The sequence below is a fragment of the Liolophura sinensis genome, chromosome 12, assembly GCF_032854445.1.
Source record: "Liolophura sinensis isolate JHLJ2023 chromosome 12, CUHK_Ljap_v2, whole genome shotgun sequence".
In the NCBI taxonomy this organism is placed as follows: Eukaryota; Metazoa; Mollusca; class Polyplacophora; order Chitonida; family Chitonidae; genus Liolophura; species Liolophura sinensis.
The window spans coordinates 24,915,407-24,987,495 of NC_088306.1; the positions used below are offsets into that span (position 1 = coordinate 24,915,407).

The window sequence follows — 72,089 nt, forward strand, 5'->3', positions numbered from 1 at the left end:
GAAAAACAGGACAGGTTGGCCCCGTGACAGCAGAATGTGACTGTTTGTATGGGGTGTCACGTCTGGTATCTTCGGCACGATCGTTCAGCGACAGCAGCACTTCGACGACCGCGACTCGCCCTACCACAAGAAAACACAGTATATGTACATGTACACACATGCATGGTTAGAGTGTCCGCCTAGAAATCGGATCAAACCCGAGTCGGATCATACCAAAGACTTTTAAAATGGTGCATATTCTTATTGCTACCTCGCTTGGTACACAGTACTGGAAGGTTAGAAAAAGGTGTTGTTATAATGTGCCTTCGGCATGATACTTCCTGTGGCAGCAGCACTTTAACCATGCCACAAGAAGAGATGGCATTAGACACACCAAATGACTCCGCAATTTGGTCGGCCTTGTATTTAAGTGCTTTCTTTGTATAGTGCATTTTATTAGCACGTCTGAAATTTTCTATTTGCATAAATCATTTGCCAACTTGTCGAAAGAAGGTGCATGTATAGCTGATTGGATATATAAAATAACAGCCTGAGGTTCCTCTGCATCGGTCAAGGTAGTAAACGGAGTAATATGAAAAAGCATTCAGAGACATACGTATATTGTCTGATTTGATTAACAGAGGATACATTTGATACAGAATAGGTCACAAATTATGTGAGTCCTTCGTGAAGACTGATTAGTTAAAGAGACTCAATATAAAGAATCCCTAAACGATGTGACGTATTCGAGCCACACTAACTGCCCGATTGTTGTGTCTATATTTCACTAACAGACAGTCGTTGATCGATTATCATGATTTAGGCCAATAAATTAAATGTTCTAAAGATCAATAACACCAGCACTGCATTCTTACCTAAATCCCTGAATTTTATTTGCCATGAGACGATTTTGCCGACCTACATGCGTATTGTCAGTTCAACTAGTGTAACTGAAGCAGCTGGTGGATGATAATGTTCGCATTGAACATTGGGCAGATCTGGGGTTTGTAAAATGACATAAAATCAAGAGAAAATGGATGATTAGAACAGAAATGTTCTGTACCACAGCTGATTTATCATTTGACATCACCCTATCAAACAAAAAAAGCGAATTTCTGCGTGCAGATGTAGGTATGATACATGCAGTGAACAAGAAAGCTTGAGCCTCTACTTCAGTGATAATCTCGCCTCACCTGAATAAGATGTGTCTTAATTTAGAAAAAAAGATGTTAGCGTGGAATCTTCTAGCTATCGATTCGACCCTAAAATCTATAGACGAAAATTACAGATTTAACGCATGATATACATAGTTGCATGTATATCTATTGTTTTGATTTACTACGGCAAAACGCCATACATGTATATTGAGAGGGGAGGCAAATCTCCTGTGACCGTGTCCCCGCAGTTTTAAACGACATTTAGAAGCTGGGTAAATATAGAATAATACGGGCAAACATTTCCCCGGATGCCAACTTAATTCTTTTGGGTCATTATTATAGAAATAATAGTGGTTGGTGTGTTACAAGTATACCTCCATATCTTCGATTTTGTAGCATATTATACATGACTTTGAACATTAGCTTAAAGGGGCTATACCTGTGCATGATTTGGCAAAAGGATCGAAGCAACGCGAATCTATGCAATCGAATTTTTGATACAACAGGTAAGAATAAATAAGTACCTTTCACTATACATATCAGCCTCATAGGTCTGCAAGCGCACGTGTAACCATTTAAGGCCTGTTATAAGTTCGAAAAATTTATAACGTGGGTTGCATTATAACTTTAAAATAATTTTAACACAATAAATAGTACAGACTTGTACGAGTTTGATATTTTCTTTTGGTGTGTGCTTTTTTTATATAAACTTGAGCTATATTCGTGGTTGATAGAGGAAACTTTGATTTGAAATATTTGATTAGTGAATATGCATGGATTCTTTGCCAAGCATTTCCTGTACATATCCTGTATAAGAAAATGTAGGCTCTTTAGCCCACCCCTTATACCCTGCTGTGTTTCCTGCATCCCTGGGTGGGAGAAATTCTTATGCACAGGGGACTAATCCCAATTATTGTGTGGTGCCCTGTGGTGCCATAAACAGACCGTAATGTAGGCAGTCGCGCGACAATGTCATTCATCAATAAAAACACTGGTGCATGCCATGAACAATTAGAACAGGCATGGGATTAACTTGATCTCTGTATAAGTACCCGCATGTGGAACATTCAACTCCAAATCCCGCAATGATAAAGCTTAACCTCTACCGAGTCGACAGATTGAGGACAAAAACATTCTGCAATTGACCTAGGTATATATATATAGTAACATGCACTCATAACGAAATTTCAGACCCAAATATTATACTCAATTACGCTTGTATATATCATCGACAGCTATATACAGCACATGTATTATATAATATATTATGTAAATATAATATATCATATATTATAAAATAATAAATAGAAAAAATGTATAATATTTCTTGTTACCTCTTACAGCCAGATAATATCACTAATGTGTATAGCATGAGTTTGTCTGCATGTACTGTACACATACATGCACCCCTCCACGTAGCTCTCCTCGATCATGCATCTTACACACAACTAAACGGACCCTTTGCATGCATGCTCTACCCACTATATATATTATCTGATATGCACGCATGGCAACCAACCACGGTAACACACATTTTCACGTGATTTCGCAAATACAATGACATATATAAGCTGCATATAGCTTAACCGCTATCTAGGCCTAAAACATGACTTGTTTCATCATTGGACACAGGGTATTAACAAACAGTGTAAACATGCACGTCAGGCTAAAACCGAGGGCTGTAATTTGAGACCGTCTAAAGAGACTACAAGCCTATAGGCCTACCACAGATTTGTGGCAAAATATAGAGCCTAGATCAGCGCAAATCCAATCGAATATAAGGCTATTTGCCAATAGGCCTATTTTAGAAAATTGATATCTTACCTTTCATTGTACCGTGTTACGGTTAAAATCAGTAATAAATAAGTTTGTGAATTAATTTTAGGCCGTTTTATAACATTTAAAATTTTAGGCCTAACTAAGAGAAAATGTTATCTGTACATTGCAGCCTCTTCAGCGTTATATATATATATATATATATATATATATATATATATATATATATATATATATATATATATATATATATATATATATATATATATCATACATAAAAACCATAGGGGTGCCTAAATTTGAATCGCTTTTGGTTGGTCAGCTTCGTACACACACACAAATCTTATCCAACGCATTGGGCGACCCGTATTTTCTGTTCTGCTACACTTTATTTCTCTCTTTTTATACCATTCACATATTTTGTTATGAATTTGTAGCCTACAAATCTATTTGAATGAATTAAGAAGTCTGAGAGGTTCTACACCTATAAACGTGTAAAAAAAAACAAAAAAAAAAAAGCAACATGGCATATCGATAACGCGGTTTGACTCGGAAACAAGGCAAAGTTGTCGCAAGTGCGGCGCCCTGTCGTTCTCACGGTTTCCATTGGCTGGCGGGCGGCAGATTGCTCTATTGCGAAATTCGCCGGCCTCGTTTTGAGCCAGCAGGGCGGTATCAAAGTAGGTTAGTTTCAAGGCCGACAGTCGACTGGGTTACGAGGATTGTGTTTGGGTGTGGACGGTAATTTTTTTAGGGCACAAAACGAAACTTACTGTGTGGGAAAATGGCGATGCCTGTAATGCAACAGCCTGGCAGTAAGCTACATGAAGCTCAAGCCATGCCGATGCAAGGAATGAACCCTGCTCTTGCAAACCTGCCACCGGGGTTACAGTATCTGGCAGGATTGGACGAAATTGTTGTGCATCAAATTTTCGAAGCTCTCGAAGGTGAGCAGTTTTATTTGTTTTGTTTGTTTAAAGTTTAATTGCATGAAATAAATACAAGAACAGGTAAGTCGTACACAAAGGACGCGTTTATATTTAAAAAGATAAATGCGAAATCGGCAGTATTATTATTTCATGACAACAACAACATAGTTTTGTCTGTATTCCATGATCTAGAACAGAACAGTCAGATTGTTTTGGTATTCTTTGTCAAGGAGGCTCAAAATGCTTTATGCCTTTAACTATAACTTTAAGGTAGGTAAAACTTGGTGTTGTGATTGTACATGTATATAATCTGTTGTTTTCTTTCTTGACTTTCTAGTGTACCTGTAGCCTACTGGGGTAGAGCAGTTTATTTATTTATAGAGTTCAAAGCTGAAAAATGGAAGCCTATTGTTATGCAGGAAATACTAAAATTAGTCTTTATGAATAATTATATCACTATATATTATCTCTGCTCTGGTTTTATTCTTTATGCTGTAGCCTTTTATATCTGAAAGGAAGTAAAAGATGTCAACCATGTGTGGCACTAAATGTACCCCAACAGCGTTTAAGGGAAATTTGAGGCTGCTATCATGTGGTAAAGTTACGTCAGTTTGTTGAAATTCCATCTTTCACAAAGGGCGTCTGGGAAGGGGCTCATTGACTACCTAGTCTTTAAAACTGCTTATGTAAGGCCCTTGATGAAAATTGTGAGTTGTATATAACCACACATATTTTGCGTAATTCAGATGTTGCAGTTCAAAGTTCCAAAAATCCCACACAGTGAGAAAATCGAAAACACGGCCTCGATCATTCAGTCACAAGTTATTTCTTTAACCTGAGAATGCGGCCGTTTTTGTTTACATCACACGACCCCAGGCTTGCCGTTTAACCATTCATGCTTTGCAAAGGGTGCCAGCGATGGACGTCTTGTCTCTGGTTCCTTTAGGAAGGCGCATCTCATGGCCTCGTAAGAATTCCAGATTAAGAATTGATTTATTGGGTTACAATGCACAAAATAGCTGCTAAAGTTTAGGTATGTCTCCACCCTTCATCCTGAATCACTCCAGTTAAAGTATTTGTTGTTCTTTTAAAGGATATCATATAACGATGGTTTTGTTTTACTTCATATGCAGTTTAGATATTCTGGTATCTGAAATATGTGTAAAGGATTAAATAAGTTTCTCAAAACACACACAATTTGGTATCAATACCGGTATTAAATTCTCATTATTGAAATCTATACTTGTCTTTCTTTGTACAAAATATTAACCAGTTGGCATTGATAAACAATGAGCATAATGTTTGCAGCTTTCTGGAATCATTGAATCTGGAATTATCTTCTCTAAAATCACTCAGTAGTAAATTAAGTCTTCCAAGAAAAGGGGATATATCTAGCAAAATAGACTTGGTGTAAAAGATTGTGATAATGAAGACAGAAATGTTGTAGAGTCTCTCAGTTTTTATACATGAAGCTATTAAATTAGGCTGCAGCCTGTACACGTCTGTGACTGATAATGACACTACTCAAATGGTCTTCAATTGCATCATTACCACAGGCTTGTATATATTCCTTGAAAAAGAGTGAAGAGGTCATTTTGCCAGGTTTTGCCATAAACAGTAGCTATAATTCATGCACATGTATCTTGAACGGAGATTGGATTGTTGCAGCCTTTGTTACCACATTTGCCATGGATTTCAGGAACATTTGAACTAAAAAGTGTGCGTTTGAACTGAATGTAGTTGATACATGTACATGTAGTTGCTGTTATGTTAAATGAAGGCCTTTTGAAGCCCTGATGCACTTGAGTTTCTGCTACCTGTAATACTGACAGCCATCCTGTAAGTGAAAACTTATAAAGAACTTGAGTAATGGTGTTAAACAACAATCACATAAATAAACACCTATATTATAGGATCATTTAAAATGGAGTTAAATGACCATATTCCAAGTAGACATACAGCAACACTAAAATAGAGAGTGTTGTGCAATAGTCTACTTGCCATTTAACCTTGCCTGCACTGGTTGTCTGGAGATCATGCTCCAATCCCTAAGACTGAGTTATAGGATTTGAGGTAGAGTTGCAGGGGCTCAAGCTTATGTCATCATGGCTACTGAATTCCTTTTAGAAGGCTGGGCTTTACGTGTGCTTATAAATAGGGACTCCAGTTGGGTAAGAATCTCAGGCAAGCATAAATCTCATGCATGTAGGTTAAAGACTTTAGCACTCTAAAGGCAACAAACTGAAAGCATCTATTCGTTTATTATACACCTACAGTAGAGTACTATACCGATACCTCAGAATTGACTGGTCAGTACATGTAACTCAGGTTAAGTTAACATCTAACCATATATTTTGTTAATGAATAACTTGATTTTGAGAGTTTTATTGATTTTAGAAAGGTGTTTTGAGGTTTGCTGTGACCATGGCATGATATTCTCCTGGAAAATTGTTTCATGTCCAAAAATAATATTTTGTGACATTTATTTGCCTCTAAAAATGCACTTTTGTGGATGAAATTGGAGGTCACTTATGGCACATGCATGTCCGTCCTGCTATTTTCTCCTTTCACTACATGTATAAATGGGGGGAAATCATTTTTCAAGGCTAAATCGTGTTTTGTATAAAATATTTTTTTTTTTTTGGTACAATACACAGTTTTCAAGTTACATCATTGTGACAACAGAAAGATGAAGGAGTACAAAATAATGTTGCAGTGTTAGAGTAGGGTGGGGATACTACATGTATCTTTAAACATGTATGGCAGTGATCATATGTTGAGGATACTACCTGGAGACTGTCGATTTCCATGTACTATGCATTTGTTATGTTGGGAACCAACATCCTCCCAAGAGCATAATTCAGAAGGTCTGTCTCATGCGTTTCGTTAGCTTTCTATATTCTGTGTACAAACCCATGTCTGTCTCGTGCGGTTTCATTAGCTTTCTATATTCTATGTATAATCCATGTCTGTCTCATACGGTTTCATTAGCTTTCTATATTCTATATGCGGTCCCATGTCTGTCTCATACGGTTTCATTAGCTTTCTATATTCTATGTACAAACCCATGTTAAAATTGGCAGATTGACCATACCATGCTGTAAAGCGATGACCCCATGCCACAAAGTGATGTCACTCATATTGTTGTCATGTCATATATTAAAACACTTGTATTGAAAACGCCTTTGTATGGTATCACAAGTCATAGAATTTTTAAAGTCAGGCGGGGCCTTTATTAAGGCTGCACACCCAGGTGAATGTTCAAACCTGTACACTATACATGTATACATGTCTGTATGACCAAAGTGTTTAGAATCCCATCTTATATTTACTGTAAATCTTTAACCTTTTGGACCTCTAAAGCACTTTTTCAGTGGAATTTATGCGTACAATTGCTAGGAAAATGACGCTGAAAATAAATTTCTTGCGTTGCTTTAAAAGATGCGAGCTTTATAAAACCATGCAAAATATTCTCAAAACCTCATAGTTTTCTCAGAATGTTTCAAAATACTGGCCGTAGAGGCAGTTGAAAAGGTTGAAGAATTACATGTAGGGCATTGGTATTATAATTTATGAAAGAAACAAACAAGCATGAAATCTTTAAGCTTTTGCTCACTGTGAATGCATTTCTTTACGTTTCACATGTTCATGTATTTCTTCTCCTACATTCACTCGAGTTTATCAAACATGGAGGTGCTATGTTATCAATTAAGGTATCTAAGAATGTTGGACTCGATTGAAATGACATCAGGACTTGTTAAAAAGGTCTTGACTTCCCCAGACCACACTGCAGCATAGTTATAATACCCAGAGCGTGTATACACAGTATATATCTAGATACAAACATCGCTTTTTCTGTGTGTTTGTAGGTCAAAACATACCATGCATGAATAAATGAGCAGAGTGATATTTGTTTTGTGGGACTGGTCACAGCTAGGAGTGGATACACAGTAATGGCCTAAATATTTTGCCTGAAAAAGTGCTTTTTTTAAAGGCAAATAAACATCATTAAATATTACTTGCAGTGCTATAAACTTTCCAGTTATCATCTTTTCATCCAAATAGACAACAAAGCACCTTTCTAATATTCATGAAACCCTCAGAATTGGGCAAAATGTGCAACATAGGCCAAATGGTTTAAACATATCTACACATGGATGTGAATCCTGTGGGTAGTGCCAGTATAATATTGACCTATACGTTTTTCAGTGAATATTTAGTTTTGCATCTTGAGGCTGAACACTATTATGCACTAAATTTTAGTCTTAGGAGTTTTTTTCACTTCCGTTGTCAGACCTAAATACAGACCCAGATTCATACCAATGCACTGTTACCCAAATTCTGTAAAGCGAGCGACATGAAAACTCCCAAAATTCTTAGCCCTCATTGTGCATGTACCTGTATAATGCCTACCGTTGGTGAGTTGCTAATGTTACGTGTTTGTGTTCATTTTTTTCAATCTCTCAAATCTCTCAAGTCAACCTACAGTGTACTTCAGTTGGTTTCTTGTTACTTCATATTACATTGTAACAGTGATATGGGTATATTATTAAAATTTTATTCCATATTCCAAGTACCAATGGGTACCGAGATTTGAGAACTGAATCTGTCCCATTTTGGTAAAATGACCACATCGTTTTCAAATTTGGCAAAGTAGTAGTAGATTTCGGTACTATCACCCTATTGTTGTCAAAGGAGAGCTCTTTTGTGAATACAGGTGAAGCTACCTCTGCTGCAGCTTTGAGTCAGGAGGTTTGTCTGGTACATTTACATAACAAAGTGCAGTGTTTTTTTTGCTTCATGTCGAGCCATTTTCTGGCAGCTCCCATGTAAATCTAAACTAAATAACTAAAGATGCATTTTATTCACTGCATGTTCGCATTCACCGCACTACTGGACAGTGGAGTCAAAGGTGCGGATTTTATAGAGAAAAAATTTGGGGTCAAATTTCATGGGATGTGGTTATAGTGAAAGCATCTTCCACAGAGAAGGTTGGAAGTTAAGAAGAGCACGTTGTATATCAGTCCTTTACTAGTCATGCCCATGTCAAGGATGTCATGTGTAATATCCTCTTAGACTACACACACACACACACACATATATGCGTAACTATTGATTTCTCTCAAGGAAAGTGATTACCCAAGAAGAAGTATGTGTTGGTAAAGGCGTGTGGTGGCAAATCCATTTGAAAGCACATTTGTCATGTGTACACATTTACAGTATATGTGTACACATTTACAGTATATGTGTACACATTTACAGTATATGTGTATGTTGTGAGTGCTGATTTTACTGGATATTTCTTAGCACTTTACTACAACATAAGTCAGTCAGAGCAGGCCTTGCACCTGGTCATTATTGCATATGGGGGTACATTGGCAGCTATCAGTCTTTAATATTTGTAATGCTGCATGAAGGGACCTAGCACATGACCTAGTTGGGACTGGCGCGTCTAAAGTAAACATTGCTACCTTAGTGCATTCAGCTTGAAAGATTTAATACCAATGAGATTTCCATATTACAGTTTGTAAACCGTCTGTACACTGCTTTTAACCTGTAAAGATCAGCATTTTTCAACTGACACATTTTGCTTGAGTCTGATCGATGCGTTCACCTTATTGTGCCACATAAAATTTTTAATGAGCTGTGATCAATTTCCTAACATCAAAAGTGTAATTTTGAGACCTGAATACTTTTGAGAGTCCATTTTTACAGACCAGAATATGGGCGAGATATAGTATTTATAAAAGTATACATCATGTTGATGTGCTGTTAACATATTGCAGTGTAGAAACTTGAGGTATATTCCTCTACTTGACTCATGTACATGTTTAAATACAGGTCTTGTATTTTTTTAAGGTAATTTAAGACTTGTCATACATTGCAAGTCCTTAAAAGGCAAAACTCAGAACAGGAAAGAATTGAAACTGTGATAAGTGCTGTATTCTGCAGGAAAAAATTAGTGTACAAATGTTTAATTTCCTAGTGCAAAGCATCTTAATTGCGGCTGTGTTGGAATTTTTGACTTGACTCTTTAAGACGTGTGATAAATATAGGTCCAGGTATTGTGTTGTATGGTTATTGCTTTGTTCTATGCACTGACATAGTATCCTTTATAGTGCAGTTAGGCTTTTTCTCTTTAGCAAAACAGATGACAAAACAATAGATCAAATTATACAGCACACAAGTGTTCATGAATAGACTAAAGGTTCCATACATACATGTATATGGGCGTAACCATTTACCTCGTTATTGATGTTCTTTCAAGATGCTATTCATGCTTTCTTAACATGTGGATTCATGCATGCATGACTCATATAATTATGAGCACAGACCCTCTTGCTCAATGCTCACACCGTAATGGTGACTGCCTAAGTGGTATATTCTTGTTTACATGGTAAGACACCAGTCAATTAAACACACAAATAGTCTTGCGCAATGCTCCTGTTTGTGTGACCTGATCTACTCTCAATTTCGTTTTCATTGTTTGGCAAAGAAGGCTGTACCTATAATTCATTGTTGATTGGAGCGGGGCCTCTGTGGCTCAGCCGGATAGCGCGCTAGTGCAGCGTAATGACCCAGGAGCCTCTCACCAATGCGGTCGCTGTGAGTTCAAGTCCAGCTCATGCTGGCTTCCTCTCCGGCCGTAAGTAGGAAGCTCTGTCAGCAACCTGCAGATGGTCGTGGGTTTCCCCCGGGCTCTGCCTGGTTTCCACCCACCATAATGCTGGCCGCAGTCATATAAGTGAAATATTCTTGAGTATGGCGTAAAACACCAATCGAAAAAAAAAAATAATAATAAATAAATAGTTGATTGAAGCATGTCTAGTAAAGCCCCTGCTGTCTAAAATGTCAAGCGGCTTAAGGCCTTCTCCCGGAACGCTACAAGCCTCAAACAGTGATGTTTGGAGTTCGAATCTTATCTATGTGTACATGTAGCTTATAATTAAGTTCAGTTATGCGGAGTACATCCAATTGTACGTTGGACGGTCTACCAGCAAGCTACAGATGGTTGTGGGTTTCATCTGGGCTCTGCTCCGGTTCCCTCCCACCATAATGCTGGTGAGTGGAATCATTCCAGACGCCAATCAAATAAATATAAATAAATAACATGTAGAGTATGTACATGTAATTATACTATGGTGAGCACGTACATGTTGCTGGACCTATTCTGGGGCTCTCTACACGGTCTGAAACACCGGTCTGATGAGTTATTCTCAGGTGGCTTCCGAGCACAGTGAGGTGAAATCCAAAATCCAAAACTAAAAGAAACTCAATCCTTTTGAGCATAACTTCAGAAAATTCAATTTATACCTAACTGTTCAAGTTTCGATATACAGATGTAGTAATTAGTTGTTCAGGTTTCCTGAAACAGCCAAAATCTGAAATCATTGCTGAAATAAACTCAATTCGGCAATACAAACCTTAATTCCTTTACTTCTATTACTCCTTGCAACATGCAGTTTTTAATGTGATTTAGTTCAAAATAATCTTTTACTCTATATCCTAATGTGGAAATGATGGCAACTGTGTTGGTTGATTGGTCAGTGGCTCCTGAATTTTTTTAAAGCATCTGGCGTAATTTGGCGTCAAGTTCACTTCATATTTTTAAAGCAACGGCGCAAGTCAACACATAGCATAGCCAGTATGTGTTGTGTTCCCATGATTGATTCGTCAAGCGTCATGTAGCTAATCAGTGGCCACGTTATATTATTGTACAGCCTGGCAATGGGAACAACAGAAGAGAGCCGTGATATGCGTACATACACCAAGACATGTAGGTCTAACAGGAATTACTTCCGCAATTCCAACTAATTATGATCAGCATTTGTTAAACTATGAATTGTCAATAAAGATAAGGGTGTGGGATTGTTTGTATATATATTTGATCGGTTGAAACATTGCGCAATACACCCAGTGGTACAGCCAAAATCAGGTGTAAGTAAACCACTGGCTGCCGGCTTTTATGGAGATTCTGTCAAGTAAATTAATGCTACAGTAAATTACCTAAAAAGTGTTTTTTCTATAGGCGAATCAACTTCAAAAAGTCTTACTTTGGTTCTGAAACTGACATTTATGTACATTTTTCCAGTGTGAAATCATAGACCTTCTAGACAAACCTCAAAACTTTCTTTCTTCATTCATCAGACTCATGTCAGTGGAATTGGCAGAATTTGCAAAATGTGCGACTTTACTGAGTCATGGGCAAAATTTTAAGATCATTTACTGTACTTGTGACTATCTGATCCATGAAGTCGGGTAACCCCTGGTGTACTCACAATGTATGTATTGAATTACTCACCAATGAAGCGTATGAAAACCGAGATTCGAATCTCTTGAGATCCCATGGTTGAAGTGCTGGACGAAAGAGTACATGTTCTACTTTCTGCATTTGGGTATAGGCTTTATACATGTAGTGTATAATTTTCATGTTGTTAGATGCAAACTGAAATGGGCAGCCAGCTTGTCCCAAGTAGGAAACAAATTATATGTATACCCAAAGAGGCAGGCTGCAAACCCCAGTGACAAAACAGTGTAGCCTTTGCCATGCAGTATGTTCCTATATAAAGCATAGACTTCTTTCAAGATCTCAAACACAGCTACAATTAAAATATTTTGTTCTAGAAAGAGTACGATGTTTACACTGGTTATTTACTGCAAGACAATGTACCAGCCATAATTGCAGCTCTTTCCTGTTCTGAGCTTGGCTTTTAAAGCATTTGCACTTTATAACTTAACTCTTTCCGTTGTGTGGTAGAAATGATCTCCAGTTTCAAGGTTCATCTGTAAGATTTTGATAATAATAATGTGTGTAGACGCGTGTATGTAATAATGTGTAAGCTTCTCAAAAGATACATGTAATTGTAAGGCCTATTTTTTTGGGGAACTTCTCATATTATTGGCTTTTCAACTGCTTCCTTCCGATAAGCCTGTTAAAATCACTTACGTTACCAAGTGACCATCCCCAGGCATGCAAGGTTTTTTGCGGCTACAGTGCTCTGCAAGGGACAAATAAAGCCAGTGCTTGAAGTGTAAAGATGATCAATAAATTTGACGTAGTCCGACGCCTGGTTGATATGGCTGATTTATGAAGAACAGGCTGCTTTCTCTGCAAAAAGACACGACTGATCAACTGCTCTGCAGATTAAGTGTATGCCAGACAGTCATCTGATATTGAAAGCTACTTATCCCACTTGGTGACTTCCGAGATCGAGAGACCTGGGATCAAACATGGGCAGGTTCAGACTAAAGACTTTGTGACATTTACTTGTTGCTTCCTTGCTTGGTGCTCAGCACTGAGACGTTAGAGCAAGGAAATAAACTGGTTGGCCCGGTGTCAGTATAGTATGACTGGGTGGGGTGTCTGTGTCCGGCGTCTTAAGCATGATACTTCAGTAGTGGACACGCCCTGCCACAAGAGGACAGAGTATATGTACACACACCTAATGATTCCTCGTCTTATGACTGAAAAATTGTCAATTACGATGTAAAGCCCCAAGCATACATGCGCATATATGGTGACTGGTATAATGCTAGCTGCATGTACATTACTGCTCTGTTCTGGCACTAAGGTGAAAGCTTTTTGAGAAAGCTTTTAACTTTTGTAGCAGCATCCGCAGAAAATCATCATACATGTCCATGTACTACAGTGTGATACACGGCAGTGTGATACACGGCATGATTGAGTGGTAGGAATCTTACAATTGCTCCACAGACAAGGAAAAAAAAGTAGAGAACGAAAGTCAGATTACTCTTAAATGGCCAATACCTGGATTCGAACTCTGGTACAAATAAATCAACTGTTTTGTGTGTGAATTACATGTGTAATGTAGAAAGGTTGAAGTACAGGATATACTCAGCTGTGCTTACACTTGTGACACTTGAACGCATTTATCTGCTAGCAGTTATACCCAGACATATCTACTTAATGATATCTCTGAGATCTTATAACCAGTTTTCCTGTACTTTGTTTCTAAGTAATAACATCAAATATCATGTAGTTACAATCTTAATACACATAAATATCTGCCTATATGTTTGACACAGATTTTACTAGCCTTGGGCCATCCAGTACACCATTTTTTTTTATTTTTCACTCTGTCTATACGTATATACATGTACATGTACCTGTAGATATATAGTGTATATCATATGTGTACACTGTACATGTACAAGTGTTTCTTTGACAGTGACAATATTATACATGTATATGCATTCACAGTTCGTTTGTATCCTCCAATACAGGTACAAGTATATACATTCACAGTTCGTTTGTATCCTCCAATACAGGTACATGTATATACATTCACAGTTCGTTTGTATCCTCCAATACAGGTACATGTATATACATTCACAGTTCATTTTTATCCTCCAATACAGGTACAACTATACATTCACAGTTCGTTTGTATCCTCCAATGCAGGTACAAGTATATACATTCACAGTTCGTTTGTATCCTCCAGTACAGGTACTGGCAAAGCAGTATCATTCTACCGTGTTACAAGAATATCGGGTTTCAGAGGCATATTCCTTTTTATTCAATATTTTGTCGGGACTGGAACTTCTGCAATGTCTATCATCAAAAGGAAACTTACAAAAGTTCAGTCTGTACTTGATAACGCATGCGCTTCATAGTCAAGGGAAATAACCTAGGAAAAGCATCCGGTCTGTGTGAGTTTACATGTATATTTGTGTGTGTTCAGTTGCTCCCTTTTACACCTGCAACAAACATGTATATAGTTGCGACAGTAGTTTATATTGTCTTAATGCGATGAGCTCTTTTCAGGGGAAAGAGGAGACGCTATGAACAGTAACTTCACATTTTGTTATTTATTTGATTGGTGTTTTGTGCTGTACTCAAGAAGATTTCATTTGAATGACCGCGGCCAGCATTATGGTGGTGGAAATCTACAGTATGTACAGTACATTACAGTATTTAGGCCACCTTCAAAATATTCTCTGAGGTAAACCCAAACCTATCAGAAATAATAGGGTAGGCAGGGTGGGAAATTTTTTCAAACTTTATTTAACACAGAGACAAAAAGATACATCCATTAAAATCTTAATACAGAGTTTCTTTTATGGAATGTTGCTTGGGTTATGCTCAACTAACATCATTTTAGTAATGGCCTTACATGTACATGCACATGTATTGTTCCCTGAAAGGACTCAGAATTTGCCCAAACTAACTGACTCTAAAGCTGGTAAACACCCACAGTTTAAGGTGTTTTGATGGCAGTGCCTTCTAAAAGGAGAGCTGGGTCTAGCTGTTTATACTGAAGGACTGAATATTTGCTTACTGAGGTGCAGCAGGGTATGTGGGGCCCTCAGGTGGAGAAATCAGGTCATGCTAATGATATCTTACCTCTGAAATTATGGAGGTACAGTTCACCAACTAATGCATACCTGTACATGTGCATTTAAATATAGGTGACATGACCGTGACGGAAGGGTGTAACCTTTTTCTACAGTGCTCTTAATGTGGGTGCAGCCATGTGTGATACCAGTATGTTAAACTGTATATGCAGGTGTTTTCGGTAAAAAGACACCACATGTAATTTACCTGTTCCTCAGGTGCGAGTTATATGTAATGTGTAGGCTTCGTTTGTTTTTCAATGGTACAAGCACCGTGTAGTAAAATGCAAAGCTTACAGGTGTATGGGTATTAAAGAGCATGTGCCAATGCCAAAACATGTGTGTGTCTGAAAAGCCAGGTAAAATGATAAGGATCAAAATAGTCGGAGGAGCTTTCCTGAAGTAAGAAAAAAAAAGTTTCAGATGATCATACAGAAAAGAGAATTTGCATGTCATGCAAGAACAGCTGGCGTCACCCATCGCTGACATATCACCACTAATTAGACTGTTTTTTCCAGTGCTTCTGATGTCATTCTATCACTGGGAAACAATAGTCAGGTGCGGCCCATTCCCAAGACAGGCATAGTGCCACCTGGATGTCATCTAATCAAGGGAAGATAACTCCATAATATAACCCATTACTCAGTGATACAGCCCATCGGGTCATACATTTACCTCTGAGTTATCCCCTCGAAGACAACATCCAGATGGCACTATTCATTTCTCTGTCATGGGTCATAACTGAGTGTTGTTTTCTGTTGTCAAAGTCATAAATGTACCTGGTTCAGTGTCGCATACACAAAAGGAATTTTTATAATGTCACATGCTGTAAATTTTACAGAAACTGCAGAAGATTTTGCTTTTGAGGACTTTTCTGTTATAGAGATTAAATAGTGTTATTCATTGTAAATCATTTCAGTAGGTTTTCCTTCAAATTGTTTTAATATTTCCACCAAGTTTCCGTGGAAATGGAGTAGCATTTTAACGTATTTGCTGATTTTGGGCAAATCTTACAAATGATACATGTTCTTCTTCCTGTGATGGATGTCAGGCTTGGGAGCAAGAAACAGGACATGGGCAGTGCCATTGTGTGACAGGGACCAACTGATTAGTACAGGACAAAATTGCCATCTAAATATTTTAATTTTTTTTTTTTTTTTAGCAATGTAAATACAGCAGTTCGAAGATTTGCCATTGAATGCTGCACTAATCATTATTTCCAGGCTTCCGCAAGTACATATATATACATATAACATACCAGTACTTGGGTTTGTGACATGATCCGTTATTTCGCATGGCAACTAAATGTGGATCTCATTTCTTACAACTGATCTTGACCTTCTTATGTCATGTCTGTCTTGCAGGTATCCTGTTATCTTCAGACGTGGCATGACAATGCTACAAAGCGACACAGTTCCTGGTTTAAAGTTTAATTTTCATTGGATAAATAAGTTCTCAAGAAGCTTTTAAGGGATTTCTCTAGATTTGGAGTGGATTTCACAAAGCCATTTCTGACTTAAGTCAGAATTTGAAATACGATCTCTGTCTTAATGTCTCCAAAGTTCACCTTCCAGTACCAAAAATTATGCATTGTACAGAGTTTTGTCTCAAGTCAGAAACTGCTTTGTGGAATTGACTCTTGTAGCTTTAAGTATTAACTAGCGATAGTTTAACCATGTGTACAGGCAATGTGGATGTTTGTACCTTCAATAGAAAAAAACAAATAACTGAATAATGCATAGAGTTTAAGATCATGTCTCTGTATTAATATGGCTTATGTCATAAACTCGTAAGAATTCTAGATTTAAAAATTGATGCATAGTTGCCAAGATAGAGACAACAAAATACCTTTAAGCCTGGTTTTTAACGTCTCTTCTGAAATAACAAAGGTGAGATTATTTGTTGCCTTGTCTTTAAAGTATTGATGATAGTCATATCCGTATGTTCTGTTCATTAACATATCCGGGCTAAGGTTCAGTACATTGTTCGGCCCATGTTGAGAGACTTCTAGTAAAGTGTGACATAATTAACATAATCGATGGCCTCACCCCAGCCTTATGCACACCATAATGTTTAGCACAGTGTCTGGGGTATATGTACACCTGAAGCATACATATATGTCAAGAGCCTTGTGTTAAAGTGTGACACAGTCTGATAATCAATGTCTCCAACCTAATGTACATGTACACATTGATCTTGGGGCAAGGTGCCAATCATAATTAAAGTAAATGACAGTACCTGATGAATGCTTACTGTATGTCCATTCAAAGTATCTTAAACCGGCATTAAATGATTTTTTTTATAGATTTTTTTCAACCCAGTAGTTTAAATTTCATCTTGAGACAGCTTCAGCAGGTCTCCATTTTCTCCGTTTATCCTAATATTGAAGGTATTTTCCATTTAATAGTCTATGCAGTAGCCTATGCCAGATAAAGGTTGTCGCGATGAAGGGCCAAGTGAGAAGTATAGTTCTCTCAGAAATTAGACATACATGTCCTGGAAGAATATTTCTTCCAACTGTTCCAACTGTTAATACGATAGACATACTAGGTGTATATCATTTACAGGCAACTCCAGTGACCCTGTGGAAATAGCTTAGCTGCAGGTGCATGGCCTGGGTACCCCTGGTTTAGGTCGTAGCCTCTGGAGGGGTTGTGCTGCTGAGTTTGATCCCTATTAAATGTTTACAAATTTACAAAAGTATTGTTGTACAACTAGATTAATGCTCAAATCTGTAACAAATGGAAATAAATGTAAGCACCACTGCGGCTGATCTAGGGATGCGATAGTCGCTTGATTTTCTCCTTCAATTTTGTAGTGGCAGCTTCTAAAATGAGAGCCGTGCTGACCTAGTTATTGCAGACATCAGAGAAAGCACCTCAGCTTGAGCACGGCGTTTCAGTGATTTTACTGTATTTTATAACAGAACAAAACGTTTCTTATATGCGAGAAAGGCGAAGGAGCAAAATTTAAATTCTTCAGTTGTAATAAATTCAAAGAAAAAAAATTGTTATGAGATTTAATTAATGTCAGGCATTGTTCGGAGGTGCCGTCTTCTTTTTCCCCATAAACCTTTGGCATCCCTAATGAACTTTGGACTGACTCTGGTATTTGTTATTTAGAAACTGCTAAATATTAAAATGAACAATAAAAAATGTATTTAGGAAGATTAATGCAGTTTGGGCTGAGACGGCATGCTACTGTCTGACATATTTTGTGATAACGTCGTTTAATATTACACAGCTTGTAAACCAACTGATTTTACGTCTGTGGTGGTCTGTAAATGATACAAAGCTGTCTCACAACACTGTGTGAAATGGCCATTAATTCAGCTACAATTCGTTGTAAACAATCTCACAATGATTTCTTATGCAGTAGTTCTATGTTGTCACCTCATGGAGTGAATGGGTAAAGGCTACGTAACAGCTTAGGCCACACAATCTGATAGCAATGCATTTGATTGGATAAAATTCTCAAGATGACTGCCTTGACCCACACCAGCCATTGGTGCAATATTATCCTTTTGCTCTACATGATATTTGTTGAATTCTCATTTAATTTATTTATTTATTTATTTATTTGATTGGTGTTTTACGCCATACTCAAGAATATTTCACTTATATGACGGCGGCCAGCATTATGGTGAGTGGAAACCGGGCAGAGCCCGGGGGAAACCCATGACCATCCGCAGGTTGCTGTCAGACCTTCCCACATACTGCCAGAGAGGAAGCCAGCATGAGCGGGACTTGAACTCACAGTGGCCGCATTGGTGAGATCTCATTTAAATAGTAAAGTGTGATACTATTTAAAAAGCTTGAGTATCCTGCTTTCGATTGAAATATTTTTTAGCCAGATGCTGTCTTGTCTTACATACTCCAGCGAGCTACCGACAGCTGCACAATAAACTGGTGTGCATTTACATGTACAGGGTGATGTATTTTATCTGTCCCAACACAAAGCTGCAGTTGAATATATAATATTGATTCATTGTGAAGCCTGTGTTGTTGTTTTTTTTCAGTGCAATGTTGAATTGTGTTTATAAGTGGAGTGCACAAGAGCCCTTTAGCGGTGTTCATGAACATGTACTCTAAATTCCTCAACTGAATATGAAAGAGCAACTTCCAGTGCAGTTTATGCATATTTTTGATTTTGGATATTTCTTGATTTTAGAGGCATTGGTTGAATTCGCCAATTTCAGGGCTTCACAAAAAGTATAATTTTTATCAGTCATCAAGGATAATGCCTTGAGAATATGCTTGAATAAACACCTCGTAAACATGCGAAAGGTTGAAGAATCACAGTATAATATTTTTTTCTACTGTGGACCCCTGGCATGGCTCTTGCATGGAAGATGGGACCCTAAATGACTAAAGAGACTATGAATAAATCAGGGAATCATTACATGATGTTCTGAAATGTCAGCAAGTTTGTCTTCCGCGCCTTCAACGTTGCAAGCTCTCCAAAACTTTTGTTCCGTTGACCAATGAGGTTGTATGTTTCCACAGTTCAAGTCCAGCACTCTCTACCTCAGTGATGACTTCAAGTTCATGGTTTACCCCAGAAACCCAGGTTTCCATTTTACACCTGACAGCCGTATATATTTAATAAGGTTATTAATTTAGTTTATTTATTTGATTGGTGTTTTACACTGTACTCAAGAATATATCACTGACATGTACATGACAGTGGCCAGCAATGTGATGACAGGAAGCCAGGCAAAGGCTGGAAGAAACCCATGACAGTCCACATGTTGATGGAAGACTTTCCTACATACGACTCGGACCGGAGAGGAAGCCAGAAAGAGCTGGACTTACAACTCACTGAGACCACAAGTTGGTAGAGCGTCTGTTTCGGGAGGCGGTAGATCCAGGGTCAGTCCTGGGTTGGGTCACACCTAAGACCTTAAAAGAGGAAGTTGTAATTACCAGGTCTGGCGTTCAGCAGGAAGTAGTGCAGCAACTAATTGACTGATTGTGGGGCAGCTGACTTGCCTTCGGTAAGATGTCTCAGTGAAGCAGCACCAGATCAAAGAGCAGTGGAAATTCACCCTGCAAAAAGGCGGCACATCACACGGACATGCACTCAAAGGACTCTTTTGTCATCATATGACTGAAAAATTATTAAGTACGACGTTAAACCCCAAGCATGCACTCACTCACTCACTGCGACCACATTAGGAAGAGGCTCCTGAGCCATTAATTGTGCCGTTTTGATACACTAACTACACTGATTTAACTTTCCAGTGTACTTAAATGTACATGTACTTATGTGTCGCAATTATCACATCATGTTTTGAACAGGAGTAAAGAAAAAGCCTGTATTCATGAATCTGGTTGTTTTTTGTTTCAGTTGTTGTTGGCTGGGAGAGGAATAACAGGTACAACATATGTAATAATCAGGAGCAGCAGGTGTTCTTTGCCAAAGAAGGTAAGTCAAACACCAACAGTAAATTATCTCAAAATTTTGACTTTGTTCTGGCACATAATTCAATTCATGTTAAAAAGGTCTTTTGGGATTTGTTTGGAAGGTATGATGGTCCTGCTAGAAATATGACATTTATTTGTCTCTAAAATGCCACTTTAATTCCATATTTTAAACCATCCTCAAAGTGTCAAACGAAACAGGTGTGGCATTGTGGTTAAGGTTCTCACCCTTTATGAAGTGCCAGGGCATTTATGACAGGAGTTCAGGACCATTCTCGAACAGAGAATTTACAAAAATAGCTTGAATTGTTCTCAAGGCCTTGGTACCAGGAAGCCTCTGGCTGTGCTCTTTTGGACGTGGTCTCGTGTGAAGCTTGATGAAATTTTCCACCAATATGAAGCCCATATACATGATCTCACACGTGGAAAAGTTTGCCAGTAAGTCGCCCAAAGCAGGCAGTTTACTCTGGGCACTACAACCATAAAACTGGTTCCCCATTGTTTAAGTGAACATTTTTTAAGCGTGGTGTAAAACAACAATTAACAAACAAACAAAGATTTATTTGTGTCACTAAAGATGCAAGCTTCAGAACACTGCATACATTATTTCTCTACAACCTACTGTTCTTTCAGAATGTTTCAAAATATTGGGTGCAGAGGCGGTTGAAAAGTTTGAAGCATTACATGTAGGGTAACTTTTCTGTAAAGTTGCAGTTAGACTAGTAAAGGCTGTTAAGATTATGTCATGATCTTGGAAGTACATAAAAAGTGGAAAAATAAAAATATACAGCACTGTAATTCTTCAACCTTTTTGCACATTTGCAAGGTATTTATTCAAGAGTATTCTGAGAAGATTGTTGTAAATGACCACATTTTGTCAACAAGAGGGCATGCAAATAAATGTCACAAAATATTGTTTTTGGTGCTGAAACTTTTCCAGTAGAATACCATCCAAGCAAACACCTTTCTACAAATCAACAGAACTCTCAAACTCAGGAAATATGGGAAAGTTAGTTATGGATGAAATTTGTTGTCATTTAGGTATTCTCCATAGGCTGATAAAATTATATACTTTTTTTTGAATTTCTGAAATTTTTTGATTTTGAAAATCTGAATTAACTGACTTTGTTTTGTGTATACAAAGGTTGAGGAATTTAAAGTAACAGAAGCATGAACTGGTTTGGTGTTTTGCAGACACTGACTGCTGTACCCGGCAGTTTCTTGGGGTGATACGTCCATTTGAGATGATGATCACAGATAATCAGGGTCAACAACTGATCAAACTGGACCGTCCATGTCGGTGTCAGGGCAGCTGTTGTTGGTGTTGTTATCTGCAGGAAATGGACATCCAGAGCCCACCAGGAGTTGTCGTGGGAAAAATCGAGGAAATGCAAGTTGTTCATTCGTTTTTCTTTCCTTTTTGCAGCTTTTATTACCATGGTGCGTACATTGCTTAGAATTATGTTTTCTGTACATATGTAGATGTGGAATTGTTGAGGTGTTGCGCCATAGTTGTTTTCGGCTTTGTCACTCGTGGTGTAAATTCACTTCAAAGAAAGGCAAATCATCCAGGGAGGTAGACAAGGTTGTGAAAAACAAGTTCTGCTGGAGTTGGTTAGAGCATCAAGCGCACATTGAGGTCGATGGACGGAAGATAGAGCAAAACTAGCTGATTTTATTGGAAAGGCTTTTCTCTTTTTCCATCTGATCCAGTTTCTTACCCTGATAGTGATATACATGCAAGTAGTGATGCACAGTACAATGTACATGTAACCTGGGTACAAGTCATGCACATGTAACTAGAGATGCACAGTACAATGTACATGTAACCTGGGTACAAGTCATGCACATGTAACTAGTGATGCACAGTACAATGTACATGTAACCTGGGTACAAGTCATGCACATGTAACTAGTGATGCACAGTACATTGTACATGTAACCTGGGTACAAGTCATGCACATGTAACTAGTGGTGCACAGTACAATGTACATGTACATGTAACCTGGGTACAAGTCATGCACATGTAACTAGAGATGCACAGTACAATGTACATGTAACCTCGGTACAAGTCATGCACATGTAACTAGTGGTGCACAGTACAATGTACATGTAACCTGGGTACAAGTCATGCACATGTAACTAGTGATGCACAGTACAATGTACATGTAACCTGGGTACAAGTCATGCACATGTAACTAGAGATGCACAGTACAGTGTACATGTACATGTAACCTGGGTACAAGTCATGCACATGTAACTAGTGATGCACAGTACATTGTACATGTAACCTGGGTACAAGTCATGCACATGTAACTAGTGATGCACAGTACAATGTACATGTACATGTAACCTGGGTACAAGTCATGCACATGTAACTAGTGATTCATAGTACAATGTACATGTAACCTGGGTACAAGTGGGTACATGGTGGGAAAATTCATGGTGGTAAGTTTTGACTTGTCACGTCACAGTCAGTTAATCACATCTGCTTAATTTAACTCAAACCATTGTACATCTAGCCAGTTATTCAATGCTAATACAGCTTCATTAGTGTTTGTGGGCGATTGACCGACACTGGCTCAGAAACTTAAAGTTTAACTAATGTTGACAATCATGTCGCAAATTCTTATGCTGTTTCAACTGTTCCTGTCAATAGGTGCGTGTGTTACCTGGTGAAGATCAGTGGTTTTATGCTATGGGCACTCCGGTCCCTCCTACTCACATAGCTGACCATGGTCCAGTTGCGAATATTCTTGAGTGCGGTGTTAAAAAACAGTCAAATGATTAAGCAGAACATCAACGGCAGCCACCTCGTGCAGTGCTTTAGCGATTGCCAGACATTGTGACATCTACAGCACGTGCTGATTACGGATGTGCAGCCTTAAAGTAAAAGAAAGCTAGAATATGAAGTAGGGTTCATCATTCAGAGCACTGAAAACCATTCGTAAAAATACTTTGATTTTTTTAAGAGTGTTGAAAGGCATTTAAATATTTGAGTACTGTGGTGGGGTTTGTGAGCCATATTGACAGTATCTAGGAACTGTGATGTCACATCATGTTTTTTTCCTGATGTTCACCAGAAGGGGAGGATTTTTGGGAGCATTATTTCAGTAAACCTTTAGTCATAGGTAGAAAGAGTTAATCCAACATTCAGTGTTGGAAAATCTTCCTGTGACTTCAGAGCTCCCAAACTCTGATAGTATGGTTCATAAAGCCCACCATGTAATTCAGCGCCTTTAACTCGCTTCACAAAAATCTAAAAAAATAAATGATAGTATATTTATGCATAGTTTTAAGTGGTCTCTTTAGTGATTTTTAGAGGTCTTTTTCCTTAACAATTGCCAGAGGTTGTGACATGTACAGCACATGCTGATTAAGGACGTGCAGCTTTAAGCAATGCATTATAAGTTTTAATATTTCTACTCACAGCTGGACCTGTGTGACTCCAAAGTACGTAATCAAAGATGGCACAGGACAAGTCATCTTTAACATCTTAGGCGACTGCTGTTACTGCAAATGCTGCACTGATGTTGTGTTCAAGGTGAGTGGTCACGTCTCCTAACCACAGCTGAGGTGTGGATTCAATCCTGGTTTAGGACAATGAGTTTGTAAGTCCGCCTGTCTCACTGATAATAGTAGAAGAGGTTGACAGCGCTTGTGGTGACATTTGCACATTTTTGCGTTCGTTTAAGACAACCTGTTTTCCATCATTAAACGTTTGCTGTGACGTTAGAACTTGCGCAGTTGATTATTTCTGAAGAATTCACGCTTTTGAGTTTGATGGGTGATGGTTGACAACTTGTACAACCTGAGTGCGCCTTTGATTGGTGTACGGTAGAGCGGGATTTGAACTCGCAAACACAAGGCTTGAAAGCGTTCCAATATCCCACTGAGCTATCCAGGAAGATCATACAATCTTTAAATGTTTGTTGTGACGTCAATCCTTTGTCTAGATGCTGAAAAAGAACCAATTGTTGTCACATTACCACAAACATGTTTAAGTAGTAGAAACAGCTTGCAACAGTTGATTGTTGAAAAACAATCGACGCGTCACTCCGTGCCTTGTCTATTCTCTTTCAAGAATCGGGCGTTACTTGTTTCTCCACTGCGCATCGCTTGGTCTGTTCATGTACATGTACATGTAGGGGACATGCGGGAAAGTTGTTCAGTGACATTCCTGAATCCATAAACCTCTTGATAATGGTGCTGAGTAACTGTCAATTGACCCAACGTACACATACATGTGCCTGTCCTTTAATAACATGCCCTATTCGGACAAAATTAAGGGCAAACTAAACACTAACATGGAGCAACTACACGACAGAATACAAAGATTTGTAACCAATCTTTGCGACGTCTGGTTGACTTACATATTTGTGGTAGCCAAATTCCTCAACTTTTCTGCACGTGAAAGAGCAGCTTTCAGTGCAATCTGTGCACATTTTTAATGTGATTTTGGAGACAAAACTACATTGGTTGGATTGCACAGTATAATTTTATCAGTGTAACACAGAATAATGCCATCAGAATATGCTTGAATAAACGCGCTGCAAACATGTGAAAAGGCTGAAGAATTACAGCATTATTGATTATGATGAGTGAAATCCTTGTTCTGATTAAGCGTCTGGACGGTCTATTGCAAGCTACTTATTGTCGGTCTTGTTGTCTGTGAGGTCTTGTCTTATTGTCTATGAGATTTTGTTTGATTGTCCGTGGGGCCTTGTCTTATTGTCCTTAGGGTCATATCTTATTGTCCATGGGGTATTGTCTCATTGTCCATGTGGTTTTGTCTTATTGTCCTTACTGTTTTATCTTATTGTCCATGGGGTATTATCTCATTTTCGGTGGGGTTTTGTCCCATTGTCTGTGAGGTTTTTCTCATTGTCTGTGGAATTTTGTCTTATTGTCTGTGAGATTTTTTCTCATTGTCCATGGGGTTTGTCCTATTGTCTGTGAGGTTTTTTCTCATTGCCCATGGTGACAATAAACGTGTGATGGCACTTGTTGGGCTATTTGCACAATCTTGCTAATGCATTTGTTTGAAGATCAGCTGTGTGTCGGTTACTTGCCACAGTTCAGTGATTTACCCTGGCTAATGCTGGTTTAGGAACATCTACTTCCACCAACTGATTTCACATAAAACATAACAATAATACATGCAGGTCTTTGATAAAACGCTTATAACTGATACATTATGACCATTTAAGTTCACATAAAACATAAGTAATAGTACACACAGGTCTTTAAAAACCCATGTGCCTGATACGTTGTATAAAACAATTCACCATTCACAGCTGTTATTAGTTTTAAGCCATTGTGTACTGTGCCATGTATACAAAAATGTTTTTCTTTGTACATTTCTTACATTTGGCTTGAGTATTTGTATGGTAATGTTGTTTCCTGTGTACATGTTGCTGATTTAGTTTCTCCTGACGATGCTACTGAATATTAAACTCAAAATAAAGATATCATTCTACATGTGAAGTCTGACATTACTTTTGTGTAATGCTGTTTCTTCCATTATAACAAAAATGACAAACATATATGTCATATTTAAAACTTCATGAATATGGTGTTAAACCCCAACCCAATAAATAAATAAATGAATGTAGCCGCAGCTGTACTTTTTCCTTTATGCATTTACTTTTTCTTGACAGATATTTGAAGGAGAGACACAGAACAACCAGATAGGGGAGATCATCAAGCACTGGGGTGGCTGTCGCGAAATCTTTGGTGGAGTCAATGACTTCAGGCTCAAAAGTAAGTCTGATCTTACCTGTGTGCTTATTAGTCTGCTATCACTCATCTGACTCCACATGTTGCCCGACTATCTTAGGTTTGTTTTGAGAATGATGCCCTAGACAGGAATGTAATGTAGGGCTGTAATTCTGGGAAGGTTAAAGCTCGATGAAGTGGTCACAGAACTGGAAGCTTGTTAGGTTTTGGGCTTGTGTTTTGTTAAAAATGGTTGAACGCAAACTTCATACTGAACGCAAACTTCATTAGCCACAGCTAAACGTACAACATGCCTACCACATACCAAGGGACAGTACTCTGCTGCTGTGTCCTCCATCACTGGTGTACCTTAACACTTGCCCGCTGGCCAAATGCAAGTGACATTTGCGTCGGGCAAGTGAATCATATCTTTTGGCTGCCCGTTGCTTGAGCATAAAAATAATCAATGATCTTAATTCCACATGTTGACAATCCATCGCTTGCTCGAATCTTTCAACTGCAAAATATGGTGAAATATTTGTGCGCAGCACATACTCTCCCACTCACAGATGCTTTCGTGCTATAAATTCAACAGTGTGAAGCACTCTCCAGACATCGTGAAGAGTGTTCAGTGGAGGCTGGATGCCAACATGTTTACCTCGGAGAAGATTCAGTAGAGTGTTTTTTTTTTTACCAGCTACCTGTTGAAAACAAATTCCAGTAGCCATTTTACATCTTTGTGAGATAGAAATAAACTATATGATAGCCCTAAACGTTGGAGACGTAGAAAGAACGTTGTTCTATGGGCTTGAATTCTTGCACCAACCAGAAGGATAAGCTGTGTAAGAACTGATTATGTTTGAGAGGATTCTGTGTTATAATTAAATAAAATAATTACATCTGACAAATTATTTTCCTTACTACTTTCAATAAATATGTTAGGTACATGTTTTAGAAAATGTTTGTTTGTTGGAATCCTTGCGCCAAGCTCAAAGATCTGCACTCATTGACTGAGTACATCAAAAAGTTTCATGAATGAATGGCACAACACAAATCTGAAGTCACTTTATTTTGTTTTGTAATCACTTCACTGCCGTAACATGTAAGACAAAGTGCATGAATGTGGGGTAAAACCACTTTGGTTTTTAATTCGGAAAAATATTAATATTAATGTTTGCAATAAATTGTAAAATATGTGATTGCGTGGTGGCATGGCCAGTGAAAAGGAGTTTGGGCAAGCGGTTTGCCCTGAGAGCAAGCACCCTAAAAAGTTATGTTACACCTCTGCCTATATGTATCTTGCAATAGTCCAGACATTCCTCCAGCTGAATTCAGATCCAACATGTAGATCACCACCAAAATTTAACGAGCAAAATTTCATTCAAATCTGTTTTAATAGTGGAAGCAGACAAACAAATAAAACACGGACAAATATGTAACTTCCTTGGCAGAGTGTATAAGAATTACATGTAGAGTTGTCGGATTTGGGTAATGTCAGAATTCTGCACATACATGAAGGTTTCAAATTAAAAGATATATGGTAAAAAAATGTTTAAGGTTTGAAAGGAAATCAAGACATTTATGCTGAAAAAGGTGGGAAAAAAATATCATATTTGAGGCACATTTTATATCTATATAAGCAGATATAATATATCTTTATAAGCACACAGTTTAAACCTATGAAAACAAACTATGTGACGTCATCAAAATGAAGCCGTGCAATCTGTATGTAGGTCAGCATGTTTAACTTGAGGGCGGATTGCTTACTCAACAGTCGCTGACAGATCTATGCACACTTAGCAAACTGCAAAGTATAAACATGAAAAATCAGCAGCACTTCTATGTACGCATGTTAATTTATTTATTTTAATTTTCTCTTGAAATTTTGACAGTTATGTCCACTCAGAAATATCCAGCTTTTATCATTTTATGTGGCAAATAAAAAAGTGCCTACATAGAAACCCTACCTCTTTTTCCCATGATTGTATGGCACACTTGGTGCGTGATTAACTGGTGACAAGGGCACGTAAATGTCGGAAATATCCATTACCTACAGGCCTTCATTCAGGCTACATGTTGTCAGTGAGGACACAAAGCAGTTGCTCAAGCCGAGAGTCCATAATTGAATGGTGGTACCGGCCCGGATAGCACAGTTGGTAGAGCACCCCGGGACCCGTAGATCCAGGATCAATCCTTGATCGAGTCACACCTAAGGCTTTAAAAGAGGAAGTTGTAACTTCCTCGCTTGGCGTTCAGCATGAAGGCGATAGTGCAACAACTGGTTGACCCGTATCAGTATAATGGCTTGGGCGGGGCAGCTAACTTGCCTTCGGTAAGGCATCACTGAAGCAGCACTAAATAAAAGAGCGGTGGAAATCCGTCCTGCAACAAGGAGGCACATTTCACGTACATGCGCCCTAAGGATTCCTTCGTCGTCATATGACTGAAAAATTGTTGAGTACAACATTAAACCCCAAGCACTCACTCACTCACTTGAATGGTGGTGACATCCTCTGTATGTGTGTACAGTTCACCGAGTGCATTCTCTGCTTCTGACTGCCGTAGTTTCGTGTGTAGCACTTGTGACCAGTTCAAAAATCAAAAGGGAGCCAAAATTGAAAAGTAGTGTAAAATATCTGTGAACGGGAGATGTGTTAGAATAGAAATAGTGGCTTCAGTCACATGACTGCGTATACACACCCAAGTTTTTTGGATGGCTGTCACTGTTGACGTCACCACTGCAAGCAATTTCATTTCTGCTAAATAAAGTTTTAGTATAAAGCCATTTTTACACCCCAAGAACAGAAGCTTTTTTGTGCTTTTATGTGTTAGGATGTATCCAGAATTCCATATTAAGAAATAAGACAAGCCGTTTCATGTATCCTATAAAGGTGTATTTGTGTTCTCACCTTTTAGCCAGTGCACCAGGATAAATGTACTGGTGCCTCCACCTTTGTTGTCTAATTTGATCTCTGTACATGTATCCTTTTTTTATTTTCTTTCAGTGCCGCAAAATTTGGACATCATGAAGAAAATCATTTTGCTGGGTTCCTTGTTCCTTGTGGACTTCATGTATTTTGAGCACAACAAGAACTAAGTTGAACCTGTCTCTGTCCAGAGTCATTGCAGTTTGTGTGGTGATCAAGCTTGTACAATGTATGCAGTTCTATTCTCAGCTAACTTTTGTGAAAAAGTGTTAGTGTATTGGTTCCTAGGTTCCAAGGTTCCAAAAGGTTCCAAAATCCTCATCTGACTTTGGTACCTTTGTGTTGGAGGGCCTTCGTCAGTAGCATTATTATTGTCATACAACGCGTGAAAAGACCCTTGATTGACTGGCGTAAAATAATTCAAGTTTTTAATATGACTGTTGTTTAGAGTCTTTTTACTTTCATAGTTGATACCCTTATCTTTAGAATGGTTAAAAAGGTTTTGGGCTGATTGTTGTGCAGTGATTCAAATATATTGTTTATTGATTAAAACTGTTCAGATGACATTAAAATGATTTTTAGAATACCAAAAGGTTTCCTACTGCAAATTTTAAAAAGAAGCAAATATATAAATGTATATGTACATGTATGTTGTTTTTACCTTAGACTTCTTGTTATGGGTTTTATGTAAATCAGGACAAGCGACTTTCGCCACTACCTGACTGCCTTAGTGTCAAGCCCAGACCTCTTCAACTTATTACCCTATTTTGAACTAAACACACAAAATATTGGGCTGTGGTTAGTGGTTCTTTAAGGTTGATTCTGTTTTTTATTTTCAAATTTTAGTCCTCTTGCTTTACCAGACATTATAACCTGTGAACTGTTTGAAAACGTTTAGCTGAAGTAGTCCTGTACAAGTAGCTGAACAGTGAATATGGTGTAGAGCACATATAATTTAAAACTTTTATTCAAAAGGCTGAACAGCAGCTGAAAACTTTAAGCTTTGTGTAATAATATAGGGTTCCATGTAATGGCCAGTCAGCCCGAGCTGAATTGGCTAACGTTAACTTATAATACAGGAATTCGACTTTATCAGTGGCAGGAATGAATAGTAAGAATGCAAAGCAATGCCCTGAACCACTGAAAATGAAATTTGTCTGGTCAAATTCTGTACAATAGATGAAAATGATTTCTTTTGCTGTAGAGAAGGTGAAATGCTGTACAGTAGCTGAAAATGTATCTTTTTGCTGTACAGAAAGTCAAAACTTTGCAGCAGCTGAAAATGATTCTTTTTCGTTGTACAGAAGGTTAAATGCTGCACAGTAGATGAAAATGTATCTTTTTGCTGTACAGAAAGTCAAAACTTTGCAGCAGCTGAAAATGATTTTTTTTTTTTGTTGTACAGAAGGTTAAATGCTGTACGGTAGCTGAAAATGTATCTTTTTGCTGTACAGAAAGTCAAAACTTTGCAGCAGAAGGTGAAATGCTGCACAGTAGATGAAAATGTTCCATTTTGCCACAGACAAGTTGAAGGCTTCAGCTGATTTTTTTGCTGAGTAGTCATAATCTATACATTGAAGTATACAGCTGTTAGCCTGATTTATACATCTCCAACCATTTAAGTGACTTTCCATTCATTTGCTGTAACTTGTTTTCCATTTGGCGACATCATAATTCTAGAGTATATTATATTTTATATTATATGTTACAAGTTCACTGGGTGGTAAAATTTTAATCCTATTTTATAAATGTGATGGAGTTATTGTGTTCTTTATTGAAATTGCTCATCATATTTCAAGTTTGTCCCTCCATGACTTTCAGATGCCTTAAAATTGTATACATTGATCATCTCAACACGGAAGATTCTTTAAAGAAAAGCTCACATCATTTTCTGACGTTAGCTAACTCTCACTTTAGCATAATACACACATTTTTTTTTACAATTGAAATGTAATTTTTGGTTAGTTATATTTTAAAGAACAATAAACCCTCCCAAATTTTGTACATTGTTGCTTGACAAAATGTTGTGGTTTTTTTTTAATGGAAAAAATTATGCGTGATGAAAGGAAATAGTACTTAATTTAACATTATAGCTTTTGATACCCATGACGTAAAGAGCTTGTGGAACCTCACTACCTATACACAGACAAAAAGTATTAGATTTCCACATTCCATGTTTTGCCCTTTTCTGGAAAGATGACCATAATTAGGGCCACATAATAGATGACCAATTGCAATCTGCCTCAACTTCACTATAAAGTTATATGTTAAGACAATTATCTACTGGTCACATATGACAGAAGAAGTCTATTATCACGGTACCTTTTGGATATCCAAGGTAAAAACCATATAATGAACAGCTTTGACTACTGAAACCCCCTGTTTTTTAAAAGTGAAATATCTCAAAATATTTCAAAATGAAGTCCAGGGTGAAAGTCGAAGAGTAATCCATGTTTTATGGGTTGTTCCATTTTTCATAAGAATACATGTAGGTTTAGTAGGAAACGTGATTACTGGTTGCGCTGCCTTAAAGCGCAGCGCTGCGTCCTGTCGAATTGATCCTGTATCAAACTGTATGCTGTCTTTGTTTCTGTATCATTTTCAAACTTATTTATGAACATGCTCTGTTTTTATTATTGGGGTTTTGAACATTTCAGTTGGATATTTTGGCCAGAATTATTTTTATTTTATTTTTAAACGTTAGAGAATTGAACATCATATCTTTGTACCCAATTTTGTTAGGTTTTGTTTTAACCATATTGCAGATATGCGTATATAGGTTTTGTTTATCTTTAATACCAGTTTGAATTCAGATCTAGTGGTTGCATGTACAGTTGTCTCTGATATTTTTTACAGTATAACTTGTCAAATGTTTTCTTTCATATACACGTAAAACAAACATTGACCGCAGTCCCCTTGTTTTCAGGAATATATGGGGCCTAAGTTAGCTTTGACTGTACGTGCTCATTGCAAACCTACCTGTTCAAACATACATGTGAATTACTTCATTATGCTCTTGACTACAACACGCCTGGTTTTCCATACAATAGGGTCACCTACTGTGAAAAATGACCTTTTTACTGCATTATTTACAAGCCTTAGGACATGAAATCGGGAATATGCATGGTTCTGTATCGGTTAAAGATTTTTTCGGGGAGGGTTTCGCAATACAGCGTAAATCAAATTTGTAGGAACTTTGGAGGAAAGTGATGTCGTTTACGTTGTGACGTTTTATGGTGACGTGGTTGAAAGGAATTGAGAATCGAAGCTAATTGCTTAATAAAATCTACAGTGGAAAACTTGTTCTCAGTCTCGGATTGTTGCAATGTCATGTTCAAAAGAGAACAGTAAATTAAAATATCTGATGCATTTAAATTATAACCAGTAGCATACAGGTAAAGTATCACAAAAACTCTTCTAAATTTTCTGAACACGTGTTGCAGAAACAGAACGGAAAATCGGTCGCTCGATTTGTCTAGTGTGTCCAAGACAGCAAGGCTGTGCTTTTTGCATCCACGTTCATATAGCCCTCTACTCGTTAAGCCAATTAGTTTTGATTCTGTATCACAGTATAAAAGAAAAGTCGCAGAAAATTTATTTACCAAGTTTTGTGAAATTGTGCCCAGACATACTTGAGATCAGTGAATAGTTGGAAAGGTCCTCAGGAAAAAGGGTGAGAAGGGTGTTTTTAGGAATTTTAAATTGTCTTTATTACCTTGTTTAATACAATCAAGTCCAGTTACATTGCATGGAACAAGTGTTAGGATAATGTACCAGATTGTCATATACTGTTCCATTGTTTTCATATCAAGACAACTGATTTACAGATCCTATTTTTGATATGAAAATGATATGCAATTGTTTTAACCAAAGACCATTTTCAGGTGTATAGACACTTGGACTAAAGATATAAAGAATATTTTCGGACGTACTGACCAATTTCCGCCAACCATAAAGCCTAACTAATGTGGTAGACGGGAAGTCATGAGCATTTACCGATGGCTAAAAAATAACAAAGCGATGCTTTTCGACAGGCAGGTTAATTGGTTGGGTTATGAATATTTTTAACGGAAAAAATTACTTTCTACCCCAATGTCCAAAGACTTAGTTAATATGTCGTGAATGGGCGATTTATTTTGCATGGTTTGATATGGACAAAAACATCCCCTGTTGTAAAGCTCTTTATTGGGCGATTGTCGACGTAGCAAATACTATGGAGTACAAGAGGCTATTCCGGAGGTTTTTGGCAAAAATCCGTATTTCCTAATAAAGTCAAATTTTCTGTGTCCACCAAGAATAGCTCATTTTATTGCCTTTGACAAAATATCAGACAGGTACGTGTATGTGTAATATATAGTGTTAAAATGCTTGCAAATTTTAAAACCGCATTGATTTTAGGAACATTATTTGCTGATATTGAATAATTATATAGGTGCTATTCTAAAATAACAGCAATATTTCGGTTTGATTTGAGCTGATCGATATTTTGCCAAGAATCTTTGGAATATACGACTGTCTGAACAATGCATAGGTTATTTATGTACACCTATTGTACTCGTGGAAAAGAACAGTAGGTTGTTGTAAATTAGTCGTAAGAGCGGCACATCAGATTGCATTGTGTAAGCTGAATAGTTGTTTGTTTTAATACCCTGTTATTGTATAATTTGTAATCTTGAAATAAAGCAGTCTATAGCATATTGAATAGAATGACGTGTGGGTTATATTTTGTCTCCTTCCACGGCCTAGTAGAGGTTCATAGCGATGAAAGATTCGACGTTAAAATCCAACATGAGAATTTTGAAGATCCTATAGTAAGACGTTCTACTTCACCCTGCAAGAGAAGTTTTTCATTTTTTTAGGAATTCCACCAGGTTTTTGAAAATGCTACAAGATGAAAACTACAGATTGTGACGGAAAACACACAAATAAAAAAATTATGAGGCGTTAAGAGCACCTGTAGTTTGGTTCCATATACCCATCACTGATTGGCAGTATTATGGTATGTCGTTGTCAACCTGTCTGTCAGCCCATCATTTCCTAAAGCTTTGACCCCGGGACCATCACGCTGACTTGAATCAAAATTTTTATCGTTAAATTTGGTATGTTCGTTTCGTTTTTTAACAGAAATTTCTTGTACAATATCTTACTGAGACTTTACGTTGTCAAGTAATATTTTGACCTTGTTACATCAGAAATAACAATTTTGAAGTGATTGGAAATTTTGCCTCAAGTCTGAGATATATTCGTGATCACTTGGATTGGGCGTTAACACTATATCTACAAAGAATCGGTTCAGTTAATAGGAGCTTTCCATCTCGAAGATTTTACGTAACCGATCTTGCCATCGAATTATATATTGAAATTTGATCCCGTGGAAAAATACTTGACTTAGTTCTACCCCATTTTGTGACATGTTGATTTTGAATTTCGCTAACATAGGCACAGAACCGCTTCCTCAGAGCTTACGTGATTAAACTGGCCGAGAAGCGTATTGAAATTTTTTCCCCAGTTAGCCCTGAAGACATCACTGGGCATTTATTGATCACTGACCACGAACAGTTCCCCCGTCGATTACCCTCGTGGCCTGAGTTGAAGGGTGTTACTTTTGGGAATGTTGTAAGTCATGATATAACTACATGTATATGATGTGCGTATTGAAAAATACTTGATAGAGTTATACCCCTCTTCATTGTCCAGCACCTGATAGGACCAAGGGGTATTGTAGTGGGTCGGTCCCACCGTCTGTCCCCACTTCTTGTGACTCATCGCCTTTTCGCTGAATCTATTAAAAGCAAATTCATATTATTTTTTTCATCAATGGTAATTGTAACTCACAGATATGTCTTTTGGTCATTCTAATTATGACAGGACCTGTGCATATTACTCAGCCTAATTTACATAATGGTAGCCACCTATATGGTGGTGATATCTCTGATCCTATTGAAGTGAAATTCACCAAGGTTTGCAGAGATGGCTATTTTGAGTCCATCCCAGCAGTAACTTACATAATAATGAGCATAATTTGAAGTACTGCTACTTCTTGTGCGTCTGCAATTTGTGATTGTCGACCCGAAAACATAAACAAGTGTATTGTTGATTTTACTCGACCAACCCAGTAACGTTGTATTGCCCCAAATTGTATTTCTCTATTTTTCCAAACACTGAGCAAAAAGTGTTTGAAAACGATTTTTTATTGCACTTTAAGGCTCATTACTATCTGACAGTTTGTACCCTCATTCAAAGAATTTCTGTCCTCTTGAACTCAGCTCATACTTTCCCAACGTGTTGTCACTTTTCCTATTAAACATGTAAATCGGTTGATCCCGTATTGGACAACAACGGTCTTGTAGGGTACAGGTATGTTCTCGAATCCTGCCGACGGCGTCAAATGTGCCGGCTTAGTGGGTTATCTCCCTTTGGTGTGGTCCAGCAATGGTCACATCGCTGTGGCGATTCAGCTATACATCGGCCTTCTGCACTGAATTGGTGGGTCTTTGCGGGATAAATTTGTTACATGGTGACTCAGTGAAGCGAAGACTAGTAATACCATAAATTGTTGAGAATTGTATTCTCCCGAAAGGCGGAAGTACTTACTCCATACTTCTGGTGAGCCGTCATGTCGTTTGTATTGTCAATAGCAGTCTACGGCAGCCTATTAAAGGTTGTGACAGCATCATAAATATTTAAGCAACAAGATGTCAAAAATATAAATAATTATACACACCGTTTCTTTTTAAAAATTTCGCCTCTCCCAAAGTAAAGCGGCTTCCAGTTCTTGTAGATTTTCTGTAGGAGATTTCTATGCTTGTTAAAATATACACGGAACAAGCACAACCGAAATGTGCTGTAAGGGAGTCAAATCCGGACTGAAACAAAGTGCCACTGGAGAGATACGTATTTTGATTATAAACTGACAGACGACTTATGAATTCGGTGGCCTAATGATTAGAGCGTCCGAATCGAAGCCAGGAGATCAAACTAGGGTTTGGTCATACCAAAGTCTTTAGAAATGGTACTTGTGGCTGCCCCGTTTTCAGTATAATGTAATTGGGTGGGGGGTCATGTCTGGTGTCATCGACATGATACTTCAGTGGCAGCATGGAATCTCACTGCCACAAAGGCAGCACACCTAATGTCTCCTCGGCGTATTATGACTGATGTTGGCAGCATGGAATCTCACTGCCACAAAGACAGCACACCTAATGTCTCCTCAGCGTATTTTGACTGATGTTGGCAGCATGGAATCTTACTGCCACAAAGACAGCACACCTAATGTCTCCTCAGCGTATTATGACGGATGTTGGCAACATGGAATCTCACTGCCACAACGACAGCACACCTAATGTCTCCTCAGCGTATTATGACTGATGTTGGCAGCAATGAATCTCACTGCCACAAAGACAGCACACCTAATGTCTCCTCAGCGTATTATGACGGATGTTGGCAACATGGAATCTCACTGCCACAACGACAGCACACCTAATGTCTCCTCAGCGTATTATGACTGATGTTGGCAGCAATGAATCTCACTGCCACAAAGACAGCACACCTAATGTCTCCTCAGCGTATTATGACGGATGTTGGCAACATGGAATCTCACTGCCACAACAACAGCACACCTAATGTCTCCTCAGCGTATTATGACTGATGTTGGCAACATGGAATCTCACTGCCACAGAGACAGCACACCTAATGTCTCCTCAGCGTATTATGACCGATGTTGGCAGCAATGAATCTCACTGCCACAACGACAGCACACCTAATGTCTCCTCAGCGTATTATGACTGATGTTGGCAGCAATGAATCTCACTGCCACAAAGACAGCACACCTAATGTATCCTCAGCGTATTATGACGGATGTTGGCAACATGGAATCTCACTGCCACAACGACAGCACACCTAATGTCTCCTCAGCGTATTATGACTGATGTTGGCAACATGGAATCTCACTGCCACAGAGACAGCACACCTAATGTCTCCTCAGCGTATTATGACCGATGTTGGCAGCAATGAATCTCACTGCCACAAAGACAGCACACCTAATGTCTCCTCAGCGTATTTTGACTGATGTTGGCAGCATGGAATCTCACTACCACAAAGACAGCACACCTAATGTCTCCTCAGCGTATTATGACTGATGTTGGCAGCATGGAATCTGACTGCCACAAAGACAGCACACATAATGTCTCCTCAGCGTATTATGACTGATATTGGCAGCAATGAATCTCACTGCCACAACGACAGCACACCTAATGTCTCCTCAGCGTATTATGACTGACGTTAGCAACATGGATTCTCACTGCCACAACGACAGCACACCTAATGTCTCCTCAGCGTATTATGACGGATGTTGGCAACATGGAATCTCACTGCCACAACGACAGCACACCTAATGTCTCCTCAGCGTATTATGACCGATGTTGGCAGCATGGAATCTCACTGCCACAAAGACAGCACACCTAATGTCTCCTCAGCGTATTCTGACTGATGTTGGCAACATGGAATCTCACTGTCACAACGACAGCACACCTAATGTCTCCTCAGCGTATTATGACAGATGTTGGCAGCAATGAATCTCACTGCCACAAAGACAGCACACCTAATGTCTCCTCAGCGTATTATGACGGATGTTGGCAACATGGAATCTCACTGCCACAACGACAGCACACCTAATGTCTCCTCAGCGTATTATGACTGATGTTGGCAACATGGAATCTCACTGCCACAGAGACAGCACACCTAATGTCTCCTCAGCGTATTATGACCGATGTTGGCAGCAATGAATCTCACTGCCACAAAGACAGCACACCTAATGTCTCCTCAGCGTATTTTGACTGATGTTGGCAGCATGGAATCTCACTACCACAAAGACAGCACACCTAATGTCTCCTCAGCGTATTTTGACTGATGTTGGCAGCATGGAATCTCACTGCCACAAAGACAGCACACCTAATGTCTCCTCAGCGTATTATGACGGATGTTGGCAACATGGAATCTCACTGCCACAACGACAGCACACCTAATGTCTCCTCAGCGTATTATGACTGATGTTGGCAGCATGGAATCTGACTGCCACAAAGACAGCACACCTAATGTCTCCTCAGCGTATTATGACTGATATTGGCAGCAATGAATCTCACTGCCACAACGACAGCACACCTAATGTCTCCTCAGCGTATTATGACTGACGTTAGCAACATGGATTCTCACTGCCACAACGACAGCACACCTAATGTCTCCTCAGCGTATTATGACTGATGTTGGCAGCAATGAATCTCACTGCCAGAACGACAGCACACCTAATGCCTCCTCGGCGTATTATGACTGATGTTGGCAGCAATGAATCTCACGGCCACAAATACAGCACACCTAATGTCTCCTCAGCGTATTTTGACTGATGTTGGCAGCATGGAATCTCACTGCCACAAAGACAGCACACCTAATGTCTCCTCAGCGTATTTTGACCGATGTTGGCAGCATGGAATCTCACTGCCACAACGACAGCACAACTAATGTCTCCTCAGCGTATCATGACCGATGTTGGCAGCATGGATTCTCCCTGTCACAACGACAGCGCACCTAATGTCTCCTCAGCGTATTATGTCTGATGTTGGCAGCATGGAATCTCACTGCCACAATGACAGCACACCTAATGTCTCCTCAGCGTATTATGACTGATGTTGGCAGCAATGAATCTCACTGCCACAACGACAGCACACCTAATGTCTCCTCAGCGTATTTTGGCTGATGCTGGCAGCAATGAATCTCACTGCCACAACGACAGCACACCTAATGTCTCCTCAGCGTATTATGTCTGATGTTGGCAGCATGGAATCTCACTGCCACAAAGACAGCACACCAAATGTCTCCTCAGCGTATTATGACCGATGTTGGCAGCATGGAATCTCACTGCCACAAAGACAGCACACCTAATGTCTCCTCAGCGCATTATCACTGATGTTGGCAGCAATGAATCTCACTGCCACAACGAGAGCACACCTAATGTTTCCTCAGCGTATTTTGACAGATGTTGGCAGCATGGAATCTCACTGCCACAACGACAGCACACCTAATGTCTCCTCAGCGTATTATGACCGATGTTGGCAGCATGGAATCTCACTGCCACAAAGACAGCACACCTAATGTCTCCTCGGCGTATTATGACCGATGTTGGCAGCATGGAATCTCACTGCCACAACGACAGCACACCTAATGTCTCCTCAGCGTATTTTGACTGATGTTGGCAGAAAGGAATCTCACTGCCACAAAGACAGCGCACCTAATGTCTCCTCAGCGTATTTTGACAGATGTTGGCAGCATGGAATCTCACTGCCACAACGACAGCACACCTAATGTCTCCTCAGCGTATTATGACGGATGTTGGCAGCATGGAATCTCACTGCCACAACGACAGCGCACCTAATGTCTCCTCAGCGTATTATGTCTGATGTTGGCAACATGGAATCTCACTGCCACAATGACAGCACACCTAATGTCTCCACAGCGTGTTTTGACTGATGTTGGCAGCAATGAATCTCACTACCACAAAGACAGCACACCTAATGTCTCCTCAGCGTATTTTGGCTGATGCTGGCAGCATGGAATCTCACTGCCACAACGACAGCGCACCTAATGTCTCCTCAGCGTATTATGACCGATGCTGGCAGCATGGATTCTCCCTGTCACAACGACAGCGCACCTAATGTCTCCTCAGCGTATTTTGGCTGATGCTAACAGCATGGAATCTCACTGCCACAAAGACAGCGCACCTAATGTCTCCTCAGCGTATTATGACCGATGTTGGCAGCATGGAATCTCACTGCCACAAAGACAGCACACCTAATGTCTCCTCAGCATATCATGACTGATGTTGGCAGCAAAGAATCTCACTGCCACAACGACAGCACACCTAATGTCTCCTCGGCGTATTATGACTGATGTTGGCAGCAATGAATCTCACTGCTACAAATACAGCACACCTAATGTCTCCTCAGCGTATTTTGACTGATGTTGGCAGCATGGAATCTCACTGCCACAACGACAGCACACCTAATGTCTCCTCAGCGTATTATGACCGATGTTGGCAGCATGGATTCTCCCTGTCACAAAGACAGCGCACCTAATGTCTCCTCTCCTTATGTCTGATGTTGGCAACATGAAATCTCACTGCCACAATGACAGCACACCAAATGTCTCCTCAGCGTATTATGACTGATGTTGGCAGCAATGAATCTCACTGCCACAACGACAGCACACCTAATGTTTCCTCAGCGTATTGTGACTGATGTTGGCAGCATGGAATCTCACTGCCACAACGACAGCACAACTAATGTCTCCTCAGCGTATCATGACCGATGTTGGCAGCATGGATTCTCCCTGTCACAACGACTGCGCACCTAATGTCTCCTCAGCGTATTATGACTGATATTGGCAGCAATGAATCTCACTGCCACAACGACAGCACACCTAATGTCTCCTCAGCGTATTATGACTGACGTTAGCAACATGGATTCTCACTGCCACAACGACAGCACACCTAATGTCTCCTCAGCGTATTATGACGGATGTTGGCAACATGGAATCTCACTGCCACAACGACAGCACACCTAATGTCTCCTCAGCGTATTATGACCGATGTTGGCAGCATGGAATCTCACTGCCACAAAGACAGCACACCTAATGTCTCCTCAGCGTATTCTGACTGATGTTGGCCACATGGAATCTCACTGTCACAACGACAGCACACCTAATGTCTCCTCAGCGTATTATGACTGATGTTGGCAGCAATGAATCTCACTGCCACAAAGACAGCACACCTAATGTCTCCTCAGCGTATTATGACGGATGTTGGCAACATGGAATCTCACTGCCACAACGACAGCACACCTAATGTCTCCTCAGCGTATTATGACTGATGTTGGCAACATGGAATCTCACTGCCACAGAGACAGCACACCTAATGTCTCCTCAGCGTATTATGACCGATGTTGGCAGCAATGAATCTCACTGCCACAAAGACAGCACACCTAATGTCTCCTCAGCGTATTTTGACTGATGTTGGCAGCATGGAATCTCACTACCACAAAGACAGCACACCTAATGTCTCCTCAGCGTATTTTGACTGATGTTGGCAGCATGGAATCTCACTGCCACAAAGACAGCACACCTAATGTCTCCTCAGCGTATTATGACGGATGTTGGCAACATGGAATCTCACTGCCACAACGACAGCACACCTAATGTCTCCTCAGCGTATTATGACTGATGTTGGCAGCATGGAATCTGACTGCCACAAAGACAGCACACCTAATGTCTCCTCAGCGTATTATGACTGATATTGGCAGCAATGAATCTCACTGCCACAACGACAGCACACCTAATGTCTCCTCAGCGTATTATGACTGACGTTAGCAACATGGATTCTCACTGCCACAACGACAGCACACCTAATGTCTCCTCAGCGTATTATGACTGATGTTGGCAGCAATGAATCTCACTGCCACAACGACAGCACACCTAATGCCTCCTCGGCGTATTATGACTGATGTTGGCAGCAATGAATCTCACGGCCACAAATACAGCACACCTAATGTCTCCTCAGCGTATTTTGACTGATGTTGGCAGCATGGAATCTCACTGCCACAAAGACAGCACACCTAATGTCTCCTCAGCGTATTTTGACCGATGTTGGCAGCATGGAATCTCACTGCCACAACGACAGCACAACTAATGTCTCCTCAGCGTATCATGACCGATGTTGGCAGCATGGATTCTCCCTGTCACAACGACAGCGCACCTAATGTCTCCTCAGCGTATTATGTCTGATGTTGGCAGCATGGAATCTCACTGCCACAATGACAGCACACCTAATGTCTCCTCAGCGTATTATGACTGATGTTGGCAGCAATGAATCTCACTGCCACAACGACAGCACACCTAATGTCTCCTCAGCGTATTTTGGCTGATGCTGGCAGCAATGAATCTCACTGCCACAACGACAGCACACCTAATGTCTCCTCAGCGTATTATGTCTGATGTTGGCAGCATGGAATCTGACTGCCACAAAGACAGCACACCAAATGTCTCCTCAGCGTATTATGACCGATGTTGGCAGCATGGAATCTCACTGCCACAAAGACAGCACACCTAATGTCTCCTCAGCGCATTATCACTGATGTTGGCAGCAATGAATCTCACTGCCACAACGAGAGCACACCTAATGTTTCCTCAGCGTATTTTGACAGATGTTGGCAGCATGGAATCTCCCTGCCACAACGACAGCACACCTAATGTCTCCTCAGCGTATTATGACCGATGTTGGCAGCATGGAATCTCACTGACACAAAGACAGCACACCTAATGTCTCCTCGGCGTATTATGACCGATGTTGGCAGCATGGAATCTCACTGCCACAACGACAGCACACCTAATGTCTCCTCAGCGTATTTTGACTGATGTTGGCAGAAAGGAATCTCACTGCCACAAAGACAGCGCACCTAATGTCTCCTCAGCGTATTTTGACAGATGTTGGCAGCATGGAATCTCACTGCCACAACGACAGCACACCTAATGTCTCCTCAGCGTATTATGACGGATGTTGGCAGCATGGAATCTCACTGCCACAACGACAGCGCACCTAATGTCTCCTCAGCGTATTATGTCTGATGTTGGCAACATGGAATCTCACTGCCACAATGACAGCACACCTAATATCTCCTCAGCGTGTTTTGACTGATGTTGGCAGCAATGAATCTCACTACCACAAAGACAGCACACCTAATGTCTCCTCAGCGTATTTTGGCTGATGCTGGCAGCATGGAATCTCACTGCCACAACGACAGCGCACCTAATGTCTCCTCAGCGTATTATGACCGATGCTGGCAGCATGGATTCTCCCTGTCACAACGACAGCGCACCTAATGTCTCCTCAGCGTATTTTGGCTGATGCTAACAGCATGGAATCTCACTGCCACAAAGACAGCGCACCTAATGTCTCCTCAGCGTATTATGACCGATGTTGGCAGCATGGAATCTCACTGCCACAAAGACAGCACACCTAATGTCTCCTCAGCATATCATGACTGATGTTGGCAGCAAAGAATCTCACTGCCACAACGACAGCACACCTTATGTCTCCTCGGCGTATTATGACTGATGTTGGCAGCAATGAATCTCACTGCTACAAATACAGCACACCTAATGTCTCCTCAGCGTATTTTGACTGATGTTGGCAGCATGGAATCTCACTGCCACAACGACAGCACACCTAATGTCTCCTCAGCGTATTATGACCGATGTTGGCAGCATGGATTCTCCCTGTCACAAAGACAGCGCACCTAATGTCTCCTCTCCTTATGTCTGATGTTGGCAACATGAAATTTCACTGCCACAATGACAGCACACCAAATGTCTCCTCAGCGTATTATGACTGATGTTGGCAGCAATGAATCTCACTGCCACAACGACAGCACACCTAATGTTTCCTCAGCGTATTATGACTGATGTTGGCAGCATGGAATCTCACTGCCACAAAGACAGCACACCTAATGTCTCCTCAGCATATTTTGGCTGATGCTGGCAGCAATGAATCTCACTGCCACAACGACAGCACACCTAATGTCTCCTCAGCGTATTTTGACTGATGTTGGCAACATGAAATCTCACTGCCACAATGACAGCACACCAAATGTCTCCTCGGCGTATTATGACTGATGTTGGCAGCAATGAATCTCACTGCCACAACGACAGCACACCTAATGTATCCTCAGCGTATTTTGACTGATGTTGGCAGCATGGAATCTCCCTGCCACAACGACAGCACACCTAATGTCTCCTCAGCGTATTATGACCGATGTTGGCAGCATGGAATCTCACTGCCACAAAGACAGCACACCTAATGTCTCCTCAGCGTATTATGACCGATGTTGGCAGCATGGAATCTCACTGCCACAACGACAGCACACCTAATGTCTCCTCAGCGTATTTTGACTGATGTTGGCAGCATGGAATCTCACTGCCACAAAGACAGCACACCTAATGTCTCCTCAGCGTATTTTGACAGATGTTGACAGCATGGAATCTCACTGCCACAACGACAGCACACCTAATGTCTCCTCAGCGTATTATGACTGATGTTGGCAGCAATGAATCACACTGCCACAACGACAGTACACCTAATGTCTTTTCGGCGTATTATGACTGATGTTGGCAGCAATGAATCTCACTGCCACAAATACAGCACACCTAATGTCTCCTCAGCGTATTTTGACAGATGTTGGCAGCATGGAATCTCACTGCCACAAAGACAGCACACCTAATGTCTCCTCAGCGTATTATGACCGATGTTGGCAGCATGGAATCTCACTGCCACAACGACAGCACAACTAATGTGTCCTCAGCGTATTATGACCGATGTTGGCAGCATGGATTCTCCCTGTCACAACGACAGCATACCTAATGTCTCCGCAGCGTATTATGTCTGATGTTGGCAACATGGAATCTCACTGCCACAATGACAGCACACCAAATGTCTCCTCAGCGTATTTTGACTGATGTTGGCAGCATGGAATCTCACTGCCACAACGACAGCACACCTAATGTCTCCTCGGCGTATTATGACTGATGTTGGGAGCAATGAATCTCACTGCCACAAAGACAGCACACCAAATGTCTCCTCGGCGTATTATGACTGATGTTGGCAGCAATGAATCTCACTGCCACAAATACAGCACACCTAATGTCTCCTCAGCGTATTTTGACTGATGTTGGCAACATGGAATCTCACTGCCACAACGACAGCACACCTAATGTCTCCTCAGCGTATTATGACTGATGTTGGCAGCATGGATTCTCCCTGTCACAACGACAGCACACCTAATGTCTCCTCAGCGTATTATGTCTGATGTTGGCAACATGGAATCTCACTGCCACAATGACAGCACACCAAATGTCTCCTCAGCGTATTATGACTGATGTTGGCAGCATGGATTCTCCCTGTCACAACGACAGCACACCTAATGTCTCCTCAGCGTATTATCACTGATGTTGGCAGCAATGAATCTCACTGCCACAAAGACAGCACACCTAATGTCTCCTCAGCGTATTTTGACCGATGTTGGCAGCATGGAATATCCCTGCCACAACGACAGCACACCTAATGTCTCCTCAGCGTATTATGACCGATGTTGGCAGCATGGAATCTCACTGCCACAAAGACAGCACACCTAATGTCTCCTCAGCGTATTATGACGGATGTTGGCAGCATGGAATCTCACTGCCACAACGACAGCACACCTAATGTCTCCTCAGCGTATTTTGACTGATGTTGGCAGCATGGAATCTCATTGCCACAAAGACAGCACACCTAATGTCTCCTCAGCGTATTTTGACCGATGTTGGCAGCATGGAATCTCACTGCCACAAAGACCGCACACCTAATGTCTCCTCGGCGTATTATGACTGATGTTGGCAGCATGGAATCTCACTGCCACAACGACAGCACACCTAATGTCTCCTCAGCGTATTTTGACTGATGTTGGCAGCATGGAATCTCACTACCACAAAGACCGCACACCTAATGTCTCCTCGGCATATTATGACCGATGTTGGCAGCATGGAATCTCACTGCCACAACGACAGCACACCTAATGCCTCCTCAGCGTATTATGACGGATGTTGGCAGCAATGAATCTCACTGCCACAAATACAGCACACCTAATGTCTCCTCAGCGTATTTTGACCGATGTTGGCAGCATGGAATCTCACTGCCACAACGACAGCACACCTAATGTCTCCTCAGCGTATTATGACTGATGTTGGCAGCAATGAATCTCACTGCCACAACGACAGCACACCTAATGTCTCCTCAGCGTATTTTGGCTGATGTTGGCAGCATGGAATCTCACTGCCACAACGACAGCACACCAAATGTCTCCTCGGCGTATTATGACTGATGTTGGCAGCATGGATTCTCACTGTCACAACGACAGCACACCTAATGTCTCCTCAGCGTATTATGACTGATGTTAGCAACATGGAATCTCACTGCCACAATGACAGCACACCTAATGCCTCCTCAGCGTATTATGACGGATGTTGGCAGCAATGAATCTCACTGCCACAAAGACAGCACACCTAATGTCTCCTCGGCGTATTTTGGCTGATGCTGGCAGCAATGAATCTCACTACCACAAAGACAGCACACCTAATGTCTCCTCGGCGTATTATGACAGATGTTGGCAGCAATGAATCTCACTACCACAAAGACAGCACACCTAATGTCTCTTCAGCGTATTTTGGCTGATGCTTGTAGCAATGAATCTCACTGCCACAAAGACAGCACACCTAATGTCTCCTCAGCGTATTTTGGCTGATGTTGACAGCATGGAATCTCACTGCCACAACGACAGCACACCAAATGTCTCCTCGGCGTATTATGACTGATGTTGGCAGCATGGATTCTCACTGTCACAACGACAGCACACCTAATGTCTCCTCAGCGTATTATGACTGATGTTAGCAACATGGAATCTCACTGCCACAATGACAGCACACCTAATGTCTCCTCAGCGTATTATGACTGATGCTGGCAGCATGGAATCTCACTGCCACAACTACAGCACACCTAATGTCTCCTCAGCGTATTATGACCGATGTTGGCAGCATGGAATCTCACTGCCACAAAGACAGCACACCTAATGTCTCCTCAGCGTATTATGACTGAAAAGCTGTTAAGTAAAAACTAGCATGGTACACGATTGGACACTGATTTTATTCTTTCTCCATGAGCATTCCTCGCGTCTTTCCAACATCATTGAAAACTGTTGATTGCTTTTATTCATATGAATCAGTCTTTAATTTCGCACATGTACTATATATGTTTTCTTAGTTCTGTGGCTGTTTGTGTTGAACATTGTTTGGGAATTGATCTTGCGATGTTTGAACTCGAACGCCCATTTTGGTTAACGGCTGTATACCAGTGTAAGTTTTCACGACTAGATTCAGCAGATAGTGCAATGAATCCTCTAAACATATGGTTCAGTTTGTATTAAACTATTTGTGTAACCGCACCATTCGTAAACTCATATTTGAAAACCAGCCTTATCCATACATAAGCGATGAATTATGTGACTCTCATCGGTGGTTGATTTTCCGTGCGGTGACCACCCTAATTCCTCACCGTGTTTGTACATGCACCCTTTCATTTTGATTTTGGGGACAAAGATACACTGGTTTGGTTGGCCAATTTCAGGAGTTCGCATAAAAAGTTTATTTTTTCAGTCTTCACAAAATAATGGCCTCAAAATATGCTTGTACAAATAGCTTGTAAACAATCTCGCGGAAAAATTGAAGTATTACTCCAAATTTAGTGAAAATTCCGAAAACCAGCCGAAATCGTGTAGAGGTTTTGGATATGTAACGTTTTTCGTGATTCATGTTGGTCTTGCTTTCTGTGCAATAACTGCGTCAAAAAGTTAAAGGTGTGATAATTCTTACTAAAACATTTAGAACACCTGAAGCAGATATCCATCTAAATAACTGGCTGTGACCGAGGTAGTAACTATCCAAATCACATTTCAGGACGTAAACCGGTTAAACAACACTCAGAAAATGAATCTGATATTTTAACAGAAAGTTTGTTGTCTTTGCGATGCTAGAATGCATTCTGTTATTCGAGCAGAATGTTCTGTTTGATATAACACACATATTCTATTCATTCAACATAAATATTTTATGAGATTAACAGAATTGGATATTATATTCAATACGACAGAATATTGTGTTGTAATAACAGAATACATTCTAGCGTCACTCATACAAAAAACTTTCTGTTAAAATTAACAAATCAATTTTTTGAGTGAATACCCAAAGTCAAATTCCCAAAGATTAGTTTCATTCACAAAGTTAGCACCACAATCTGTAAGAAATATGTGTAAGTTAAAAATAACTGTAATAACTATAACTCGCTAAGTTCGCGGACAAAATGGTTGTTACCAATGAAGATACTCATGAAAAGAGTTACCTGGAAGTAGAAGCCGTCAGCACTTCGCATCATACCGAGAATATGTCAGATCCAGTAAGTAGTGCACGTTTATGTTATAACATTGAAAGGTCCAAATATCTATTATACGTATACAATGCGGTCGCTGTGAGTTCAATTCCAGCTCATGCTGGCCTCCTCTCCGGCCGTACGTGGGAAGGTCTGTCAGCAGCCTGCGGATGGTCGTGGGTTTCCCCCGGGTGCTGCCTGGTTTCCACCCACCATAATGCGGGTCGCCGTTGTATAAGTGAAATATTCTTGAGTACGGTGTAAAACACCAATCAAATAAATAAATAAATTATATGTATATATATCCAGATATAGACTTCCCCTGAAAAGTACTTGGTTCAGTGGTTCCAACTATGATAGCAGTATAGTCAGTCCCAGATTTAAAATTTTGCTGATACATGTATACAGTTATGTGACTGTGTACGTATGCCTCGGGTTAACATCGTTCTTAATTTTTTTTCAGTCACATGACGACGAGGAGTCTTCTTTTTGGAGGGTGAGTCTATGCAGCAAAGTTATATTATATAACTGAGTAGTTGCCTACTCAGTTATATTATACTGACTCCGGGCCAACCAGTCCAGTTTCTTTGCTCTAACCTCTCAGTGCTGAGAGCCAAGTGAGGCTGCATGGTATCATTTTCAAAGACTTCGGTATGATGCGACTCGGCTAATACAATACGATGAAGTATATTATCTATATCTACATGTAGTGTCAACATTGACACATTTTAATCACGTCTGTCAATTCACTGTGAGAAGATTGGCGTGGTGACCCAGAAAACAATAGCCAGCGCAGTGAAAGCCTATGTGCGTAGGTCTCAGAGTCAGGTGACAGCATAACTAACTGGCCGCCATAGCTTTGAGAGGGGTGTCTTGATGAATTCCCCGATATTAACACAGCCACGACCCCCGTCGTACACTGAGGTGGTGGTCAGAGATGGACATCCCGTCCCCCAGTCTCTTACGTACCTGGACTCGTTGTCAGAGGTTAAGGTGTTGCAGAAATTGGACGAGTATGAAGGTTGGTGAAATATTATTTGAATGAATCGAAGCCATTCACAAACTGTGCTAGTATGGATTTTAGTGGGTTTCATATATAATACTCAAGTTACGGAAAAACCAAATGAAAGTTAACAAATCAAGGCCTTACAGAAACTAAGTGCATATCGAAGTTCTTCTACATGCACATGTGCTACAGAGATAACGGGAAAGCCAGGTGTGTGTAAATATAAAAGAATATACGAGAGTAAACCCAGGGGGGGCGACGATACTCCGATAGATTGCAAATGATCACACGTAACCCGGTGAAATAAAGTTTCAGCACAGAGAGTAAAAGCAGAGCATCGACGACAGTCTCACAGATTGCAAATGATCACACGTAACCCGGTGAAATAAAGTTTCATCACAGACAGTAAAAGCAGAGCATCGACGACAGTGTGATAGTCGACAAACGGTCACACGTAACCGATGAAATAAAGCTTCAGCACAGAGAGTAAAAGCAGAGCATCGACGACAGCCTGATAGTTGACAAACGGTCACACATAACCGGTGAAATACGACCTCTTGTCAGCATATGTCATGATGTTACCTACAATATATTAGACGTAACTGCTCTAGAATTACCCAGAATGCTGTGATGTCTTCGCATTTAATAAACAATCACATAAAAGGAATGCAAAGGGTCATGCATGAATGACGAGGAGTTTAGGGACGATGGCGTGATATGTATTTGTCTTTTGAGTATGTCAGAGCTGTATTTCAGGTGAATAACATGCCGGATTTGCATTTATTGCGTTTTGAAGCGCCTAGGCTTATTATGCAATAATTTTGTGTTCGACAATGAAAGATGGCAACGAATTAATTCTATGGGTCCTATGCTAGGGCGTCATCGTTTAAACATTGAGAAATAGAGTGGTTTGAGGTCTGCCGACACAGTAAACTCGTCAGTTTCAAATAGAGACCTTGGCAATTGAAATGTTTTTCAAATAATTTTTGGAATGCTACCATTCGTGCAAGTGATGAAAGAAAAATACCGTTATTTGTAACGAACAAGCCTGATGGAATTTAGTGATGCCTGGGTATATCGAGATCTGTTAACTCTACCCAAATACAAACAAGTATATAACGAAATGAATTTTAAGTGCTTGGAGTAGCCCTGAACTGTAGCGAAAACTGGAAACTACCTTTATTAAGTGAAGGAATCAGCAGTTATAACGGAATAGACGCATATTAAAGACAATCCACCCACCCTCTCTTTTATTTTTGACAGTATAACGACAGAGTTTTAGTTTGTAGTTGAAATTCTTCACGAAATTAAAAACAGAAAAGCTACATGGACTCTCGTTATTGTGATACTACCAGTCATGATGTTAAGAAATACCTCTGACTACAGCAATAGGGGAATGTGCCACAGTTTTGGAGCTTGTGCTAGGCGTCACTTGTACTGTATACGTAAGGCCGAGTTCGCTCCGTTATAATAGCTGACCCAGGGATCACGAAGCGATCTGAGACTTAGGTCAAAATTTAAATGCAATATTTTCATCTCCATTAGTTTAACTGAAAGTTGTACAATAACTTACCCAGACACCTGCGTGGTCAAGCAATATTTTTACATAGGAAATACCAATTTTAAATTGATTTGAAATTTAACTTGTCTGTGACCGATTCGTGATCCCGGAGCTGTTGCCTAAGAATAGGAAAGCAAATAGAGACTTTGGCGCTGAAATTTTCAGAAAAGTTACAAATCACAGTTGTAGCACATATATTAAACGTCAAGCTAGCACCTGGCTAAAACTTTTTTCAGTTGAGCGCAGGATACTCACGTTTTTTGAAAAAATATCATACTTTTCATACCAATAACATGTAGAGCAAATGACAATTCTTCATAAATGGCTGGTTTGAGTCGAGACAGCCTCTTGGGAATTTAATCCAATCAAACACGTTGCTATCAGATTGCGCGGCCTAAGCTGTGACGTAGCCTTTACCCATTCACTCCACGAAGAAGCATATGATAACACAGAACTACTGCATAAGACATCATTTTGACGTCGTTTAAAACGATTTAATTACATGTATCCGAAGGGTCATTTCACAAAGTGTTGTGGGGCAGGGCTGTATCATTTACTGATCAACACAGACGTACAAAAGCCGTGTAATATTAAACGACGGTATCACAAATTATGTTAGACAGTAGGCTAAGCATACCGTCTTGGCCCAAACAGCATTCTTCTCCCCATATGCTTTTTTGTCCTCCATTTTAGCGTTTAATCAGCAGTTTCTAAATAACAAATATCAGTACAACATTCCTTAGGGATGCCGACGAAGGTTTATGGGAATGAGAAGACGGCATCTCACCGGACAACGGTAATTTCTCTGAATTTATTACAACGGAACACTTTAAATTTTGCTCCTTCGTCTTTCTCGCATACAAGAAGTGATTTTTGTTCTGTTTTCTTTCATAACATCCATTAGAAGTATTGAAACGCCGTATTCAAGCCGATGTGCTTTCTCTGACGTCCGCGATAACTAGGTCAGCACTGCTTTCATCTTAGTAGCCACGGCTACAAAACAGAAGCATAAAATCCAGCGATGGGTCGAATGCCTAGATCATCCTCAGTGGTGTTTAGATTTATTTCCATTTGTTTCAGAATTTAGCATTCTGAAAACAATCCTACTATAATTTTATAAACATTTAATAATAATCAGTGTCACCAGCACAACCCCTCCGGAGGCTGCAACATGAACTAGAAATACCCTGGTCGTGTACCTGCAGCTGGGCTGTTTAAACAGGATCGCTGGAGTTCCTTGTAAATGATATAGTAGACCTACTGTATCAGCAGTTCAAGCAGTGGAGCAAATATTCTTCCAGTATGTTCAGTATGTATAGAAAACTATATTTATTTCATCGCCAAAATCAATACCTTTTATCTGCCTCAGGCTACTGCTTAGACTATTACACGGAAAATACCTTCGACCTTAGAGAGCTATAGTAAACGTCACGTCACGTCACCTTGCCCTCGATAATGGAGACCTGCTGACGCCGTGTCAAAACGTGTCAAAACCCATAAATCTGACAATTACTGAACATGGTGTTAAAAACACTGAAATACATAAATCTACATAATGTCTCTTTTCAGCTCTTTACCTGAAGACACTTTTTGAAAGAAGGAACAGCTACTACATTGCTGATGAAAATGAAAGGGTGTTTTTCTTTGCCAAAGAAGGTAGGTGGCATTCTAACGTTAGATCGACGCTCTTGGCTTTGTTTAGGCGGTAACGTTGCTTTTTTACTTGACCATTTCATTCCGTCTAAGGGGTGACGCTATAAACTTCATATTCGAATAGCGGGATTCAGTATTTGAATGTTCGCTCCAAACGTTAAGAAAAGTATATCCGGAACGAAAGTACATGTGGAAAAGAAAACCAATAAGAAGGCACAGTTATAATCTATCTCACCCTGACATCGAGTTCTATGGGTATAATGGCCACAGTTAGGTAGTAGGTTACTGGACGGTCCTATTGTTTCGTTGTTTTATATCACCCGGGAGTTGAATAATCCAACAAACTTCTGATAGTGTGAAATAGACAACTGTTTATTAAGGATAACATCAGATCAGGGTCCTGAATTGCAGGACCACTGGAGTATCTAAAAATGTACTGAGTGGAAACGAAATGTAGACCAATTGCGTGACAAACCATACCGTCGAATATGCAAGGGAACTACTCCCATAGAGTACACTTGTACGTTCCCGGGCTATTTCCCCTATACTACAGCATTGCAGAAAGATGAAAAACCTGAGCAACATACAGTGAAGAGTTATGTTTCACATCACATGCAAATAGGATTGTGAAACAATAGTCGTATCCTGAATGTTTTGATGAAGTTGATAGTTCCTCTGCCGTCCTGCATTCGTGCAAGGAAGTATTCCATAATTATCACAGAAAATATTCTCCTTCTAAATAGGGACCACTTGCTTCACCGATATAACATATGAGTCTAGAAGACTGATGCTGTTTTCATTTCTTGGCATATACACCGGATATTGCATGTTGATTCCTTATCAGTTCCTCAGAGACTCTCCTTGAAACATCTTCTGTCCAAATCTTTTTTTAGTTTCGTTCCCTTAAAGAGTGAGTGGGTGCTTGGGGTTTAACGTCGTTACTAACAATTGTTTTTAGTCATATTTTAATGAAGGAGTCATTAGAGTGCATGCTATGCGCCTTCTTGTTGCAGGACGAATTTCCGCCGCTCTTTTATCTAGTGCTGTTTCACTGAGACGACTTACCGAAGGCAAGTAAGCCGCCTCACCCGAGCTGATATACTGATACGGGTACTGATACTATCTCTTAACGCTGAACGCCAAGCGAGGAAGATACAACATCCTCTTTTAAGGTCTTAGGTGTTACCTGACCAAGAATTGAACCTGGATCTACCTCCCCCGAAGCGAAAGCTCTACCGGTTGTGCCATCGGGGAAGGTACTCCCATTAAAGAAGCTATAATAAAAAAAAGCACAAATACCTGTAATCACAAAATATTAGCCCGCCCCCCCCCCCCCCCCCCCTTGCAGGTTATACCGTTCAAAACGTTACTGTCAATATGTTACTGTTTGGAAAGTCTAAAGGAACTAGCTCTACAAACCTGTCCTTGCAAGCCTCGCCTCAAAGGTAAAATTTCAAACTATGATTTGTATCTTTTACTTTATTGTAGTCACAGAACCGTTATCAAGACTGTGTTGTAACTCTCGTGCGTTGGAGATACATATAGTAGACGACTACGGTGTGACGTTGATGATTCTAAGGCGCCCTCTACGCTGCACGAGCTCCTGCTGGTGGTGCTGTTGTCTGCAGGATGTAGAGATCGAATCACCTATGGGAATCGTTCGTAGCTACGTCAGGGAGAAGTTAGTTAGTGATATTTTGATAAGATATTCCATGGGAACATGAGCTGAGGCGCTAAATTATAACGGGTATAACACTAAATTACGCAACACACAGCCATAAAGTTAAAATACGTTCAAATGTTGATATATCCATGAAAGAAAGGAATGAATGCTTGGTGTTTAACCTATTTAACAATTTTTCAGTCGTATCATGACGGGGAGTCAGTGGGTGTATGCATACACTGTGTCTTCTAGTGCTGCCGTCATTTGGATATTATGCTGAAGACACTAGACAATAGTCACAATATACTGACACCATGTCAACCAGTCATGTTTCCTTGCTCTAACCTCTCAGTGCTGAGTGCCAAACGAGGCAGTAAATATTATCATTTTTTGATAAATCTTTGCTATGACCCCACACGGGTTTGATCTCTGGTCTCCCGACCTCGAGGAGGACGCGCTAACAATTAGTCCAATAAAGCGGTCTAATATGTCATGTGACACTTGTTTTTAATACAAACATGTGTGTCATCTTTATCTAGTTCCGTTCTACCGCCCACGATTGCTCAGTTGATAGAACCTCCGCTTCGGGACAGTAGATCCAGGGTCAGTCCCTTAAAAAAGGAAGTTGTAGCTGCCTCACTCGGCGTTCAGCATTAAGGGGATAGTGCAACGACTTGTTGACTTGTATAATAGCTCGGGCGGGGCGGCTAATTTGCCTTCGGTAAGGCGTCTCAGTTAAGCAGCACAAGATAAGAGTGGTGGAAATCCGTCTTGCAACAAGGAGGCACAATGCATGCACTCTAACGGACTTTTCGTCGTCATATGACTGAAAAATTGTTAAGTGCGACGTTAAACCCCAAGCACTCACTCAACCACTCACTCTATATCATCCGAATGAAAAGTCTCAAAACAGAGATTTTCTTCTAATTTTTCAGTCGTGCGAAGTATAAGTGTGACACTTACGCCAATCCCCAGTAGAACCATGACAAAAAATGTTTCATCTATGTGAATCCATACGCATTTTCCAACGCTTTGATAACCTTTATGTAAATTTGTTTAACGATAATAAATAAGCTAGACTGCAACCATGCCACGATAATAAATAAGCTATACTGCAACCATGCCACGATAATAAATAAGCTATACTGAAACCATGCCACGATAATAAATAAGCTATACTGCAACCATGCCACGATAATAAATAAGCTATACTGAAACCATGCCACGATAATAAATAAGCTATACTGCAACCATGCCACGATAATAAATAAGCTAGACTGCAACCATACCACGATAATAAATAAGCTATACTGCAACCATGCCACGATAATGAATAAGCTATACTGAAACCTTACAGACTAGAGCCTAAAGAGCCACAAAAAGTAATGTGCATAGCTTTGAATTTTAACGATTTTTTTTACATCGGAGAACAGGAACGAAAACGAAGTTTTCTCCAGTTTAATGCATGCATGGCAATTTCGAAAACATAGTTTCAAAAATTTGTAAATGTAAAAATGTGTCCATTTTCCCCCGCAGATGGACACCTTGGTGGTCTGCAATGGACGTCGTCCATCCAGAGGGTGAAGTGTTGTATAACATCCGGGGACTTTGTTGCACCTGTAGATTGCGCTGTCACAACTCGTTACAGGTAAAGGACTATTTGTTTAATTGCACAGGCTTGTGAACGTTTATTTACTTGTTTTATGACTGATGTTTTACCTCGTGCCCAAGAATATTTCACATACACAACGGTTGCCAGCATAATGGTGGGAGTTTTTTTTCTCTGACAACATACTTTTTGTGTGAGGAAAGATATATCCTGTATTACATTAAATAAGTGGTATTATGAATTGAAGTGGATAATTGTTAAGCCATGCTATTACGTAATGTGTGGCAACTATAGCGAAATCATACCTGAATCCAGGTTAAGAGCACATGTGTTCCTTTAACTATCGCTTAGATTAACATGTTATTCGTAGCGGAAGTATAAGGCTGAACATTTGTCATATACTAGCATGTATTTAATTGGTTGGTGCATTACGGCGTGCTCAGGAATTTTTTAGAAAGTTACATTTGTGTTGCATTGATTTTCCCCACTCCACAGTGCCTAATGCAAAAAAAGTTATTTCAGTGTGATTGGAGCAGGCTACCAATTTTTCGGTTTAATAACCAGTACATTGCTTCAATGCATTCTATAGTTAGTGTCGCTTCTTGACATGCACAGTTTCTTGCACTGGGGCCTACGTGATAAATCTGGTCAGTAAATTGCCAAAGGTGGTGGTTTACCCCGTACACGCTGATTATCAGACAAATAAAGGATCGAGGGATACCACTGACATCCAAAAAGGCAACACGGTCAGCGAATTATCTCCCTTGGCATCGATATATTACGAATGATTCAAATTTATATTCAAAAAGACACGGTAAAGGCTGCCTATAATTTTTTGTTTATGAATACATGTATTTAAATGAAGCATTTAACTTCAGATAAAAAGCAACTGATTTACTGCTGGGGAAAAATAAACATTGCAAACGTATTACTTGAGACTTGACACGCGTGATATTTATGTAGATGTCAGAACAGACATTCTTACAGTAGCTGTCGAACAAGACGGACGTTTCAGATCAGTAATCGCAGGGCCAATTCCCAAAATGACGTTTAGCACAAACCACTAAAGAACTAAGAAAATATATAAAGTACGAAATTTAAACGAATTCATGCAGAGAGAAGCAGTCAACAGCTTCCAGTAATGTTGGAAAGACGCCAGCAATGTTCTATGTGAATGACTACATGAAGTATACGAATCGTGAAAAATGGTGGTGTGTACCCAGCTTTCGATAATCCAAACATGTATCTCCGTTGTGCGATGATTGCGACTTTTCATTACATTCAACGGAGCGATCTAATTCAATGTACGAAACTATCTATCATACACCGAATGTGTTATTTCTGACCATTAAAGGAGGCGTTTATCTAAGGTTCAGATATCAAAGTGGCCATTTATTGCTTTTTAAAACTACTATTTACTTGACGTGGATGTTTGTCTTGGCAGGTATTCGAAGCGAAGAGTAAAGTGAAGGTGGCTTCTTACCACAAATACTGTAAATCCTGCACGGATTTTGTGGGCGGGTTAAATGACTTCTCTATCAAGTGTAAGTTTTCTTCTAACATCCCAATGTGTAATTTCAGCAGACACCATTTCCGCTTTCGCGGAAAAAGAGTTCTCAGCGTAAAGTATGTGTGTGAACATATATCTGGCCACGAAATTGATCAAGTACGATTATTGGATGTTTATTACAATGGATATCTCCATTCAGCAGACTTTTTATGATGTATACATTAAAAGCAATATTGCACGTTCGAATTGTTTGTTGAGGCAATATGCTTTATTTGCAGTGCTGATTTTGGTTTGAATGCAATCAACGTCCCGTACAAAAAAAATGAATGCAATGTTCGACATGGAACAGACATAACCAAAATGTGCTCGTGTTTTTTTGGTAAAATTAAACTGCAGTTTCTTCTACTTTCAGTTCACGAAGAAATCACAGCAGAAGACAAGCTGCTGTTGTTAGGTGCCGGATTTATCGTGGATCTTGTTTATTTGGAGTACAGATCATATTGACGGTCGAATTTAATCAGTGAAAAACTTAATGATTGCCTCGACCAAATGTATAGATATATTATTTTGTGTAATAAACCTCTGCAGTCAAAAATACTGTTAATCTCTTAATTTTAACACAAAGTCTGTTGTCTGAATGCCACTAGAATGTGTTCTGTTTTTATAACACAATACTGTGTCGTATTCAACATAATATCCTACGATCTAATAGAATCGTAATGTGTGTGTTATATTTTACTGAATAATCTACTGCAATAACAGAATACATTCTAGCCGCACTCAGATAACAGATGTTCTGTTAAATTTAACGTCATATTTTTTGAGAGGATAAATACCGTTTCTTTACCATGAATAACGTTGTGAAAACGTGACGGACGTACATATAGTTATGGTATGGTGGAAATCTGTTTATTCTCCTTCGTAATTCTGCAATGTGTATAAAGCTTGACAGACAACAGTCACACAAAATGATATTTATTTTGTATTCGAGATGGTTTTTTTTGTTGACCTTTAACACGTTTTCCTCGCGTTGCACAAAGGCTGGTGCCGATGTCAACACATTTACAGCGCTGCCTCACGGGATCGTCTTCCTGAAGACACCAGACAGAAAGCCCACGCATAGATATACTGACTCCGTGCCGAAGTACTTTCAATCAAGAAGGTGTGAGTTCAATCCTGGCTCATTTTTGGAATTTTTAGATTCCTTATTGCTCGTCATTGGTGACAAGTAACGGTGGATGACGCTCGTGTGGTAATTTGTGTAGTGTCGTTCGCTGATGACACATTTGTTTTCAATCCAGTATATATGGTTATCACTGTGGTAGAGTAAAGACGAAAAACAACTGGCTTGTTGGACTCTCAGATAGGCGATAGGTCTTACACAAGGCCAAACAAAGAAACACGAAGACGCTTGAATAAGTTCAATAGATATATATGAACAAAATAGACAGATAATACAACTCCCAATAACATACAAAACAATACAGATATGTCTTACTAATGACAGCGTCCGAATCCGGATGGAATATTCCGACTTCCAAAGGCGCCTCAGTCCACATAAATATAGAATCCACAGTTGAGAGGAATTCCTCAAACTCCGGACGGGCCTCCGTGGCTTTGTTGGTTAGCGCCGTAGCGCAGTGTAATGATCCAGAGGCCTCTTACTAATGCCGTCGCTGTCAGTTCAAGTCCAGCTCATGTTGGCTTCCTCTCCGGCCGTAAGTGAGAAGTTCTGCCAGCAACCTGGAGATGGTCTTGGATTTTCTCCGGGCTCTGCCCGGTTTCCTCCCACCATAATGCTGGCCACTGTTGTATAAGTGAAATATTCTTGTAAAACACAATCAAATAAAATAATCGACGGATGGCAGTCCGATAAGTGACAAGCTCTAGTGGGCACGCTGGTGATGATTATCACCAACTACCTGTGAAGGTCCAACATCTCAGAACTGACGGGTTGATGCCGAGGTGACAATGTATGTTTCACTCCTCGGAAACATACACCAAGTCATTTTCAGGGTAAACTGGGATGAAATGTACATTATCACACAAAGAGACAATGAGCGATACAAACTCCAAAATAATGTCTCAAAAAATTAGCAAGTGGCAAAACACGAGCTCAAAAAGTGTTCTGTACAGAAAACTTCACAGTGGATGACAGTGAATTTGACTGCCCATAAGTGGACTTGTGAATGACTGCGAGCCTCACAACTCCATCGCCTAGATTTACAAGCTAAAGTTAAGAAAACTGTGGATGGTTTGATCGTAAACATGTTTACAACACCGATACATATTTGCAGATATAAGCGTCGTGTCCGACATTCAGATACCATTCGTAGTCCGTAAAAGGCGTTCCCTATGTACAATGACTATGCATACCCAATGTTCAATGACTAAACTCATAAACACATAAGTCTCGAGAATGCCCGACTGAATTACAAAGCAGGCTAATACGAACACAGAGGCGAAAATATATGTTAGACACAGATATGCTCAAGAACGAATAAAAAAATATATATAATACAGTATTCTAAGAGAGGGTTCGTAACACAATGTGGTCTGCATTTCTGTATAGGGCACATTTCGGAAAGTTCGTCATTAAATTGCCAAAGGTCAACGGTTTAATCAGGGCCTCCTCTAACTATAAAACTGATCACCATCGTATATTTTTTTATTTATTTATTTACTTATTTGATTGTTGTTTTACGTCGTCCTCGCCACCATTCGCAGGCTGCTGCAAGGCCTTCCCACTTACGGCCTCAGAGGAAGCCAGCATGAGCTGGATTTGAACTCACAGCGACTGCATTTGTGAGACGCTCCTAGCTCAATACGCCGTGCTGGCGTAAAATAGATAAAATATACAATAGATAAACAAATCAAAGTATTGAAATGACACTGTATTTTCACAGTGAAAAATGCTGGCAATTTTTTGACCATTTCTTCTGACTGGTGATTTACAAAATGTGCTGTTTAATATTTACACTCAAAATAAACTCTGTCAAAAAAGAAACGCGACCCCCGTATTTTAGAGATTTTAATATTTAGTTTTAGGAAGACAAAACTTTTTTCTTATTGAAGACAGAAGTCAGAAATTTGGCAGAATAATAATCAAGATGGTCATGTTTAAAACTGTTTTTTCAAAAGTCATCTCACAGACACCAGTTGCTCACCAGGGGGCGTCTTCCTCAGTATCTCGTATGACACCACGAGCTGCAATCACTGCACGGCATCTCCTTGGACAAGAACGGATAAGACGCCGGATTCTCTCCTGGGGAATGGCCCTCCACTCCTCCTGTAACGCAACGGCGAGCTGTTGAAGCGTCTGTGGCAGTGGCTGACGTTGACGCACGTGTCGATCCAGAGTATCCCACAGGTGTTCAATAGGGTTGAGGTCTGGAGATTTAGCGGGCCGCGTCAAGACATTGACGTTGGAATCCTGCAGAAAGTTCATTGTTGCACGTGCAGTATCAGGCCTGGCGTTGTCCTGTTGAAAAAGCTGTGTCTGTCGGTCAATAATCGGGAGAAGGTGAGGCTGTAACACGTGGTTGACTTAACGTTGGGCTGTCAGGTCCCCTGGAACGATCACTAAGTCTGATTTCTGGTTGTACGAGATGGCCAAATTTCCCCAAACCATAACACTGCCTCCGCCAAATCTGTCCACCTGCCGGACGCAGATGGGCGCAAAGCGTTCATGACGTCTCCTATACACACGCTGTCTTTCGTCGTGACGTGTCAAAAGAAAACGGGATTCATCAGAAAATCAGATGCGCCTCCAGTTTTGTAAAGTCCATATCCTTACGTTGTTGCACCACCTGAGACGTAGGCGTCGATGTAAGGGACGTAGTACAGGTCCAACAACTGGTCTACAGGCACGTAAACCCGCTTCTTTCAGACGGTTCCTAATCGTTTGAGCCGACACTCTCCTCAAACCTGGTATTTGTGTGGCAGTCACGGTTGGTAGGGCATGCGGATTACGCAGGTGAAGGACCCGGATGTACCGATCTTGAAGTGGGGTGGTGATTCTTGGCCTTCCACTTCTCGGGCGATCGTTGGTCAAATTAAAGTTGTTGTAACGGCTCCAAAGTCGGGATATCGTTGTTTTGTGAACATTTAGGTGTCGTGCAATAGTACCAAAACTTTCTCCGGCTTGAAGACGACCAATGGCGATATTTCGGTCGGCAGCACTCAGTCGCGGCATTTTACCGACTGCCTTTCGTCGACGAATATATGAATAAAATACGAAAGCACATGGGCTTTTATACACCCCCACACTATAACTGCCATTGACATGATTTGCATGTGAATGGTTCTGTGTGCGACGTCAAGAGGGTCAGTCCATGCGTTGTGACGTCATAAGCAATAAAATACACTTAGGAGAGAAAAGGCAGTTGTTTGGATGGTAATGTTCATTAAAAACGTGTATAATTTCATTACATTTGGCTAAAATTTAGTTTGGAAGCAATAACTTTATTCGAACGAATTTTTGATATCCGAGGACAGGGGATGCGTTTCTTTTTTGACAGAGTTTATTAGTCTGTTTCCACATATGCCATTGTAAATTATCCATTGCAAATTAACAAGATCTACATATCTACCAAGAAAACCTGTTTACATTTACAGCAAATGCATCGTAAATGGTGAAACCGCTACAGTTGACAATACAGTTTACAGACAATGCTGTAAATACACATCGACTACAGTAAAATTACACCAGATAGGTGCAGAATTGCGCTGAAAAATGGTATAAAATATTTACAATATGATTTACTGTAGCAATATACAGTGATTCAGGCTGTAAATTTGCATTAAATTCTTACAGTGTGGCCTTGCAGGTTTGTACATGCTTTCGACCAACACACTGGATACCTGTAACACGCATGTGTACATCATCGGGATTGACGGAAGAGGACGATGTTTGTATCAGTCTATTTTCGCACAATGAGGCTTTGTTATGCCTTTTTAAGCTTTATTTGTGAAAAATACTACTGGCTGACAATCCGTTTTAAACAAATGGCCAGAGGAACAAGAGTCAATGTTCTTCAAACAATGAAAAAATCCGAACTGTTATTGTTAATACCTTCATGCATGTCCAACTGAATGTAAACTGTAATATCCAGTACTGCGGCTGTCATTGTGTATTTGGAATCCTCTCATCAATTTCCTAAAACCCGGAACAACAAGAAGGTACAATGCCACGTAAAACGGAACTCAATCGGTAAAAGAATGGTTGCCAACACCGATAATCCCACTGGATAGGGCTGCACTGTTTGTGATCTCTGGGCGGGCAAATACATGCATTGATCGGTTAAAACATTTACAATATTTGTGATAAGAAGCTGGTTAACAGTGGATCAGCAAACAGAATTCACTGTCGGTGAACATGTACCACACTCCACACATTTATGTGTTAATTTTAACAGAAAGTCATTCTGAGTGATACTAGAATGTATTGAAATAACAGGCTTTCTTTTAAAATTAACAGAATAATGTTTTTAGGGCAACAGCAACCATGAAATTAATTTGGTTGGTACGAAATATTTACTCCCAAGCACGAGACCAACGTTTCAAGACAAATCGTGTTGAAACAAGGTTTTAATAAAACAGACCCTCTTTAAATCTTATTTCTTATTTAAAGCTTATTTCAAAGCTGCTAAACCCTGCTTTTGATTGCTTTATTGATTGCAAAATCATGAAAACCATAGTTGGACTCGGCAGCAAACAGCCTTCCAGATAATGTGTACTGTATTTACAGGTAGTGTTTTTTAAATGTTTAATAGCATTTATAGGGCATGGAATTCTTCTCTTGGCGGCAATCAAGCAAGAGTACGAGATAAGGAGGCTCTCCGCACTGTTCCGTCACATCATCGCAGCTTCTCCTTATTTATTTATTCATTCAAGTGAATGGCTTTATCACTAACTAAAGAATTATTTCACTAATATGACAGACGTCAGGCAAACAGAACAAAGCCGTAAAGAGAAAATATCCTTTTTGGCAAGGTACTGAACAAGCAGCATGACACATGGTCAGAATGGAAGCATGTCTCTTGAATGCATTAGTTATTACTGTACATACTTTCTGATGATGACCCACACATACCAGCCAACATATAGGTCAACTATGACTTCAATACGCTTAGTTACTTTTCTTTCATTTCATCGATTGGCTCTTATATAGCCAAAATGTCTTGAGAAGAGTATTTACAATTTAGGGGATAACCCACGGTAACTTTAATTAAATAGTTTCATTATTTCCATAGATGCTTGATTTGGTGTATGTGATAAAATAACCAAAAAGAGAAAAATTAACGATTTTTAACAGTGGATTTATAAGCGTCACGCTTTTATTATTGCCCCCCCCCCCCCCCCCCCCCACCAAATATCATTTTGAGGCCTACGTGTTCTTCCACTGGTCATATTAAATCCCTCTGCTGGCTCAAACAATTCCGGTCCAATCTGTAAAATATCTGTGATATCCACGTCTGGATAAGCCCATTGCATGCGTTACAGCCTGGTAAACTTCGGACCTATTTGTATGACCCTATGCCAACTATTACACTGTTGTAGTTGCTCTGATTTTACTACAACATGGCAAAAACTCTGGTCGCTGTGACTAGAACCAAGAACATTGTCTTGAAGATGAGAGCCCCAAGTACGAAGTGAGACAGCCGTATACTTTGGTAGTCAGCATTTCACCTCATGGCGGAAAAACAATACTACGTACATTTAATTTGGGAAAAACAACACTAAGCCTCTTCATAAATAATGGCACCGGAAGCTGTTAAAATTCCGAGGAGGACAACCACGCTTTAAAAATGGTGTACAAATATCGGTCAAAAAGCTGTTCCATCAATCTCGACTCGAGTGATTCATTTTGTCAATGTCACCAATAAACTTCGTTATTTTTTGTTGGTTTCCTTAACTCGTGTACTCACACACTGGTTCATGTTGGTGTTCAGGTTTTACTCTTTTTGCAGTTTAATATCAAATCTTTCTAGGACATCCTCTTCAGAATCTCCACCTACCATACGGTTTAGAGCTGTGATTTGAGACACGGTTGCGCGTAATATGAAGCCCCCATTTGATCCCTGAATGACGTCACAATGGAATTGTACATCCAACACGTGACATCTTGACCTCCTGTTACGGCGTATGAGACACATCGTGGATTCTTTAGACACGCGATCATGCAAGTGAGCCGTGAGCTTGACGTGAGATTGGTGAGTGGATGAACGGTAGGGAATCCGTCTTCCCGAATTCGATGGACGATCTCTGCTGTAAAGAAATACATGAAGATGACACATTTATCCGATGGTTTAGTGATGTAGCTTGGCTTATTGGTGCCATGCGATTTCGATTAATTTCTTGTCAGTTTTCTATATTTTAATTTTCTTGCTGGTTGGGCGGCTTTATCAGTATAGTTAGTTGATCGGTTTACACAGAAGATACAGTGGAAATATTTCCGCCAGGTGAAAATACTTTCCATACCACGGTGAAAATCATTTTCATCGTGGTGCGAATATTTATTATGTGAAAAAATAATTTTCTCCATGAAAAAAATTAACTTCCTCGTAAAGAATTATTTCGTATATAAAGATATTATTTCCTCGTAAAAAAATTATTTCCTATGTGAAAAAAAATTTTCTTCGCTAAAAAATTATTTTCTGTGTAAACTGATGAACTAACTTTACTGACAAACAGCTTGATAAACCACATTACTAGCAACTATATACGGAAAACCGCCCAAAAAATTTAAACGGAACTGGATAGCAGTTATAATCCACCACAGTGATGTATGTAGACTGATTCCTTGGCTTTTATATTTTACGTACTTTTGAATTACTATATCCTAAGTTTAAAATTTAAAAATTTGTATTGTTTTTTTTCAAATGTTACTTGTTTCAAATTACTATACACGTGACCTAAAATCTGTCACAAAAGGTGCTTTTTCGGAAGCAAACAAGTGTCACAAAAAATGACTTTCGGTGTTGAAACTTCAATTATTTTTCACGGCTCTCATCCTACCTCCCAAACAAAGCTCAAAACAGCTTTCCAAAATCAATAATATTCTCAGAATCAGGAAAAACTGTCCGACTCTAATGTGGACGAAATTAGAGGTCATTGAGGCTAAACTGGAGAGTGAAATACGTTGTTACTCGGCTTGCCTTGAAATTTGTATTGAGTTTTGATTCCACAAAAGCAGTAAGTCTAAACTTATATCAGATAATGCATACTAGATTCAAGCGGTTTATTTTTTTTAAATACATTTGTAACTTATCATGAACGCTGTTATGTTCATGGTTAACACAAATTACTACCTCAGTATCAACACAATGTTTACCACCTCTGTTTTAAATTACACATATTGGCTAAGTTAGTCCATCCCATCGTGTTTCACTCCGTTCATCAGAGAAAGCATTCCGCAAAATGTCCTATCACAGAATGCATTCGGTACAATTTGATGACAATACGAAATTTTGAGTAATTCTAGAACAATGACATCTAATAAATTCTAGACAGCACCACCACCACAGTTCTTTTACTTAGTTCTGCTTAAGCCACGGTGCTGAGTGAGTACCTGGCTACTATTTAAGCATTTACATAAACTAAGAGTTAGAATAGTACCCTAAATTAGATACATTGAGAAGGGGCTGTATTTCACCGGTTACGTGCGACCATTTGACAGGTATCATGCTGTCGTCGCCGCTCTTTTTTGTACCCTTTATGATGTACATCTTTAAATAATGTATTTTATTATATTATAGTATCTTCCCCTCATTATAGAATGCGCGTAAAAAGCATACCTTTGACAGTTAGACTCTCGTCACATTCACATATTGGACGCCTTAGTGCCGAACATCTCAAGTTAGACAGGTATCTGTCTGAAGTCAACCGGGCACATCTTTCCACACCTATTTTGTCTGGCTTGTCAGCTTTCCATATTTCCACGTTTGCTGAAAATCAACATTCATATATTTGGATTTTTTATTCAGCACTTCTAAGCTTCAACAAGCATCACAGATAACCGCTCTGCCTATATGGAAGAATAGCAGATCTGTAAGAAAATAACTATATTTGATTGATTGATTGATTGATTGATCGATCGATCGATCGATCGATCGATCGATTGATTGATTGATTGATTGATTGATTGATTGATTGATTGATTGATTGATTGATCGATCAATCGATTGACTGATTGATCAATCGATTGACTGATTGATCGATTGACTGACTGATTGATTGATTGATTGATTGATTGATTGATTGATTGATCGATCGATCAATCGATTGACTGATTGATCAATCGATTGACTGATTGATCGATTGACTGACTGATTGATTGATTGATTGATTGATTGATTGATTGATTGATTGATTGATTGAATATACTCGAGAATATTTCGCTGATAAGACGGCGACCAGCATTATTGTGGAAGGAAAGCGGGCAAAGCCCGGTGGAAACCCGCGACCATTCGCAGGTTGCCCATATTTGATAACTCCATCAACAGAGCGATCCAGACTCATGTACTGCTTGGTTCTTTCCTACAGAGCATCACCCTTTTCGGTGTACTTGAATGAGTGCCCATAAAACACTTAGGTAATACCAGATGTATACAAACAGGAGGAAGTGTAATACACTCTGTAGGTGATTCCCCGCCTAAGGACACAGTCGCAGAAATAGCCGAGCTGAATTTTCTTTTTTTTTCTGGCGAAAGCGACAGTACTTGCTGATGCTGACTGCAAATTAATGTCCATAATTCCTCAGTATTTCCGGGCGTATTTTTAGTAACATCGCCAGAGGGACCTATTAGACCAGAGGTAGTAGAGGAGAATTAGCGTATATAATGCAGTGACAAGCACCGCTACACGTTTATATACGTGTACTTCCCGCAGAACATAATCACTGCATCTATTTCTCACAAATATAAATCCACATACTTATCTATCTAAATATTCTTATATGCAAGTTTTTATTTCATTCATCATGCTGGTTTCCTTTCCTGCCGTACATGTGAAGGTCCTGCAGCAATCTGCGGATGGTCGTGGGTTTCCCCCCGGCTCTGCCCGGTTTCCTCACACCATAATGCTGGCTGCCGTCGTATAAGTGAAATATTCTTGAGTGCGGCGTAAAACACCAATCAAACAAATAAATAAATGATTTCATTGAATTCTAGTCAGTAAAAACGCCAAACTCTAAAGTGCAGAGTACGGCGTAAAACACCAATCAAGTAAATAAATAAATAAAGTTTAGACTAGTCCACATAGCGTGAATTCAAACTCGACTATGGACAGGAAAATTGTGGTTTGTTCTGGGGTTTTGGTGACAATAAGCGGTCGAAAACGTTTGTATATAAGTTTCGTAAAGGAGCGTATGTTTTTCACCAATATGGTGTACATATATGTGCATTACACGTGAGAAAAGTTCGTCAATATTCGCCAAAGGTTGCTGGTTTACTCCGGTCACGCAGTTTCCTCACACGTAACACTCACTGCCATCGCATAAGCAAACACCTCTCGAGTATCCATGAAGTTCAACAATAATGAAATAGAGAAAAAAAAATCAAGTAAATTTTGGGAAGAGCCTGTTATTTCCTGCTACAGGGGTTACTTACTTATCTGTGTACCGTCTGACCACAGCCAGGTGTTCGTGCCAAACTCATCTTGCAGACCTGTCCAACCCTGATGTGTTCTGAGAACGGGACATAATCAAAATCGTGAGCGAAATGTCAATCTCAGTTCAGACCATATCCATAGAGCTATCTCCATATTGGACGGTGAAACTATACCCATACTGGAGCTATATCATGACTGCAACAAGACATTTTAGAAATAATGTCTTAGTTTTGGAATTTCTACATGGTGTTTTTGTACCTTGTTATCAGTATCCACATTGCACAGTGTGCTAGTTTATAAGCTGTCGTTAATATCCATACATGGCGATTTTATTCAAGACGATGCATAGAGCGCAGGTCCATATCCCCAGGATAAGCGAGGCGAATATAGCTATTACGTCCCTTACAGCGATCCCGGGGTTCAGCCGGAATTTTCGGGTATATTTGACGCCAGTTCTTCTATGATTAATTCTGCCTCCATGCATTGGGATGCAGAACGGTATTCCTCCCATATCTCTGGTATCATTTGCAATGGAGATACGGTCACTTGCGGTTCTGACGATGTCACATCGGTTGGTTGAAAATTTTTTTTTGATATAGGTCTGTCACAAATTACAAATAACGATCATTTCAATATGTCATGTAATCTGCGACGCAATTACCCAGGCCAAATAGATGACTATGTTCAACTTGTATTCAAGGAAGAGACAAAATGTGATTTCTTAAAAATGGCGGATATCCGGAGAGAGAACACAAAGTATATCTTTTACAAACATAAAATATACTCCGCTGAATTTCGCATGTCAATTTGCATATAACACCCTATATGTGAGTTTTAACAAAAGAATTTCGACTATTGTTGCTGATTTTTCCTACTTTTAATAAAATTTTGAAACTTCCGTCAAAAAGTATTGGCACATTTGGGTTCAGAGCCCAAATTAGATCAGATGAGATCAAATTGGGCTCAATTTAGGATAAATTAGGATAGAAAATGGAGTATTAGTGAGAAATAGGTGAAAAAGAAATGCCTTATTTGCATAGGAACTGAAATGAAAACAAATATAAATTGTGGAGAAGGTCTTAGAAAACACATCTACTCTATTTTGAGGTCGCTAGGTTCAGCAGTATGGGAAGAAAACCTTTTCAGATACAAACTTAAACAATCTAGTATGGCCTCTGTGTGGCACCTAAATTTTTAGTGCATCAATCTGAATGGTCCACCAAAGCATTGGTAAGTGTTAGAAGCACAGACATAACAATTTTTTACAAGCCCTTGACACATTTGGTGGAATAACAATTTGAAATAAAAACAAATGGTTTTCAAGCCTGAATGGCTTGAACCCTAATCATGAAGTACTCCGCCAGATATTTTAGGCACTACTGTGGCTATATACTGATTTGCCATGCAAATATTTTTACTGTGCAAGAATAGTTCTGAGAAAGTACAGTGCACTCACCCGTCTTCTACTTCGTTCATGAAACTGACCATGTCCCACCATCCTTCCATCGTCTTCGGGTCAGAAAGTTTTAATCCTTGAGCAGCACAAGCTAAGGTAGCTGCCGACTGATTCACAAGATCTGGGAGCAAGACGAATCGTCGGCCATCAATTCGATGTACATTGGTGACGATGACTAGTAAATTCACATGGGTAAAAAATTCACAAACAATGCCCATGATGAAGATGGAGAAGGGGATCAAGTGAAAGCAATGGAAAGTATACTGCCTTGTTTAGGCAGAAATCGAAAGAAATTACAGAACTGTGGCTTGAATGAGTATATCTGCCGGTGTGATATCGCACCAATATAATCCTCGATGTATATGCGTACACCAAACTAAAGTCTTTTCCAGCTCATCGAAATGTTTGCAGGGCGAGGCGGATAGAGGCGGCCAGTGCCAATAGTAATCCCACGTCGTTAGCTTTATATGCTATAGTTTACAGAACGCGGAGATACGCTAGGAGCGGGAATTCAGCCCGAATGACAGATATAGACCACTGTTACTTCCACTTGGGGGAGCTACACGTCGACACACTGGACACAACCACTAGATGCAATATTCAGTTGTATTTCTCTGTGCCAACGAAGGCATGGATGACTTGTCTCAAATGAGGAAATGTACGTGTATGAGTACTGATGTCTCCATGGTCGCTTCGTATCTAATTCCTCAAGTGCTTTTTTGACGCTAGGCATTGCGGTGGGATGATGTTTAAATAGATAGAGCCAATAAAAATTATCTTTGACAGAAATGACACTAATGGATTAATATCGGGTTTACATCTTGTTAGCCTAATTAGTGATCGTTGTATTTGCATTGTTACTGAAACTGTCTTACGCTGTTTAAAGATAATGCGGTCAATACACCCATGTTCTGAAAATTGGTAATTCTTGGAATCACCAAGAATGCGTCGTTTTCGTGTGAAATGAATATGTAAAAGTTTAACGTAGGTGTAACAGAATAGATATTATGATTCTTTATCGAGTCATTGTTGTTGATTTTAGACCAGTGAAGTTATAGAACTCTGATGCTTGCTGCTCCTCGCTCTAAAATTATAACTCTTCCACATTAATCGGTCTAAATTCAACAACAACTGCTGGCTAATTTCACTGGAATTGTTGATGTAGCCTCCATGCAAGTTTTGTTATAATGACATTTTACGTATTTGCAGAAACGCAATGAGGTTTACAAAACCGCAATGTCGTTGCCTGTTTACCTAGCAATATAAATAAATAAACGATGTGTCGAGAATACAAAAGAATCGATCCGCTTTTAATGATTAGTTCAGGAAAATTCAGCTTTGAAATACATTTCGTTGAAGTTTATATTATAGTGGACCATTTTCTGTAGTCAGGTTTGGGGAATTCATTCCGCATCCTAGATGGGTGTATGATGCATAGCATATAGAAAAGGCTGATATATTGATTATTAAGCCATATTAAGGACAGCCATGGAAAATGAGGAACAATCAACTATGACAACTGTTTAATAGTTAAATCAGACTGAAAGGGCAAAATGCGAGATTCACAATTAAATATATATATATGGAACGAAGCCCGCGCCAGATCGGTGTTTCGTCAGAAACAGACGCTCTACCCGGTTTCCTCCTACCATAATGCTGCCCACCGTTGTATAAGTGAAATATTCTTCAATAAACATCAATCAAATAAATAAATAAATTTAATTCCACTCACTCAACATGTGATTGACATTTATTACTCTTTCCCTTATCTTCGATTATCTTTTTTGTATAACTGTGTTATTATTGTGGTTGCCAATGGTGTTGGCATCTAAACATTGAAACGTCGCCGACATAAGAAAAGCGAAGATTTCATGGGTGTAATTGACAGTGCTTCACGTCCATCAACTCTACTTTTATAAAAACCACTCAGAGAAGACTAAAATGAACTTGAGGAGAATACAAAGTCTTTTCACGTTTTAATCAGAATTGGAGATTACTCATTCTGATTTTTGGACTTAGTTTAGTTACTCATTTGATTGTTGTTTAGCGACATACTCCAGAATTTGTCACGTGTACGATGATGGTCAGTATTGTGGGTGATGCAAACCGGAGTGCTCGCTGAAAACCATCGACCGCCGGCATCTTATTGTGGAACTTCCCCACGTATGACCTTTCACATTTGCACAACCTATTAAATGAATGAATTAATGAGTACGGCTTTATAAAGCGCCTTATTGAAGGAAGACAAGGGGCCTTCAACGAAAGGTACATGTAGACTGCGCAAACGGTCGACCGCCCCACAAGCAATGAGAGCATAAATTTCTGATTTTTGAGATAAAATCTGTCAATGACTAATTGACTAAAAACCAGCTAATCTCTGAAAGATCAGTCAGGAATATCTGACTCAAAGTTCCCAAATTGTACAGGTGGCTAAAAATGGAAACTGAATCAAATTTTTTATCGCATCTATCTTATTATTTCGGTGACAGTTTAATGCTCACATATTAGATGCATAGAGCCTATGCGTCGAAATAGACATTCGCATATTAGCTGTTAACCAAAATGGACTTTCCGGATCAATAATCATAAGGCCAATTTCCAAAACGACTTTTAATACAGACTAAGAACTCAGAATCTATGTAAATGAGCGCGGAATTAGAAGGGTGGGTAGCGCAATGGAAAGCGGGCAAGTAGTAAACAAGACTGTTT

General features: G+C 39.8%; 2 protein-coding genes across 4 annotated transcripts; both read left to right on the forward strand.

Annotated features, from left to right (window-relative positions):
- Nucleotides 1–3,591: 3,591 nt before the first annotated feature.
- Nucleotides 3,592–31,402, forward strand: LOC135479304 (phospholipid scramblase 2-like). Of its 2 annotated transcripts, XR_010445845.1 has the most exons (7): nt 3,592–3,859; nt 20,546–20,623; nt 21,814–22,009; nt 24,051–24,162; nt 26,279–26,381; nt 29,342–30,570; nt 30,672–31,402. XR_010445845.1 is itself a non-coding variant. In XM_064759126.1 (6 exons), the coding sequence occupies exons 1-6, from the start codon at nt 3,697–3,699 to the stop codon at nt 29,431–29,433; spliced, it is 744 nt and encodes a 247-aa protein (XP_064615196.1). In that variant the 5' UTR covers nt 3,592–3,696; the 3' UTR covers nt 29,434–31,402. The 2 variants fall into 2 exon arrangements, 1 of the variants encoding a protein (XP_064615196.1); XM_064759126.1 differs by having other exon boundaries at nt 29,342–31,402.
- A 17,763-nt stretch (nt 31,403–49,165) lies between these two features.
- LOC135479629 (phospholipid scramblase 1-like) lies at nt 49,166–57,892 on the forward strand. 2 transcript variants are annotated; one of them, XM_064759521.1, is made up of 6 exons: nt 49,166–49,332; nt 52,448–52,534; nt 54,020–54,212; nt 55,731–55,842; nt 57,248–57,347; nt 57,726–57,892. In XM_064759521.1, the coding sequence occupies exons 1-6, from the start codon at nt 49,188–49,190 to the stop codon at nt 57,815–57,817; spliced, it is 729 nt and encodes a 242-aa protein (XP_064615591.1). In that variant the 5' UTR covers nt 49,166–49,187; the 3' UTR covers nt 57,818–57,892. The 2 variants fall into 2 exon arrangements, with proteins under 2 accessions (XP_064615591.1, XP_064615592.1); XM_064759522.1 differs by lacking the exon at nt 52,448–52,534.
- Nucleotides 57,893–72,089: the final 14,197 nt, after the last annotated feature.

Coding starts and splice junctions, on each gene's coding strand:
- LOC135479304 (XM_064759126.1), top strand. CDS start 3,697: ATGGCGATGCCTGTAATGCAACAGCCTGGCAGTAAGCTACATGAAGCT. Junction 24,163..26,278: donor GCACTGATGTTGTGTTCAAG/GTGAGTGGTCAC, acceptor TTTTCTTGACAG/ATATTTGAAGGAGAGACACA. Junction 26,382..29,341: donor CAATGACTTCAGGCTCAAAA/GTAAGTCTGATC, acceptor ATTTTCTTTCAG/TGCCGCAAAATTTGGACATC.
- LOC135479629 (XM_064759521.1), top strand. CDS start 49,188: ATGAATTCCCCGATATTAACACAGCCACGACCCCCGTCGTACACTGAG. Junction 54,213..55,730: donor CGTAGCTACGTCAGGGAGAA/GTTAGTTAGTGA, acceptor TTTCCCCCGCAG/ATGGACACCTTGGTGGTCTG. Junction 55,843..57,247: donor GCTGTCACAACTCGTTACAG/GTAAAGGACTAT, acceptor TTGTCTTGGCAG/GTATTCGAAGCGAAGAGTAA.